Here is a 68,804-nt window from a genome sequence, read left to right as displayed (position 1 = left end):
AAATATCATCTATTTTATTGAAGCGTATTAATTATAATCATATAAAAAACAACATACACACACATATAAAAATTGCAATTTTTATTAATTTATATAAAAAAAAACCAAAAACAAATAATAAATCATTATCATGTAACATATAACAATGTAAAATCTCATCTCATTTCTTTTTAAATATGCTGACTTGCTGGATCATACAGCTTTAGCTTTTGTTGGTCAGGGACGTTGAGGTAAAACCCTAATTTAATTTTTGACGTTAAACCCTGATACAAAACGTTAGGTTGGTATATGAATGTGGCTAGTTATTGTTTTTTGAAGTCTGAAAGCCTAACGTGCGCTAAGTTTCATTGAAATCGGTCCAGATTTAGATATAGCTCCCATATATTAGGTTGGGGAAAAATAAATCCATTATTTTTATATGAACATGCTTCGAAATGACCGATTTGGGCCAAATATGGACAGTTTTATTGTACGATTTGTTGCCATTTTAAAGATAACTTTATAATGCCTCCCTCATAGAAGTCTATCGATTTTCAATCCTCCCTAGATACCTATTTTTATACCCTACACAACTATGTTGTCAGGGTATTATAGCTTTGTGCAGCCCCAAAAGTTTGTAACGCCGCGAAATATTGGTCCTAGACCCACCTTTAAGTATAGCGATTGTCATATCTCGACTAGCTGAGTCGATCTAGACATGTGTGTCCGTCCGTCCGTCCGTCTGTCCATTATATTTTGTAAACACGATACAGGCCACAGTTATTAACCAATCTTCACGAAATGTTGCATGTAGGATGGGTTCGGCCTAATGAAGACCCCTATTGTTTTTGGTAAATATCGGATAATATTTAGGGGATGAAATGGCACAAATATTAATTTTGTGATTTTTTGTAACAGGCAAAAATTATGGCCCAAACATCTTGAATTTTTACATAGGGAAGGGGATTGACTTTCGGATAAGCATACCTGTTTTGATAAAGATCCGTCAAAATTTAGTGGGTAAAATTGACCCTGATTTTTTTGTAAAAAAATGACAAAATTTGTATTCTATGGCGTATATATTATCCGAAGGACATAGAATTTGGAAGTGGATTATAAATCAAATTGGTTCAGATTTAGATATAGCTCCAATATTTATTTTCATCCGATTTTTAGAAAATTAATCTCCAGAGAGTCAAATTTAGGCCGATTGACATGAAATTTTGCACAACGTACTGAAATTAGGAAAGCCTAACGTGCGCCAAGTTTTATTGAAATCGATTCAGATTTAGATATAGCTCCCATATATTAGGTTGGGGAAAAATAAATCCATTATTTTTATATGAACATGCTTCGAAATGTCCGATTTGGGCCAAATATGGACCGTTTTATTGTACGATTTGTTGCCATTTTAATGCCTCCCTCATAGAAGTCTATCGATTTTCAATCCTCCCTAGATATCTATTTTCTATCATTAAAGAAATTTTGCAATGCAACTTAAAACTTTCCAACCAAGCTCCCGAAGTGTGGCCTAGCGTTGTCTTAGTGGCCAATTGGCCAACTGGCCAATTCTGGCCGTTTCTGGTCAACTGCTATCTTCAAACGGTCCAGTTGTTGACAGTATAGATCAGAACTTAGCATTTGGCCATATAAAAGCAACTAATAATAAATAATCCCCTTCCAGTCCCACCAAATGCATAGCAGAACCTTCTTGGCCGTTAGTCCTGGTTTGGCCACCGTTTGAGATCCTTCTTCGATTTTATCGATATTTTCGATAATCTATTTTCGGCACAAATTTGACTATTTTATGGGGGAGGTACCAGAAGGGGTGGTCCGATTCCACCCATTCTCGAACTTCACTTGAGTTTGAAAAAAATGTTACGTTGTATTGGAAATTATAAATATTGAAAATTTTTACCCCTGGACCTTTGAACTATGTTTGGAAGAAGTGTTACGATTTTCAAAGTTTGAATGAAATTACTCCCTTCGAAAGTTAGCGGCCGCACCAACCGGCCAGACAGACAGACGGACATTTGTAAATCGATTCCAAATTGTCTGAAACTAATTTGGTTCCAAGAAAAATTTTTTGTCGTATCAAAGTGTATACACCCTAATCTACCTGCCAAGGAGAAGCACACAGTGGAGGACGAACAATGGTCGTGCTACTCAACCGACGACGGCAGCTATGTAAGCAACAACGAGCAGCAGAAAGTGAGCCACAAGGTGAAAAGTAATACCTGCGGATGCGAGAAGGTTGGTGAATACGGTCAAGACCCTGAACCCTGAATCAAGGTTGCGTCATTGTATGAGAGCAATGCGAGCCTTATGGCGCAGTTGAGGTCGACCATCTATGGCGATTCCGACCTCGACTTATTGATGAATATCCTAGGGACGGACGGTTCCTCCCTAAAGTCCAGTCATCATCGACTGCAGTGATGGCAGCATCGAAGCCTGCTTTTTTCGCAGAAGGAAAAGACTGAGGTAGATGCCTAGTCCGACGTCGGTGGACATGCATCTGGCCATGCGAAATGTAGTAGAGTGGACAGCTCGGCAGTGCCGCCCATCACTAGTCTCCCGTAGTCTCCCTTACTCACGACATTGGAGTAAGGGAGACTACGGCGATTCTGATGTCTGTGTGCGGAATACTCCGGGGAAGAGTTCAGCGGCTCGGCATTCCGGTTCATATTTGGAGTATTGTCAACATCGCTTCGGATAAGTTCCGCGTCTATTCAACAGCGATTAAAGGTGAAGAAGGATATGCGTCGTGCCGTGACCCAGTGCTACAACTGGCAGCGCTTTTGTCAAATTGCTGCCAACTGCGGAATGCCTCCGCAATGTGTGTGCCATCCTGTAGCAGATTTTTGAGAATTAACCCAAGAGTAGGGCAGCTCTGGAATATTACTTTGCAAAGAACGGTTTAACTCTGTATTCTCCTCTTTCGTTTATTACCGCCCGTCAGTATAACAATCCCAAAACGAGCAGTTATAACATTCGAGAGCCAACATCTTTATTTTTAATTGCTCTTTGCTATAAACGTATGTCATGATCTCCTCTTTTGTGATCCCCTTATTATAACAATTAGAGAATGAACTATTATAATGCCGCGGTAGCCCGATATGGTGCAGTCTCCACTTTACTCAATGTAGTGAGAAAAGTTTTTGGTATATGCAAGAATACCGCTTCACATATATTGTTTCCAAAAAAAGCTAAACTAAACTATTTGAAACAATAATTAGCTTCTGTCTGTTGGGCAATGCTGAAAATTAAAAAAAAAAAAACCGATCGCTCTCTTCTATTCAGACCGTCGACAACACCAGTTATTCGATTCTCTAAAGAAATCTGGATTTATCACAAGTAACAAAAGACTTTACATACAATTAAGAAAATCAAATAGATCTGATAAACTTAAAAAAATTGATAATAAAATTAAGTTATCAAATGAGAAGTGATAAAGATAATTACCGTAAATTAAAAAAGGGAAATCTGGAATTGGAAAACCGAGAGAGCTGGAAAACTAAGAAAATTTTCCTAGTGATTGAAAAAAACAAACCGGTTGGACCTGACAATTTTCCAGTTTGAAGACATAAATTTTTCCTGCCTTTTCCTGAATTCAACGTACTTACAAAAATCCACTTGATTTTTTTAAATTTGCTGGCAAATATATCGTGCTAAAAAAAGGTAGAAAATGTGATGGAAAGGTACAGTTTAACGGTGATAATCTGATTGATAACGCAAAATATGTCTCCGCCAAAAATATTAAATAAAAAAAATTGTTTATAAAAAGACAGCTAAATTTTAAACATTTTCAAAAATTTTAAGATATAACCATTCTGATCATAATTAAATTATTGGATAATTTCTTTCGAAATTTCAACCTGTTTAATGTTCCATTTTAAAAATTTATTTATAATTGTGATTGAATTCTTAAGATTTAATTAAGAAAATTAAATTTAATTAAGAAATTAAATGCATGTTTGATTTTATCGTAGTAAAATCTTCAGTATGCACGGCACCCGCCGTGATTAAATATCCTTTTAATACAAAAAAGGTTTTGCCTACATGTTTACATATATACATATATATAAAAAAGGAGATTGGAGTAGGAATGCTTCTAGGTTATGTTTATATTTTCAGAAATAGCATGTATTGAGCTCGATCCATCGGCAGTTTTGGTCAACAAAAATTTTACATAACCTGTAAAGATTATTCCAGCATTTGGACTTTTGTTTTGTTGTTTAATACATGAGGTGTCCCGAGAAAACACCACTCGTACTGTTACAACTGATTCTAAAATTGTGTTAAGCCTAAAATTTAAGTCTTGAAATGGTTACAATTTATTTCTCTTTAAACAGTTAATAGTTACTGGCGTGGAAAGAACTCCCCCAATCCGACGTGCTCAGCCTTCCTAATACCATTCAAGCACCCCAGACCGGTAACATAAACAAACTTAAAAAAAACAGTGAGCGGAGCAGTATAGTCGGACAGGCCGACCATACGATACCCTACACAACTACCATGGAACTGTAACTTTCTGTGGATGTTTATTCCAATATTTCGCAATATTTCGTGATATCTACACCCTGTTGCCGATTAGAGGTCAACAGCACATCTTCCTTACACTGACATATTTTCCCAGTATTACTAATATTCTGTACAGTCCTTCTAATTACTTGTCCAGTTCCCTTCACCGTGGGTTGTGTTGTGATGTTTGACTTTCAATTGTGGCCTATACATCGACTCGAAAAAACACAACAAATTAAGTTTTCGGTCCACTTCATACCAAATTCTTATTTGATCATTGCCGAAAATTATATGCGTTGTCATTGTCCATAACTGAAATCTCATTGAAAATTTCAAAGCGATCAGATTTATATTTCATCCATTTCCATTCCCCAAATATTAAGCGATCTTTTCCAAAAACAAAAGCAGGCATCCTTATTCTTTGGCCCATTCCCCTTCTCCATGCAAAAATTCGCGGTGTTTGGGCCATCATTGCGGCCTCTGGAGCGACCAGACAAAACGGACAAAAATAAGGTTTTTGGTCCATTTCATCCCCCAAATATTAAGCGATCTTTTCCAAAAACAAAATTTTCCAAAATGCAAAATTTCGTAAAGATTGGTCCATAACTGCGACCTGTATCGTGTTCTAGGACCAATATTTCGCGGCGTTACAAACTTTCGGGGCTGCACAAAGCTATACTACCCTGACAACATAGTTGTGTAGGGGAACTTGTCCCGGGGAAGGACCAAGAAGCCCCGGATGCGGATAAGCCACGCGATCGCTGTCCTATCCAAGACGTACAAGGAGGATAAGGTGTCAGCAAGGTCTGCGTATGAGCTTTTCATGTGCTGCAGCCGCTGGAGGACGCTTTCGCAGAAGTGAAGTTGTACATCGTCGGACTGACCAGCAAGATTCCGACTGAATTCGACGATATTGGAACGCTTGCAAAGGTAAGGGCAATTAGGCCCACCTTTAAGCACATCTGTTAATTGTACATGCTTATAGTCTTAAGATAGTTTTAAGTTATCTCTAATATAGGTTAAGTCTTTTAATAAATCTATTTTCGAATCATAGTGTTAAGGATTATGTCTAAGGCACTTATATTAAAGAGTGGATGTTAAGAATAAATTTATGCTAGTACATATGTATAAGCATGTTTATATATAGAACGATGTTAGGTTCCTGTTTATCCAGATATGTAATTTAAGTTTTGATTAAATAAAATGGCATAGCCAAAAAAGTAAAATTAAAAAAGAAATTGTGAATTTTCCAAACTTCGAGTCTGTACTTTGATATTTATTTTTCTTCTTGCAGCAATTTACCAACTTTAGGGTTGGCGGAAAAAATAATATACTCACAAACGTTTCAATCATTTAATGGAATTCTTTTGTTTGGATGGCTTTTACTCAAATTACTTTCATTAACTTTGGAGATACATATCGTTATATTGGTCCTCATATTAAGGTGGACCTATTTTGAAAATAGCTAGGTAACCTCAAATACCTGTAACGATAGGATTTAATGTACGAACAGTTTTTCAAAACCTTCATTATTAATTAACAACCCATAATAAAAAAATTGGGAAACATTTTTCTACCGATTCGAAGCATTGCCCCCTAATTTGGAGCGTTTTTCTCCAACTGTACATGATTAAATGCCTAAATTTTACATTACTTTATATCATTACCTTTAATCTATAAAATATTTATTAAAATGCCTGATAGAATTGTTTTGTACATATATTATTTGCCTGTGCAAATATTTAAAGTGCGTAGAAATGTTACAAAATAATTCTCTAGGTGATTTACACACATTCCGCTATCTAATATTCTCCATTCAGTTTTTGATTTCCCTACCAATATTTGCTACGCATATTCACATATTGACATTGGATACAAATATACTTAATAAATTATTTCCAATATAAAGGCCAACATATTTACAAATAAATACCGCAATACCGAAAATGTTGTGGCGGCGTGGCCTACACAATATAAATATTTGTCCAACAAATATTGTTTTGTATGCATCAAAACCGTCAACATGACATTTCGATGTAGACCATTATATAAACATAGCTTTTATTCAAATAAAACAAGAGAATTCATACATTTTCATGCAGTTGTTGTTTAGCATTCAGACAATTTACCAGGAATCGAAACAAATGTATTCACACCGAATGGTCGGTCGGTCGTAGGAATGTTTGGAAAAACAAACAAATAAATGGTTTCACATCTCCATACATACATACATGCTCATGCAGGTGTTTCTATAACAAATACAATATTTGAGAAAGACACATAGTGTCAATTCAAGGTGGCGGATCGTCCTTGAAATGTGTGTTCAAAAATAATTAAAGGCTAAAAATTTCCTATATTAAATGCAGGCTATACAAACATGAGGATTTCATTTATAAAATGAATTCAGCCCCTGCCTCTGTGTTCAATTTACATCTAGAGGAAGGTAAGGGTTAAATATTTTACCACAGATTATATATGTATGTATATATATATCTTCAAAAATATTTTCCCTAAATCCATCGGGACAATGCTATTGCAAATTATTTGTTAGTAGCGGTTATTTATGATCTGCGAACATTGAGGTTGGAAAACGAGACCATGTTCAAACCTGGAGACTGAGCTTTGCACCAGTAAAATTGTATAACATTCTGGGTCACGATTTACAAATTACATGAAATCAAAATCGAAATTTCATATTTTTGTGAATATAATTTTTATTTAAAAAATTTGATGTAACATTGACATGCGTCAAAATATTAACATGCAAGGGTGATCAGTTGCATAGATGGAAGTTCTAATTATAACGAACGTGAAAATTATTAGGTATTTGCAAATCAATAAAAAATTTCGTATCTAAACGTTTAAATACAATTAAAAAAAAATTAGTTACAAAACCTAGAGCCAGAAGATATTTTTTATGGTTGTAGCACCAATCGACGCCTTGACATGTTCTCTGTGCAGAATTTTGCGATTGTCTGCTACCGTTCAAAAATTTAAAAGTTAGTGGTTGAGTATTACTATGTAGCTGTGCATAATACATACACAAAATATATATCAAATTACTTAGATTCGCAACTACACTAATCTTATAATCGATTTTTAGAAATTCCTTTTTGTGTATTAAAGCTAGAAGTAAAATCGAGCTTCAAATGTCAGCATCATTTAAAGGTAGATGCAGTTAAAATTTTGAAAAGTAATACACCAGAGCCGTAGTAGCCCATTTTGTTGGCTCCTAGTATTACTTTGACAAGAAGACCGTGAAATGAGTGGCTTAGTCACAAGTCGATAGAGAACATGGAAAAACTGGTTCGCCTCAACACATTTTTAGACACAGCTTCAACCCAAATAAAGTTTGGAGGTCAATATCATGAAAAGTTTGCAACGACAGATCAATGAACCCAAAACTATTCACTTTTTTCCATATACTTAAATAATTCCCGAGTTATAAAGGGGTGAACCTCGGCTTCAGCTATGTTAAACCAGTGAGCGGAGCAGTATAGTCGGACGGGGCCGACCATACGATACCCTACACAACTACCACGGAACTCAAATTTTCTGCGGATGTTTATTCCGAGCCTGGACAATATTTTGCACCCTCTTGCCCGATTAGAGGTAAACAGCACCTCTTCCTCAAACTGACATATTTTCCGAATATTACGAGTATTCAATACAGCTATTGTCCAGATTCCCTTCACCGTGGGTTGCATTGTGATGTTCGGCTTTCATTTGTGGTCTATAGATCGACTCGAAAATAACATAAAAAATTAAGTTTTCGGTCCACTTCATTCCAAAATTATTATCAGATCATCACCGAAAATGATAGGCGTTGTTCTTGACCATACCCGGAACCTCATGGAACATTTCAAAGCAATCAGCGTTATAGTTCCGCTCTCTAGAGTGATAATGGGTTACTAAATAATATACGAATACGGAGATACCTGTAAATATTTAGTTGTAACTCCCACAGCATACAACAATATAATTGGTCTTAATTTAAAGGTCAACCACTCCTCTTGGATATAATATCAACTTCTCGGGTCTATGTCCTTCAGTGGTAAATATATATGCTATAGAATACAAATTTTGTACTTTTTCACACAAAAGTCAGGGTCCATTTGACCCGCTAAATACTGACCTATCTTTATCAAAACTTATTCTTATGCTTATTCTTTGGCCCGATCCCCTTCTCCATGCAAAATTTCACGAAGTTCGGGCCATTATTACGGCCTCTGGAGCGACCAGAAAAACCGAAAAAAATTAGTATTTAGTTCATTTCATCCCTTTAATATTAACCGATCTTTCCCAAAAACAATAGGGGTCTTCATTGGCCAGAACCCATCCTATATGCAATTCGTGAAAATTGATCCATAACTGTGGCCTGTATCGTGTTTACAAATTATAATGGACAGACGGACGGACGGACACACATGTCTAGATCGACTCAGCTAGTCGAGATATGACGATCGGTATACTTAAAGGTGGGTCTAGGACCAATATTTCGCGGCGTTACAAACTTTTGGGGCTGCACAAAGCTATAATACCCTGACAACATAGTTGTGTAGGGTATAAAAATTGTATATGTAACCGTCCAACTAGGGGTATGTTAATAAACAAAATTTGGAATCGGTTAAATCGTTCGAGAGTTATCGTGCGCATCACCCAGACCGACAGATGGACGGACGTTTGTAAATCGACTGCAAATTGTTTGAAACAGATTTGGTCTAAAACCAATATTTCGATGAGTCACTTTTTTCTGTAGAATAGTGTAGACATAAGACAGAGAGTATACAAAATTGGCAATAATTTCTAATTTCTATTCCAAATGAACTGAGGAAAATTCCTTATAGAAACGTTATTTTGTTTTGCAATTTATAAAACCTCGCTATATGGAATTTGGGCTACAAGTCTATTACTATTCGAAATAGTAGCTGTAATATCAAAATAGTTGAATTTTAATACAATGGTTCCCTAGTTTTTAAGTTATAACAAAACAAAAACACATTCTCTGGTACCTAGCATAAGGTAACAGCAAATCATTACTGTTTATATGTCATTCAAAATTTGTCGGTGGCCATAATACCGGCTTTATGCATTGCAAATTATCGCACGTGCCACTGTTAAAGAAAATGTAAATAAACCTCTGCACAAAGAACATCATCCACAATTCGAAGGGGAAAAGAATGTTAAAATTGCAAAAATAAAAGAAAATCTATGAAATAATATCCACTGAATTTCTTGTCGAAAGAAATAAATCTGTTCCAATGTTAACAACAGAGTGGGGCAACTGAGAACAGACATGCGCTATGCATTAACATTTACGGGTGAAACATTTCTGTTACTAATTACTGTTAACGGAATGTTCGGCATGTTATTGTCCGACTGTTATGTTGTATTATGTAAATATGTACATTTTAAAGAATTTGTAATCGGAAAACGATTTCCTGTTTATTTTTCTTCATTCATTCATACTAGCACCGGTGTGAGATAAGATCTTTGCGGAATATTTGTACAGCAATCATTCACATCTAATAAGAAAAAATCATTTATTACGAAATATTTACACACATCCTCCAATGTAATGGAAATAATTAATGTTATCTGGTGTATTCATTAAAAATGTATCATAACGAAAATATGAAAAATCCTTCTACATCATTTTCGTAGATATTTTGTACTTTTAGAATTTCAGATGAAATTAAAAACATTTTACATAACGTTAAAACATTTCAATTACAATTTTGTACACTACACCATGGTAAAGACTATTATGTCTTTTTGTGCAAATGCGGAAACAAACGAGATTTATGTATACTTCTGAGAAAATAAAATGAATTATGTAAGTGCTCCTATGTGTCCATGTACAGGAGGCAATTATGATCCGAAAAAGATTAAATTTGGCACAGTTGGTTCAGATTTCAATATGACACTTATATATATTTTTATTATCCGATTCCACGATGGTGCACCAAAGACCCGTCGTTTGTCCGATTTCCACGGCATTTTTATTCAAATCTGTTGAGATTTAACTAGAGCTACCACATACAATTTCGTGCGATTTTATGTAAATAGTGTACCAAAGATCGAACATTTGTTTTATTGACACGAAATATGTACAGTGTTCCGAAATGTGTATAGATAACGTGTGTTAAATTATATCCAAATCGCATATATGGGTTTATGGAGTTCCTGAAAATGGTGCGGTAAAGCTCAAACATTTATATGGTTGACACGAAATATTTTACAATGTTCCGAATTGGGTATAAAATAACGTTAGTACACCAAAAATCCAACCTTTGTCAAATTAAGACGAAATTTTACACTACTTACTGAATTTGTTCTGTAATGACGTGTATAGAGTTCTAAGAGTTCCAGCACGAGTTTACGACATGCGGCTAAAATGTCATGTATTGAGTTTTCCTCAAATCAGTTTAGATGTATGTATAACTCCCTTATATACAGTTAATCACAAAAGTTAGTATACAGCCTTATGGCTAATGAGGGTACTTTGATACGGCAAAAATGTGCCTCATAGAAATATTGGGTTTAGACCCCATGTTTGGAGTCGATTTACAAATACACATCTGTCTGGCCGGCCGGTGTGCATGATAACTCTCGGGATACTCCCTTCGTAATATTTCTAACAGCTCCTCTTCCTCACACTGACATATTTTCCGAATATTACGAGTATTCAGTACAGCTATTGTCCAGATTCCCTTCACCGTGGGTTGTGTTGTGATGTTCGGCTTTCATTTGTGGCCTATAAATCGGTGATCATCACCGACAATTATAGGCGTTGTCCTTGACCATAACTGGAACCTCATGGAACATTTTAAAGCGATTAGCGCTATAGTTCCGCTCTCTAGAGTGATAATGGGTTACTAAATAATATACGAATACGGAGATACCTGTAAATATTTAGATGTAACTCCCGCATCCGAGTACCTACGACAATATAATTGGTATTAATTTAAAGGTCAACCACTTCTCTGGGATAAAATATCAACTTCTCAGGTTTATGTCCTTCAGGGGTAAATATATACGCTATAGAATACAAATTTTGTAATTTTTCACACAAAAGTCAGGGTCCATTTGACCTGCTAAATATTGACCGATCTTTATCAAAACAGGCATGCTTATTCTTTGGCCCGATCCCCTTCTCCATGCTAAATTTCACTATGTTCGGGACATTATAGTGGCCTCTGGAGCGCTCAGAAAAACCGACAAAAAATTTGTATTTGGTCCATTTCATCCCCTAAATATTAAACGATCTTTCCCAAAAACAATAGGGGTCTTCATTGGCCAAAACCTATCCTACATGCAAAATTTCGTGGTTGACCTTTAAATTGATACCAATTATATAGTCGTAGGTACTCGGATGCGGGAGTTACACTTAAATATTTACAGGTGTTTACGTATTCATATATTATTTAGTAACCTATTACCACACTGGAGAGCAGAAATATAGCTCTGATCGCTTTGAAATGTTCCATGAGGTTCCAGTCATGGTCAAGGACAACGCCTAAAATGTTAGGTGATGATCAGATAATAATTTTTCGGATGAAGTGGACTTAATTATTTGTACTTTTCGTGTCGAAAGCCGAACATCACAACACAAATAATTAGAGGGGCTGTACTGATTATTAGTAACATTTGCTGACCTCTAGCCAGTCAAAAGTGTGCAAATATCGCGAAATATTGCCCAATCTCAGAATATAGACACCGAAAGTTAGATTTTCATGGAAGTTGTGTAGGGTATCGTATGGTCGGCCCCGTCCGACTATATTGCCGCTCACTGGTTACATTTATAATATCATGCGCACGGACTATCCGATTTGAACCAATCTATTATATATTATTATATATTATTTGGTCGGTTGCACCGGGTGGTGGTGGGTTGGTGCGCCGGTTGGCGGTGGTGCGGTTGTGTGTGGAGAGCTGCAGTTGTTGTGGATGCTGTGCTCTGCTGTCACTCCGCATCGTGGGAGGAAGTCACTTCTGCGGTTGTGGATGTCGTGTAGGATGCCCGTGAGGGCAGTTTCGTTGATTGTTTGTCTTGTGATGTCCGATGCCGCGGTCCTTTGGGCCCTTTGTGCAGTCCGTGAGGACAGCATGTTAATTGTTTGTGTTATGTGTATTTGTTCGACGTCGCCACTGCTTGGGGCAAGGTTTTTCCTTGCCGCCTGCGGTTTTTGAAAGTTGTTGTATTTTGCATTGGGATACTAGCCTCGACTTGCGTCGAACTGGGAGAGGCTTCGGTCTCGAGCCTGCGCGGAGGTTTTCCGTACCGCGGGTGTCAGGTGCCCCTGGATCTGTTGATCCAGCCTGACAGTTGGTGTGGCACCCTGGGGAGCTTCGCGGGGGTTGTGGTTGCGCCCCTCACCAAGGGGGAGAGTATGCCTTCTGCATGCTCTCCAATTGGTACAACACTTTGGTACTGGTGCGCTGGTGGGCGCATATCCGCCTGTGGCTCAGCCACAGCGAGGTAGGCCTATGGGCAGGCACTCGCATAAAACACTTCCAGATACTGTCCACGTACATATCGCATTTAAAGGGTGATTTTAAGGAGATATAGGAAAGTTTTTCAAGAGCACAAATACAAAATTCAGAAGGATGCTTGATATATTTATTTGAATCGATAGTACGATAAATATATTTTAATGTTCGATGATAATTTTATGCAAATGTTGACCGCAAATGCGCCTCAAATGGTCCATATGATTAGCCAAATTTTTGGCATACTCTCAAAAATGCAGTAAGTCGTTCGGCTTTGGATTTAGATGTCATAAAATCTCGTATTTTCGACAAGGACTCGAGATGGAAGGTGGATATATTTTACAAAATATAACCTGCATTAGCCGCAAAAAAGCAAAGCGTTTTCGTCTTGAACTTTAGAGTTACCAGCAAAAGAGTCATAACTTAAAAACTTGATCTACATATGTCAAATATCACCGTTCTTAATATTCTCCCTAAAGAAATTTTCCACCTCCAGACCATGAGCTTGATTTTGTTACATAGTGCAATCGATGAGCAATTTGAATCCAAGTCGACTAGTTGATTGTATGTTCCACATGCGACTTTTTAGCCCAAACCTAACAATAATTGTTTCAAACTAATATAAATGAGCAAAGAAAAGGAATATGTTTCATTTTTTTTCATAAAAAAAGTATTTTATTAAATTCTATATAATAACGAGTACATAATATTACCGAAAACCCTTTACCTCAACCATTAAACAATAAAAACTATTAAAACGACTTAATTATAAAATATTCCGTTAGTAATGACACCATTTGTTGAAAATAATTGGCTTTAGGGTACTGTACTGTATATAAATGAGTGTGTGTGTATGTATATATGTATAGTGTAAGTGTTATATATGTATGTATAAATGTGTGTGTAATGGTTCATTGTATAATTGTGGCATGTCTTATGAAAATGGGTTTCAATTGTTTAATGTTGTGTCTTGTGTAACAATGTGTGTATATGTAATATGTATGTAATGTTGTGATGTTGTAGTGTTTGTATGTAGTTACATTATTTCATTAATACACAATTAAATATTTAAAATTAATAAATTTACATTTAAATAACAAATAATCGTAATAAACATAATCTTAATTTAATTTTATTTTTTGTAAATGTTTCAATAAATATGTCACTATCACTTCGAACCTTCTACCAACACCCCTGCATCATCGACAACTGTTGGATGGCACCGCAGCCCACACGATTTTGCATAAAATCTGGAAAATTACTCTGCAGAACACGCATTGTGTTGCGTTTGTAGTCGGGCACGGCATGTGTGGCCAATTGACAGGTGGGACTACGATAGACCGGCTTAAAGTTTGTCTCCGTAAATGTAGAGTTGGTATCCCAACGGAAAACTTCGGAATCGCCCTCATTGCGGAAAAATATTGCCGAGCCATTATCGGTGCCAATTATAACCATACGCGATGGTTTCTTACCCAAGTCTGTAAATGGAACAAAAGTAAAGAAACATACAAAATGGTTTTGAAACAGGTTCGAAAGGTAAATTAACAACCTAGACACATGCACACACACACACACACACACTCTTGCATGCATACATACATATAGTATGTAACAGTTAACAAATATAGAACAACGCAATAGCACAACAAGTGCAACTATAATTCACCAAAGTGATGACCAATTTTGATAGCTTCAACAACTTCACTAGAATAAGAACAAACACCTACATGTGAACACACAAACATACACAAACACACACTCACGCACATATCGTGTACTGACATAACCACACATTCGCTTACAAAAGACCCATCAATATGTTGACCTACTTCGCCGTTAAATTTTTCAATTCTTTGGTAAATTGTTATTATGAAAAGTTCATCAATTTGTAGTGAATATTCAAGCGACGTCCATTGCCAATTGTATGGCATAAGACGGAGGACATACAAACGGCCATACATACACACGAGTATGTATATTTATCCATGTACATGGTATAGTGAATAACTGGCATGTTACTTGAAAATGCAGGAAACAATTTAAGTTTTCTTTAATCATTACGGAAAATTGAAACAACAAGAAAAAAAAGACAAAAGAAATTGTTTCAATTTTCTTTATTATTATTTTTTTTCTTTTTCGCACTTTGAAAAATTATGCACAGAAATGAAAATAGTTTCAGCAAAGTTAAGCAATCTTCGGTATTTTACTTTAATAATTGTTATCGTTCTGAGAAAACCAACTGCAAAACAGTTTGAGGATTTTAATCGCTTTGGGAAATACGACAATACGCAGTCATCGGTGTGGTAAAATAGATTTAAATTTTGATGGAAACTAAATTGAGTCCAAGATGAAGTTGTGATTCTATTTTATAAATGAAATAGTATACCGTTTTTCATTTGCAGGATGAGGGAAAGTATTTTGTTTGTTTGTTCTCAAGACGAAACGCGGAAAAGGAATGTTGAAGAACGCACTAAGAAAGGACTAATAGCACTCTATTCCTGCAAGAATTAAAACCAGAGATCATACACTGACTGTATGTGACGGCTGTACTTCCCATTCTTATATATGGATGCCTTGTATGGTGGCAAGGGATCAACAAAAAGATACTGCTGGCTAAAAGGAATACAGTACGGCGATCGGCTTCGATTCTGATAGCTGGAGCGCTATGAAAAACACCACAAGCAGCTTTGAATGCAATCTTGAACCTCCAACCACTGGACTCTCTGATTAAATTCCAAGCTACTAGATGTGATCTGAAGCTCCGGGAAACTGATGCCTGGAAGTCGCTGAATCTAGGCACCCTTCACAGACGCCAGGTTGTGACTATTCACTTCAGTGACTATACTCCCTCTGTCGATTTTTACAGACGCACGAATATGGAGGAATGTATTGGTGCAGGTGTTTATTGCAGGGAACTAGCAGTCTATAACTCGTATAAACTTAACGATCTTTACAGCGTGGTTAAACCAGAAATCCTGGCAATCACGAAATCGGCTGATATGGTAAAAACACTTACTGCCTATAACATAGGACAGGTGACTATATATGTCGATGGTCAGGCGGTCCTATAAGGCTTTAAAGTCGTGCACTATTAACTCAAGGTTGCTGCAAGGTTACTCTTCATAATATACGACGAATGATTAAATTATATTAGGTTCCAGGACATAGTAACATTGAAGGGAAAATGAGATTGCCGATGAGCATGTTCGAGGGGCTTCACAGTCGTCCAATCTTCCGATTGAGAAATCTTTACAACTGCCTATTAGCTACTTTATTGGCAGAATTCGTTTGAACTATTACGAGTTAGTCGGCAACAGATGGACAACCCAGCCTTGGAGCGGGATTTCGAAAACCATCTGGCCAGAATTCTCTCGCCGTAGAACTTCTTCCCTGTTATCCCATAATAAGAGAGAGATTAAAATCGTTGTGGGGATCATAACAGGTCACTGCAGGATAAGATCTCTCACTTCAAAATGGGACATCAATGGAGTGGATAAATGCCGTCTATTTGAGGATGAGGAAGAGCTAGAAACAATTGAACATATACCATGTAAGTGTCCATCGCTGAGTGCCACAAGACACAAATATAATATTGATAATCTAACAGAGAGCTACATTGAACAATTTTTTATCGACTCCGGATCTCGATCGATTATATCTATTTTGTCAGGATATTATAGCTTTGTGCAACCCCTTTGTCAGGCCAAAAGCATGGCGGTTTTGATAAAGATCGAGCCGTCCGACTATACTGCTCAGCTCACTGTTTTTAATTAATGAAATCGCAATAGAGATCTCAAAATATAGCTTTGGAATTTTGAAATCTTAGGATGTTTGATATGGAAATTATGACATATCGGTCCACGGATTGATATAACAATTATGTAATGGTACACCCAATATTCAATATTTTGGGATGCAATTTCGTAATGGGCAATGTGTTCTCATTGGGTAGGAAATTAACCAAATAAAAAGTGATAATCATGATCCACTTTTAAGGGTATTTCCCATATAACGGTCTCTCCAAATTTTCGGTGTTTTGAACACTTTTTCAAATCAATTGGTGCTAATATGAAATTTTAGATTCTCATTGAAATAATGTATCAAAATTTGTCCAATGTTTTGAGGTAGGCCCCATATAACGGCGCTCCTTTATTCGACATTTTGTTGGTTTTGGGGACGTTTGTCAAACAGAATTTTATAAACTCATCGTATGGCAAATATACCTACCAAAACTTATCAATATTGGACCCCGATTTGCTATAGGCCCGATTTTCGGTATTTAGAGGATTTTATGCACGTTTTTCTACATAATTGGATGTAATTATACATTTTCCATTCTCAGTGGATGTTAAATCTTTCTTACTAATAATTACAAATATTTGATATTTTGAATTCGAATTGGGTAGATTTCTACCAAAAATTATAAATATCGGTCAATCTTTGGGTATAGCCACCATACATGAAAACCTTCTTATATAAGATCATGTTTCGATATACTCCCTAGAAAAAGGGGCACCCAATTCTACAACCTGAGATCTGTAGTTTGAACTTTTAAATACCTAAAATTGATCGGGACTTGTACATGGAAGATATGCCATTGTAAAATGCTGCCAGGAGAAATCGTATTTAACAAACTACAGATGTTCATGTTGACAAATGGGATGGCCTCTGTGTGGGTCCTATGTATAAACATGGGTTTATACCGAATACCAATACTCGGCATCTAATAGGTTTTTAACCGAAATTTCCAAGCAAGAAATATCTTTTGGAAAAGATCTATGCAAAAAATTTTAGATATGGGTTCATGTTTTGTCTTAACTCCCACGTAAACTTCCCTTCCCTCTTTCAGTATTTCGATGTTTTTAGCAGCACTTTTCTACCGAACTGGCTGAACTAAGTCCCGGTAAAAATAAATTTCTTGTTAATACAGGTCCATGTTTTTACATAGCTCACATAAAAAGGTCCTGCTTATGTTGAAGATCATAGTTTTCTAACTGGTGATTAATTTTAATTTTCCTAGAGCCTAAAAACCTTCTAGCAAATATCTTCAACATACCGGAAATTAATCAGGAACTTTGTATGTATATTAATAAGTTGAAGTTTATTTTTTACCAAGAATCCGGAATATTAAATTACAACCACTTCGATGAGAAAATGCTGCCTAAACCTTCGAAATACCGAAAAAGGGGAGGGAAGTTTACGTGGAAATTAAGTCCAAACAATGAACCTATGTTGAAAATTTTCTACAAAGATTATTTAAACCCTTCAAGACCCCGAACTGCCAAATTAGAGTCTCTTCGACCACACAGAAAGGTCACCCATTTTGTCAACCTAAAAGTCTGTAGTTTGGTATTGCGATTTTTCCTGGCAGTAACACAAATATACTGATAGGTGAACAAACTTATCCCCTGTTCTTCAAACATATCCTGTCTGATTGGAATTATTTCCACGGTTAATACGTGGATTGAAAAAATGAATATTATCCTCCTTTAATGATGTATGTAATAAGGGTCTTTTCAGAGAAAGTCTGACACACTTTACACACCTAAAATTTCATTTCCAAAACTTACCTATTATCCGTCCATCGGCCACACCACTTCTCAAATATTCCGATTTCAATGAAAACAAACGGTTTGTGCTTAAATATGTAAAATAAAGCTCCGTCGTTCCGCAATCTTGACGAATCAATGCAATATACAAAACATCACGTGACCTGCAGCCGGTAGTCACCGCCTTGGGTAGAACAATACGGAAACCACGATCTGCCTGAATGTTAAAGACGATAATGGCACGATTGGCAGCATCACTGACATAAACAAAACAGCTGCCATCCGGAGCATAATCAACGGCCAAATATTGAAGACGCGAGTTTGGGGAAGTCAAGCCATCCAAATCGATCGTCTTCAAAACTTTACCCGATTTTGCCGATAACGCCATAACTTTGGGTGGACACTTGCGCACCGGTGTCTCCAGCGTATTAACAATGCCCGTATCCAATACCCAAATAACTTCATTTTGATCCACCACCAAATCCACAACAGATTGCAACGCCTTGCAATTGCCTTCTTCTTGCATATCCCAACAGGGAAAGGGTGTAAAGGTAGCCGAACAGGTTCCGGGTTGAATATTTGTCTTGACCAATGTTGATGGTACACCTTTGCGATAACGTGGCAGAGCCAAATAAATTGTATCACGTATAATTTGAGCCCTTGTGGCGATGACATTTTTCGAAATATATTTTCCGGAACTTTTGAACAGCGATTTTGTGGAGGCACAAGGAAATTCAAATTGGCCACCTGTCCATTGGACCACACTTGAGGAGTCTTCGCATGCTTTGTCCGGTGTCCATAAACCGTATTTTGTGCCCTGAGCAGTCACCTTCCAGCTGAATATTGAAATGACAAATAAAATAACCACAATATACTGAATTCCGATCAATGATCGGTAATTGTTGGTTATCATTTTGTTTGAGGCGGGAACACTTCAAACGAGCTTACAAATGGGAAATTTATTACAACCAACAAAATGGGAAATTTATTACTCGCTACGTCAGCTAAAATGTTAAACTAATTAGCATTTATCAATCTACACATGATTATATACTTTTAATCCGGAACTACTAAATTCGGATGAAAAACTTTCTGTAATAGTGCAGAAAACGTGTCTCATGCTTTAAATTCATCTACCGGCTTATTCAAAAGTCTGTTGATCGTGAAGTGTTTTTAATGTAAGAAAATTTTTGACTGTCAAGGTTAATTTATGTAGTTTTGTTTCTTTTTTATTTTTTTCTGGAATTAGCGACAAACTTAAGGGCACGATATATTTGTATTTATGGGAAGTGCATTAAATGTATGACTAGTTTTGATATTTTCTGATGGCGAATCCATTGATTCATGAATTGTTATAAACAAGTAACAAAAGCTGTATTTCTTTACTTTTTTAATTAAATGATTAGTAATACCAAAATTACTTTAGGCAATTTTCCTCGCGGCAATTGTCAATTCGTGGGCGAGAGAGATAAAGAATTGCCAGTCCTCTGAACTCCCTCAGCTTCATATACGAACCAATTTTTATCAATCTATTCATATGTCACGGCAATCTTTTTGCAAAATTGTATGTCAACCAACTATATTTTTTATCCACACCAATCGGTGCCTTAAAAAATAGTTATAAAAATAGACTCCTTTCAGAGCCATAAAAAATATTTATTAAAACATCCATGATTCTGATGTCTAAAAGAATTGCCAAATTTTTGCATTGAGTCGCACTATGTCGCGTGTTCATATAAACAGCGGCCAAAAATAGAAGGAGTTATCGTAAGTTAATGAAATTAGGTACATGTGCTTATTATTGGCCTAAAGAGCAACTGACGAAAAATTGGATTGATCGGATCAAGATTTGGTATACCTCCCATATTATGGGTCTTGACAATGTCATCCTTTTTGACCTATCAAATCTTTAATATTCAACCAAATTCAATGAAAATTGGCAATTTCCATTTACTTAGGCCTATAAAGCAACTGACCAAAAACTGGAAAGATCGGACCAAGATTTGATATATCTCCCAAACAAAGGGTCTTAAAAATTTTACTATTTTGGGCTATATATAAAATATTGTCTTTATAATTATAATTTATAATTATAATTTCGGGCCTTTACTTTATGGCTGTTTGTTAAGGATACTAAAAGGTTGGATTGTAGTACAAAAAAACTAACTAAAGTCCTTATTTGACTCGGCATTAACAAAAGTTCGGTCTGCTACTAATTATTTTGTGGCATGACTTGCTAGCATCTTGTGAAATTCAAAAGTCCCATGCGATGAACTAATATTTTTCTGTATGAACTTTCCACAAAGGTAATTCATGTGCGACCTCTAAATTTAGATTATAAGATTATGCATTAAGGGAACCCCCCCCATTCTCGATTTTATTTTTTCAAGATTTTCAATGGGCTGGTAAATCTATACCAATGCTTGTTAAGGTTTGTAACTTTGCACATATATATTTGAAGATTTAAAAGAGAAGAAAAATAATTTACAAAAAAATGTTGTTATTGTTTTGTTGTTGTTTTTTGTAATTAAAGAAAAGTCCTTATTTTTGATGGCGGGCATGATAACTCCTCACTGGAACATCGGAATCCGAAAATTCCAACGGTGTTAGAAAGAGTACATGTCTGGCTCTCGTATGAACTAGGATTATTGACTTCGCTCTAAAATTAAGAAAATGGTGGCCCTTTGAAAAAATATTTTTGAAAAATCGCGGATTTTTTACCAAAAACCAAGTTAAAAAATAAGGAAGATCTTCACCGATTGGCTTTATCCTAGTTCATAAGAGCTATACACTCCCAGAGAAACGTTGCAAAATTTGGAACCGATTGGATTATTAGTTTTTGAGTTATCGTGCCCGCCATTCGCAAAAAAATGTTTAGAGAAAAACGCGTTTAAAGTTTGAGAAGCCCTTCAGCCGTCACTTGATGCGGACACAATAAATCTGATATATCTTCAAGAGTTCTTGAGATTTTCACAAATTTTGTAGAGACATTCTTTAATCAGTGTAGATTCGAATTATATCAACAAAAATTTTGACCCCGAGAATGGGGGGGTCCCCTTAAATAATTTGACAAATAAGTATAATCTTCGAACTGACTGAAAAATTATTTAAAGCTATATTTTAAAACCAATTCTCCCATATCTCCGCTTTGACTAACGTTTTTACCACACAATTGCAAATTTTATGTAAAATATTGTATGATTACTATGTTCTGAATCCATCTTCTCCTTCCTATTTGGCCCTCAATAAATTATTTAATTATATACATAAAATATTTGACCATTCGATTCTAACCAAAAAAGTCAAATAACTCCGCAGCTATTTTTTTTATTCCTTAAATAACACACTTTTCACCACTCAAATAAATATTTGAGCATCAGAAAAACACACCCATTTTTCGAAAATATGATGAGGTACTTGGTTTTGACCATTTTTTGCCGTGGTCGTGACACTGCGAGTCGTATTGTGTCTGCAGGCCAATTTCGAATATTGGGCCACGTTTAGGCATAGCTCCCATATAAGGGTACCCCCCAATTTTTCATATTTTGGGGTTCTTGTGCGCGTTTTTCAATCGAATTTTGTAGTCGTATATGGTAAAAAATCTCCCTAACAAAAATTATTAATATTCGACCCCATTTTAAGCATGTACGTTCGTGTGTCTGTTGTCACTCTAGCCTCAAAACGAATTGAGATAGCCAAATGTTTGCATTGAGATGTCTTTTGTTTGCAGGCAGGCCAGTTCAAAGATGGGCTATATCGGTCCATATACCTTTCGATATTTTTAAGCGTATTTTTCAATTCGCTGAAATTTGGTATATAGGGTCTTTATAGGGTCCTAATAGGATACCAATTTTCCAATCCGCTGTAGTTTGGAGATTTGCGTTGTTATCGGGTAGCAAATCTCTCCACCAAAAATGATAAATATGGGGTCAATTTTTTCGGGTAGCGTAAGCGTACCTCAAATTTTAGATATTTTGCGATTCTTGAGTGCGTATTTCAATCAAATTCGCTAACATTTGGTACATTGAATTATAATAGGGTACTAAAAACTATGAATATAGGTCCACTGTCTGTCCATTTTAAATTGTAAACAAAGTACAGGTCGCATTTATGATCCGAATTGGATGAAAGTTGGCACAGCTCATCTATTTGGCCCAAGGACGAACCCTATTGAAATTGGGAAAAATCGGTTCCGACTTAGATATAGCCCCCATATATATTTTCGTCCGATTTGATGTAAATGGTGTCCAAAGTCCCTAGCGTACTGAATTAAGCCTAGAATGATGTGTTTTAAATTTCGTTGATTTTAGATTTAGATTAGATATAGCTCCCACATATATATTTTCGTCCGATTTAATTTTTAATGGTGTACGGAAGTCCCTATATGTCTTTGCATCAAGTTTGACAAAGCGTACTGAATTAATCCTAGATTAATGTGTCTTAAGTTTCGTAAAAATTGGTTCAGATTTAGATATAGCTCCCACATATTTTCGTCCCATTTAATGTCTATAAGTCTTTCGATTTCTGTCCCGCTAATGTTCGCTCCAGATTTAGATATTTCTCATATATATCTTTATACCCTACACAACTATGTTGTCAGGGTATTATAGCTTTGTGCAGCCCCAAAAGTTTGTAACGCCGCGAAATATTGGCCATAGACCCACCATTAAGTATACCGATTGTCATATCTCGACTATCTGAGTCGATCTAGACATGTGTGTCCGTCCGTCTGTCCATTATAATTTGTAAACACGATACAGGCCACAGTTATGGACCAATCTTCACGAAATTTTGCATGTAGGATGGGTTCTGGCCAATGAAGACCCCTATTGTTTTTGGGAAAGATCGATTAATATTTAGGGGATGAAATGGACCAAATACTAATTTTTTTTCGGTTTTTCTCGTCGATTGTGGTCTCTGCAATAATGGCACGAACATCGTGAAATTTTGCATGGAGAAGAGGATTGGTCCAAAGAACAAGATTTACAAATCTTCTCCTGAAGGACATAGGCCCGAGAAGTTGATATTATATCCATAAGGAGTGGTTGACCTTTAAATTAATACCAATTATATTGCTGTATGTGCTCGGATGTGGAAGTTACACCTAAGTATTTACAGATATCAACGTATTCGTATATTATTTAGTACCCCTTATCACTCTAGAGAGCGGAACTATAGCGCTGATCGCTTTGAAATGTTCCATGAGGTTCCAGTTATGGTCAAGGACAACGCCTATAATATTCGGTAATGATCAGATAATAATTTTGGAATAAAGTGGACCGAAAACTTAATTTTTTGTGTTATTTTCAAGTCGATCTATAGACCACAAATGAAAGCCGAACATCACAACACAACCCACGGTGAAGGGAATTTGGACAATAGCTGTACTGAATACTCGTAATCATGGCCTATAAATAAGGTCACCAAGATGGCGAATTTATCGAAAAATCAGCTGTTTCTCTCAAGTCTAATGTCAAAATTTGTTGCGTTGAGGCGAAAAAAAATATTCGCCTTGACAGATTGATAAAGTGGCGAATTTGTCTGGTGTCAAAAAGCGTCATTGTTTATAATGAGAAAAACAATGTTTTGAAAAATGTATTTGGAAAATGCTTTTCCAGCATTCGAATTATTTTTCCGTCGTGTTTAACAGATGCAATAAATAGATCTATTTCAAAAAATGTTAGGTAAGTACGTCTTAAAAAAATAATCTTTTGTCTATTCCAGGTTGCCTGCCAATTGAGATGGAGAAAAAATGCCAACTATATTATGGGCAAGGATAATGGTTATGGGGTTTCGTTATGTCGGATTGATAACAGGTTATGCCGTGTACACACTAGCATTTTTGAATGGCACTCTTGCCCAAATTTTGCTTGTTTGATAGTGTGGCCTCACATGTTTGTCATTCATCAGGCAACCACAAAAATATTTATGGTTGTTGGACAGTCAGTAATCGATAAAAACGTTGACAGTCAAAAACCAGTAAGGAAAGTAGTAAAGTCGGACGGGGCCGACTATATGATACCCTTCACCACTTTGAGCATATTCAACAGATGAAATAGAAGCTATATCTAAATCTGAACCGATTTCAACGATTTCAGGAAACTTAACACACATCATTCCAGACCTCATTCATAACGCAGTGCCAAATTTCGTGCAAATCGAAAGATATATAGGGACTTTGGTAGACCATTTACATTAAATCGGACGAAAATATATATAGGAGCTATATCTAAATCTGAACCGATTTTCAGGAAACTTAACACACACCATTCTATAACTAATTCATTACGCTGTGCCAACTTTGGTGCAAATCGAAAGATATATAGGGACATTGGTGCACCATTCAGATTAAATCGGATGAAAATATATATGGGAGCTATATCTAAATCTGGACCGATTTTCAGGAAACTTAACACACACCATTATATTCCTAATAGATTACGATGTGCCAACTTTCGTGCAAATTGAAAGATATATAGGGACTTTGGTGCACCATTTAAATTAAATCGGACGAAAATATATATGGGAGCTATATCTAAATCTGAACCGATTTTCAGGAAACTTAACACACATCATTCTATACCTAATTCAGTACGCTATGCCAAATTTCGTGGAAATCGAAAGATATATAGGTACTTTGGTGCCACGTTTACCTTAAATCGGACGAAAATATATATGGGAGCTATATCTAAATCTGAACCGATTTTCACGAAACTCAGCACACATCATTTTGGACCTCATTCAGTACGCTATGCCAAATTTCGTGCAAATCGAATGATATATAGGTACTTTGGTGCCTATATCGGGTGAAAATATATATGGGAGCTATATCTAAATCTGAACCGATTTTTCCCAATTTCAATAGGGTTCGTCCTTGGGCCAAATAAGTGACCTATGCCAAATTTCATCCAAATCGGATCATAAATGCGACCTGTACTTTGTTCACAAAAATACATGGACGGACAGACGGACAGACGGACGGACGGACGGACGGACAGACGGACATGCGTAAATCGACTCAGAAAGTGATTCTATGCATATTCTCAAAAGGAACCATGTGCCTATCTCGTTTCCTTTTGCCTGTTACAAACATATGCACAAAGACATAATACCCTGTACCACAGTGTGGTGAAGGGTATAATGATAGTGTGTACACCGCTTTAAGCAAATGTGTGAGTTGGTGCCTCTGTGGAAAATGCCATTAACTGAACTGCTGATTTCTTACCTACAATATACATTTATAATCCACCCTGGTTGTTGGGTGGAACAGTTAATGGTGAGTCAAGTGTGTTTTGTTGTTACACTCAATAAATAAAAAATTGTTTTCCCAATGTTTCAGATGGCTGATCCGTTCATTATAATTTGCAATCAAAATGCAGGCTACAGTTATGCACCGATTACCTCGATTCGACAAAGGTGTACCCCCGGATCATTTTGAAATTTTAATTACATGACCGTAGTGACCTTATACGAAATACGGAACACCGATATGCCTCCATGATTTTCCCATGTAATCCTAAATTGACAACGGAGATTATTTTGAGGCTGTGAAGGGTGAAGGCTGTAAAAAAATAATTTTGCTGTTTTTTGTTTGGTGCATACAGTTGTGAGTGCCAAGGTGTTAAAAATGGAAATAAACAAAGATAATATTCGGTACATTTTACAGTTTTTCTTTAAAAAAGGCAAAAATGCAAGCCAAGCGGCTAAAATTGTGAATGGTGTTTATCGTTCCTGTAGTGTAACAGCCAATTATGTGCAATTTTAGTTTCGTAGATTTCGTTCAGGAATTTTTGATGTTAAAAATGTACCTCGCACAGGTAGGCCGGTCGTCGAAAATTTCGATAAAATCGGAGAAATGATCGAAGTTGACTGGCATGTTAGCAGTCGTAACATCGTCCAGGAGCTAAAAGTCGACCATAAAACTGTTTTAAACCAGTTACAATTGACCAGAAACGGCCAGAACTGGAGAGGTGTCGTGTTTCACCAGGACAACGCAAGGCCACACACATCTACAGTGACTCGCCAGAAACTTCGGGAGCTTGGTTGGGAAGTTTTAATGCATTGGCCATATAGTCCGGATTTGTCCAAATTTTCTTCCCAAAATTTATTTAATAACAAAAAATTGTATCTTGCAAATAGAGAGCAGGACTTCTATGAAGAGGCTTTATGAAGTTCCCTTTAAAATGGTAACAAATCGGACTCCGAAGCATGTTTTTTTCCCAACCTAATATTAACAATGCATTACATACGTATCATAAATGCAAACAGACGTAACAACACTTTTAGTAACTATACAGGAGAAGCAAAAAACGTTCTTTCGATTTGCACGAAATTTTGCATAGCGTACTGAATTGAGTCTAGAGTGATGTGTGTTAAGTTTCGTGAAAATCGCTTCAGATTTCGATATAGCTCCCATATACAGTTTCGACTGATTTTATGTAAATGTTGCACTAAAGACATTAAATATTTCTTCGATAGCGGTAGAACTTTACACAGGATACTTTTCCACCCAGTGGGAAACAAATTACCTAATTATAGCGTATTAGTTAAAAAATTAATAAAAGCCATAAATTTGAAGTACCGATATATAGGTAACGCTATAAAAATTGTAACATTAATGTAAGTTCAGAATTTCTATCTTCAATAATGTGAGCTTTAGTTTTTATACAGGAGTGTAGTTACGTCTGTTTTCATTAATAAAAACATGCTATTGTAGATACGTCCGTTTGAATTTTTTAACAAGATCGTTGTTTTTTGTGTGAAAATGTAGTTTGAAATGACATTGAAATGACATCTCCATTTTGTACGGCGAATTCGAAATATGTTTTGACAGCAAACTTGAGAGGTATCGATAATCAGCTGGTCTCCCTTGGTGACCTTATTTATAGGCCATGCTCGTAATATTCGGAAAATATGTCAGTGTGAGGAAGAGGTGCTGTTCACGTCTAATCGGGCAAGAGGGTGCAAATATCACGAAATAGTGCCCAGGAATAAACATCCGCAGAAAATTTGAGTTCCGTGGTAGTTGTGTGGTGTATCGTATGGTCGGCCCCGTCCGACTATACTGCTCCGCTCACTGGTTTCTTCCTATTTTCTGTTATTTTATGCTCCCTTCGAGGGAACACTGACATGGAATTGTTAGCATACATATTTAGAATATGCCCAAAGTGGTGAAGAGTACCCAGTCCGTCTTTACTACTTTACTACTTTCCTTACTGGTTTTTGTTTAGTGCATTCAGTTGTGAGTTACAGGTACATTTAAAAGAGTTTCTTTAACAAAGGCGAAAATTCAAGCCAAACGGCTAAAACTGTAACAGCCAATTATGTGCAATTTTGGTTTCGTAGATTCCGTTCAAGAATTTTTGATGTTAAAGGTGCACCTCTCGCATATATGCCGGTCGCCGAAAATGTCGATACAAACGGATAAATGATCCAATTTGACCGGCATGTTAGCACTCGTAACATCGCTAAAAATCGACCATAAAACTGTTTTAAACCATTTACATAAAAAATAATGGATTTCTTTTTCCCTAACCTAATATTATACTCTGTATTCATTTATTTTATGTATTATATCAATTATTTTTTTAATAAAATCTGCATCAATATCAGTTAATCAACTGATTCACAAGAGCTTAAAATATAAATATTCTCAATTGGTTTCAAGTTGTTAATGTACATATTTTTGCCATACAAACACAAAATAACTCCATGCTGTCCATACAATAATTTCTATTGCAAAATTATGATGTTTTTAAACGCTATATGTATATATGTACATATATAGCCAAACAATATATTTAAAATATTAATTATTATTGGTTTCATTATTATAGCGTTATTTTGAATTGATTACGACACTCATAATGTGTGACCAATTTAAATGGAATTGTCAACAAAACGTTTCCACAATTATTTGTTAAATATATACGAATGCATTTTTTCGTCGATAATTCCTTTGAATATTAGGCGATGTAAATATAACCATGACCCAATTTAAAAAAAAAATTATGTATCGACAAAACAGTTTTCAATTGAAACCGATTGTCAGCAAATATATTAGGATGGTTCTTGATTTGTGTTATAAAAGTGTTATCATCATGGGTCAACGAATTCCCGGTAATGAAAACAACTGAAGAATTACAAAAGCGGTATAAAAATTAGATTAATCTAGATATTAATTTTATTTATTTCATTAAAAAATACTAAAGCATTCAACGTCAATAGATAATATTAACCATATAAAAACATGTATAAGCTCAATCTTACATCTAAACCAGTAAAAACCAGTAAGGAAAGCAGTAAAGTCGGACTGGGCCGACTATATGACACCCTTCACCACTTTGGGTATATTGTACATATGTATCCCCTCCAAGGAACATACGCAAGTCTTTCTGCAACCTATGATAAATTTAATTTCATTCGGGCAGATTTAAAGTCGACTTTGTACCATGGGTCAAATTTATGAAAAACGACTTATAGCAAAATTAATACACGCTATTCGGTCGCCGCACTGTTAACATTTTAATTTCATTCAGACATCCATTCGAAATACATATGTAAGCTATGACAGCATCTACATCAATTTCAACAAAACGCAATAACGTTATTCAAGTCTCAACTTGTTACGTTGTGCAAAAATCGTGTTAATCGGACAAACATTAGAAGGTTGGTGCACCACTTATGTAAAATCGGACAAATATATATATGTATATGTGGGAGCTGTATCGAAACCAGAACCGATATTTCCGAAACTTAGCACACATCATTCCAGACTTAATTCAGTACGCTGTGCCAAATTTCATGCAAATCGAAAGGTATGTAGAAACTTTGGTGCACCATTTACATAGAATCGGAAAAAAATATATATGGGAGCTATATCTAAATCTGAACCGATTTTCACAAAACTTAGCACACGTCATTCTGGACCAAATTTAGTACTCTATGCCAAATTTCCTGCAAATCGAATGATATATAGAGACTTTGGTGCACCATTTACCTTAAATCGGACGAAACTATATATGGGAGATATATCTAAATCTGAACCGATATTCTCGAAACTTGGCACACATCGTTCTGCACCTAATTCAGTACTTTATGCCAAATTTCATGCAAATCGAAAGATATAGAGGGACTTTGGTGCCCCATTTACCTTAAATCGGACGAAAATATATATGGGAGCTATATCTAAAAGTCCTTGGGCCAAATAAGTGACTTGTGCCAAATTTCACCCAAATCGGATTATAAATGCGACCTGTACTTTGTTTACAATTTAACATCTACAGACGGACGGACATGCATAAATCGACTCAGAAAGTGATTCTATGCATCTTCTCAAAAGGAACCATGTGTCTATCTCGTTTCCTTTTGCCTGTTACAAACATATGCACAAAGACATAATTCCCTGTACCACAGTGTGGTGAAGGGTATAAAAAGTGGTAAAGTCGGACCGGGCCGATGATACGCTTCACCACTTTGGGTACATTCAACAGTTGCATCCCAAAAGAGGACACATTTTTGAAAGACCATTGACATGAAATTTATATGAACTAAAATATGCGATTTTATCGAAGTGAAGTGGCAAATTTACGATTCTGGGATCTTTCATATGGTCATTAGCAAACCCCTCCCCACAATCTTGTTGCACAGTGTATTTGGGGAATGAAATTTACCTATATGTTTATTTTCATCATTTTTTAGCCTTTGCTTGGTCACAATTATCTTCCATAAACCAGTAAATTTTACATGGCAATTGAGGTCTGTGAGATTATCTGTCAAATTATGACATTACACTTTATGGCATACAATTTTGGGTAATTGTGACGTTTTCTATATACGACTTTTTAATAAGGTATCTAATTGTAGGTCTTGAAACGATGTAGGTCTCAAAGGAAGAAATCTTGAAACGTTAAATCACTAGACATCAATTTCCAATTGTTCACCATCTTGAAATTTGCAATGACATCGTTGCCTGTGTGGTCTGCTGCTGGGATCACAAATATAGCACAATCCACTCACCGAACATCGCGTATTTTCGGTATTTTTTGGTTTTACACACATATTCCAACTGTACCGAACATCGCTGCCCACAGTCCTCTTATTTGTCCGAATGACGAACACTATTACGACTGCTTACATACCGGAACAACTTCGATAATTTCTCCGATTTTATCGACATTTTCGACGACCGGCCTACCTACTAAACCAAAATTGCACATGATTGGCTGTAACAGTATCGGAACAATTAACACCATTCACAATTTGAGCCGTTTGTCTTGCATGTTCGCCTTTGCCAAAGAAAAACTGTAAAATTTTGTAACGTGACCGTCACATAGCTCCACAACATATTCATCATAAATCCATGACTTATGCAATCAACAACACAACCAAACAACCATCTATGTTTACTCATTCCCCCATTTTAACTTCAGTGCATTTTGCACTGTAGTGAATAATTCTCATTCACTTAATAAAGCCATATGGATAAGTGTTCCACTTTTCATAACTGAAGGGGTCGAGAACCAGAGTTAGCGAACAGTACAAGTGAAGTCGACGTGTGGCAGGTCCGCAGTCATAGTAGCTCGTCAGTCGTTAACAAAAGCCTTCGGCCTTGCTCTTTGCCAGCTCCCCGCTCATAGCCAGCTCCACGCTCGTAGACCGTACATAGCCAACCCTACAATTACTGTTAAACAATATACAAATAACCATCTGAATTTACACACATTATCCATTTTCTTAACATCCCAGTATTGTAATAAAAGATACAGTCATATACAACTCGTGTTATTACTTAAGGTTTGTGAGTCTTTGAATTGACCCTGGCAACGGTTGAGCTTACCTCAAGCTCTAGATAAAACTACTCGTTATAATGTACCGAATTTTCTCTTTGTTTACTACAATTTTTAACACCCTGTAACTCACAACTGACTGCACCAAACAAAAAACAGCAAAATAATTTTTTACTGCGAAATGTCACCTTTCAAACGAGCAAACCTCTGAAATTGTTTGATCGATACTTTACGAGAAATCTATCAGTACCAGAGATGGCCTGTCAGAAACAGTGACGTAAATGACATACATTTCCGACGTATAATACATACGTCAGAAACGTCGGAAACCTACCTAAATCCATTAGGTTTTTGACAAAATAGCTATTTCCATTAATCAATTTGGGAATTACGCATGCTTTACTGAAATCGATATAAAATTTTAAAATTTTCTTCTCAAAAAAATTTAGAAATTTTTATCAGTTCTAGTAAGGAATAGTCAGATATATGTAAAAATAATATATATTCTTGAAAATAACTGTATATGCTGATAATATTGATATAAATGACGTTTACTACGTTTATTACATTTTATACAGGTATATGACGTTTTCGACGTTTACACCTTTTTGACAGTCGAAAACCTAAAAATTCGTCACACGGACCATCCCTGATCAGTACAGCCATCTGCAGAAAAAATAATGGATTTCTATTTTGTGTATTGGCCACAAAATATACATCTCGGAAAAAAAGATTTGGAATATATGCCAGAGTTATGAAAATAGCTTTTGACCTATAATCGGACAAGAGAATGCAAATATCGACAAATATTGCCCAGTCTCAGAATATAGAAGCACAGAAAGTTAGTAGGGTATCATATGATCGACCCCGTCCGACTATACTGCTCCGGCCATTGGTTTTATTATACCTACATTAAATCGTAAGAGCATGTCTATAGGGATGCGTACCTATTTGAAAATATATACAGCAACTGGTGAATTCTTCGTGGTCTATACATGACAGACCTTAATATTTATACTAATCATAGATTTAGTACAACTTGTTTAAACCTAAAATGGGAAAGGGTTTCATATGGTCGGACACGATTGTCGTCGATAATTCCACCTACGACCCCTATATAAAACCAGTAATGAAAGTAGTAAAGTCGGACTGGGCCGACTATATGATACCCTTCACCACTTTGGGTATATTCAACAGATGTATCCTAAGATGTATCCTATCGATGCACCAACTACATAAAACCGGACGAAAGTATATATGGGAGCTACATTTAAATCTGAACCGATTTTCACGAAATTTATCTCACGTCATTCTAAACTTAATTCAGTACGCTATGACAAATTTCGTGCAAATGGAATGATTTTCAAAAACTTTGGTGCACCATTTACCTAAAATCGGGCGACTATATATATATATGGGAGCTTTATATACATCTGAACCGATTTTCATGAAACTTGGCACACATTATTATAGACGCAATTCAGCACGCTATGCCAAATTTCGTGCAAAGATATAAAGGGTCTTAAAAGCACCAATTACCTTAAATCAGATGAAAATATATGTGGAATCTATATCCAAATTTGAACCGATTTCAACGAAACTTTTCACAGGTTGGGTTATACTAATTTCTTTCAATCATACATTGGTTCCTTGGTGTGTCAATTACTTAAAATCAATCGATCTATGCAATATTAGAACTTTGGTACATTATTTACATTAAATCTGACGGAAATATATATATATATATATCTTAATCTGAACCGATTTTCACGAAACTCAGCACACATCATTCCAGGAAACTTGCATTAAGCACTCTAGGCTCTATTAAGTACGTTATGCCAAATTTCGTGCAAATCGAAATATATATAGGGACTTTGGTGCATCACTTACATAAAATCGGACGAAACTATATATTGGAGCTATATCTAAATCTGGACCGATTTTCACGAAACTTGGCAGACATCACTCTAAGCTCAATTCAGTACGTTATGCCAACTTTCTTGCCAATCGAAAGATATATAGGGACTATGGCGCACCATTTACATAAAATCGGACGAAAATATATATGGGAGCTATATCTAAATCTGGACCGATTTTCAGGAAACTTGGCAGACATCATTCTAGGCTTAATTCATTACGCTGTGCCAAGTTTCGTGCAAATCGAAAGATATATAGGGACTTTGGGGCACCATTTACATAAAATCGGACGAAACTATATATGGGAGCTATATCTAAATCTGGACCGATTTTTACGAAACTTGGCAGACATTATTCTAGGCTTAATTCATTACACTGTGCCAAATTTCGTGCAAATCGAACGACACATAGGGACTTTGGTGCACAATTTACCTTAAATCGGACGAAAATATATATGGGAGCTATATCTAAATCTGAACCGATTTTTCTCAATTTCAATAGGGTTCGTCCCTGGGCTAAATAAGTGAACTGTGCCAAATTTCATCCAAATCGGATCATAAATGCGACCTGTACTTTGTTCACAAAAATACATGGACGGACGGACAGACGGACATGCGTAAATCGACTCAGAAAGTGATTCTATGCATATTCTCAAAAGTAACTATGGGTCTATCTCCATTCCTTTTGCCTGTTACAAACATATGCACAAAGACATAATACCCTGTACCACAGTGTGGTGAAGAGTATAAAAACCAGCCTGAAAGTATAGCAAATAAATATCTTGTATGCTCAATTTATAAATATAGAAATGCCACCCTAATATCAAATCGTTATATTATAATATTACATTTTAACAAACAAATAAACAATGACAAATTGAATTAACATTAATGTCAATAAACCAATTGGGGCAAATATTGTATCAGCAAACGATAAAAATCTGCAAATTCACTCCACATGACAATGTTATTATTTTGTTTTGCTTCAATATTCGGAAATTTCACTTTCGTTTTTTTATTTTTATTTTTTGCAATTCGTTGAATTTGTTGCTGATGAAGCTAAAATTAGCCAGCGATAGCAGCGACAACGAAAGTTGTGGTTGGTCACAGCAACAGAATATCGCGGATTGGAAAATGTTGCACATTCGTACCTACGTTATTTACATACATGCATATTTTAGTGAAAAATTATATAAAATAATTTTCATTTGATATGCAATTTCATTCATGCATTTGTCAGTGCATAACAAATTGTTATAATTACTATTTACGCAGGCCTATAAAATGTTATTTAATTAGCATTCGTTAGTTTATTTAAATTATTTTAAATAACGATCTCTATTGACACTCTGCCAATTGTTGGGTGGAATTTATTCATAGAAAATATTTTATTGCAAAGAATTTTGAGTGTTATGAGCACTTTATTATAACCTCCGCCTTACAGCTAATGAGGGTATATATACTTTGCTACGGCAAAAATGTGCCTCATCGTAATATTGGTTTTATACTCCAAGGTTCTTTGGACCAAATCGGTTTCAGACAAATTGGACTCATTTACAAATATCCACACGTCCGTCTGCGTGTCTGTCAGGCTGGCTGATGTGCAAGATAACTCTCGAAGGGAGTAACTAATTTCCTTCAAACTTTGCACATCGTAAAATTTCTTCCAAACTTAAATCAAGCTACCCCAGAAAATGGTCAACATTTTGATGAAAATTAATTTTATAATATAATTCGAACTGACTATCCGATTTCAACTAAACTCTGCAAAATCTAATATTTTATCGAAACCTGTATCTCCTCCTTCTAGTATCTCCCCTACAAAGGGTCAATATTTCGAAAATTTGTAAATGTCATATGAAGCGAACGCAGTATCCAATTTCATTCAAACTTTGCACAACGCAATATTTTAACCAATCCTATCGGTCCTCTTCTTCTGGTACATCTAATATAAAGCGAATGGAACGTCCGATTTGGTCCAAGCTGTGCACATCGTAATAATTCTTTCAAACTTAAATCTAGTTCAAATATGGGGAATATCGGTTCACTCCTTCAGGTACCTCCCCCACAAAATGGTCTAAATTTTGCTGAAAATTAATTGGGAACATATCATCGGATTTGAACCAAACTTTGACACCCTACTATTTTATCTTAACCTGTATAATGTTATATTCCCCATCAAGAACCGTGTATATGCCTCCCCAATCTATTTTGGATAAAATTATTCACGTATCGCTATATTTTATGATGCATTTACTCAGGAATATGGCTTATAAATATTTATATTTATATACAAAATACAACGGTTATACACGTGGAATTCTCAAATTATGTAAAAACGCACGTAAAAACTATATTTAAATCTCAAATGATTTCAAACTTAACAAAAAGCATTCTGACCAAATTCTATAACCGCTACTAAATTTCGTGAATATAGAAAAAATATATCCTCCTTGGTGCTCCATTCACATAAAATCGAATGAAACTATATATGGGAGCTATATCTAAGTCTGACCAGATTTTTCTCCAATTTCAACCGGGTTCGACCTTGGGCCAAATAAATGAATAGTGCCAAATTTCATCCGAATTGGATCAAAAAATGCGGACGTAAATCGTCCAAATTTTCAAAATTTGAACCCTTTGTGAGGTTGCTAATATAGGTTAAGTAAAAATAATACGAAACAAGCTGGACCCGTGGCGCTTCGCTGCCCCTACTATAGTGATTAACATAGGATATTTCATTTAGTTTAAATGCTACCATTTTTTATAGGATTGATTGATATAGGTATTATAATAGCCCCAATTACTGTTCGACTATACTGTCGAATTCGGATAAGCGAATACCGGTTTATCGAAAAAATCGGTTGATTGAAATTAAACATTTTAAACTAATATTTCGGAAGAATTTTCAAACATTTTACTTCTCTTAAATGAAAATCCGTATAAGAGAAAGACTTTTTTGTTGGAAAAACAAGAATGTATATGGAACGAGCACCGTTTAAGGCCATATCTTCAAGAGTTCTTGGGGGTTTCACTTGAAATTTTGTAGGGACATTCTTGAATTAGGTTAGATTCGAATTAAATGAAAAAAATTAATTTAAGAGAAAAATTGGCATTTTTGTAACAGCGACGAAATTCATTAAATTTTTATTATGTGCAATTTCTAAAAAGAATGTGCACATTTTTTCAACCATACAAACAAAATGTCAATAGAGAAGTAAGTTCTTACTCAATTCATTTCATTATTTATTAATTTCACTTTCATATATTGATCGAAAACTTCGTTTAAGCGCAACGTTTATCCGAAGTCCCTTTAATTGAAAATTCTGCATAAGAGGAAAAAATTACTGAAATTACGCGTTTTCGCTTAGCCGAATTCGACTATATATATTTCGAAGTGTAATGTATCAGTACTAATACCGTAGCAGCTGGTTATACTCAATCAAATTTTAAAGTGGGAATCTGTGGTAATGTAAATACACAACTACGTTATTCAGACAAATTTTGAAGACGGTGTCTATTACCGTTATAAAGATATGGGAAATTACAAAAATCTTTTAAATTCCTTGAAGCTGAGGTTTTGCAAGGTTATAACTCGTGAAATATGAACATATTGCATATAATTTAAATTCATTTCTATTAAATGAGGTGTTCTTGTCAAAATCTTAAAATATTGGTAAAAATAATAAGTTTGGTGGAAGTTGTGATGGTAGAAATGTAAAAAAATGGGTGAAAATGTTTTGAAGTCAACGAGTTTTTTGTGTTCGTTCCTGATTTGTGGCTAAACTACACAACGCACGCTCATGAGATCAGTGTCTAAGTTGCAGAATACCCCATAGACAATATGATTCTATTGTATGATTTTTCGATTTAATCACTGCATCCACCCAAAAAGGATGCTGACATTTTGAAGCCGGATTTTCGGTGTTTTTTTAATTGTTCTTATAATTAGGATGCGCATCCAGATAACGGACTAAACTAATTATAGGATTGTAGAACTCGTGATTTTGCTTCGTTTAGTGTATATCTCAGGAATGTGCTCACCGTTGCTTCTTTGCAATTGGGCTCCAAAGACGAAAATTTGGTGCGTAAATTTTTATAAAAAACTTATTTTTTGAGTCTAGAATTAAGAAACTCCATTCAAATTCCGTGGAACCCCGCGTGATTTTAGTTTTTTTACGTACCGGATCTATTGAGCCCATCCATGTTCAATTTCGCCCAATAAAACGGCGGACATAGGTCCCTTGACTGTGCGAAAAACTACAAAAACTTATTTTGACAAATTGGTGTATATAATCGCGTTTTTCTTCGAATTTATTTCACATACATTCATTTTTGTGTTATCATATTCGCGAATCTGTGTGAAAATAGGTCAAAAATATATTGATACGCGAATAATATGCGTATTTTATCTAAAATCGATTGTGGAGGCACATCCGCGGTTCTTAACCAATCCTTTTTCGTGACAATTTAACCGTAATTCAATGTGATTTGACAAGTATGCAAAGAAAACAAATGTGTTTAACCATTTGTGAAGAAATTCGCGAATTACAACAAATAGGATTTAATCGCTATAACTTTTGTGCGCAACATCCGAATTTGTGAATGCGAACATATTTCTAATCAGCATAAATATCTTAACCTATGTACCAAAAATCATGAATGTGCTCGAATTTTAAAATAATTTTGTAATTTCCCATATACACATATTACAGGTACAGAAATTTTGAGGTGCGTTCACTATTGGTGCTATAACTCTGCATCCACGCGGAATTTTAAAAGTTTATATATCCTATGTTACTTTCAGGACATGACATACTGTGTAAATCTCATTAACATCTGTTCAGCGGTTTTTGCGTCTATTGGTAACATACAGACAGTTTTTTCTAGACAATGACAATCCAATTAATTGTAGAAATTTAACATATTTTGAGAATTTTCCATAATTGACAATTACTTGAAGATATACACTGTCCATTTTCGCCCAAAATATGTCCAAAAAGAACTACGAAAAGATGAAACCATAACGGTTCGATATAAAATGTGTGGAAATGCTAATATCTTTCAAAATATATTTTGCAACATTTTCCCGGATTTTTCTCAAAATGTCCTTTCATAAAAACCTTTCCACGTAAATTACAGACTAGTAACAGAAACTTTAAGTCAAATCGGTCCAACCGTTTCTTTAAAATAATTTTTGCAAATTTTCCGCGGATTTTTCTCAAAAATTTCTTTAATGGAAACCTTCCCACTGTAATTACCGAGAACTGAAAGAAATTTTGAGTCAAATCGGCCCAGCCGTTCTCAATTGATGCGTTAGTATACATTTTTCTTGTTCCATTTATATATCGACGCCTCCCAGGAATAATATGCTAAGTCTGAAAAGTGAGTTTTTCAGTAGAAGCTCTCAAAGTATGGAAGTTTCTTATATCTTACGTGCCATTCTAAGTACATTTTTGCTTATAACTTTGGCCGATGATTACCAAAATTTCAGAGAATTTAAATTAAAGGCCGTAGTATCTAAAAACGTAAAGAACTTTAAAACATGCTAAGTCGACTTAACATACTATGGTTCGAAAGCGTCGACATGTACTAAAAAGATTAAATTCAAAACAGAATGTTTTAAAAATGCTAATCTAAATCAACTTATTGAGGAAGAATGAAACATGTGCGTGACGGATACAAAATTTTCCGATGGATATAGAAGACAAACTTTGTTTTATTTGAGTTTGTCATCTCAAGATCCACACATAACAGCATTATCAAAAAAAAAATGATTTTTCACCTATGTGGTTGACCTTTTTGTGGAATTCGTGATATATACAGATGATTTTAAATATATGAACTGTGCAATGCACGCACAGAGGTTCTGTACACATTTTGTCTTTATTTTAGTACATCATCCAAAATATGTGTAGTTCCCCTAACGATAGCCATTACAAAACTACGGTACTAAAAACCTTGAAATTCGTTTGGTCCTCCATCTATTCTTCTAAAAAATCTTATAAAATTCTCACATCATTACCTCTTTTTTTTTTGGAAAGCATTACTGCTGGTATCAATTCTACGTAAAATGTCTCTGACATTATCGTAAATCATAAATTCAACTAATCCTCATTTTTTTCTTACTTTTGACAAAATCCCATTCAATTTAATTGATACTAGACTAGAATAACCATTAACACTGAATTTATCCTGCAAACAAATTTATGATAGACGACGATGACTATTCGATCAATATTCGTTTCTCGTTTAGACGATATCCTGCTTAACCTTCAATTTAAGACATACACACACACAAAGACAGCCTTGACAAATTCAATAGGCAACAACAACAGCAATTCTAAAAACAACACTATAGTGTCAACAATTTCCTTTCGAAATCGAATATAACCATAATCAAATTTTATGAATACTCAACCGATAGAAAAATTGTCACGTCTGTCAACATTGACAAATCCATAGCACGACAACAGCAGCAACAACAACAACCACCAAACCTCAACATTGAATTTTGAAAATCTTAAAATTTATACTGAAACGTAAAGACAGTTGTTATAAAAATAAATGTAGAATCAGTAGTTTAGGTGGGTCGTAAACCAACAAACGATAGAGATGCCAATTCAAAGGATAATGAATCGGTTAAAAATTAATTTGCTCGCCAGAAGACCAAGCTGATGGTATCAACGCGTAAGACTTCCAGTATGCTCGGACCAACTGTGGAACTTGAGAACTACAGCTTCGAGGTAGTCAAAGGTTTTAAATACCTTGGTACCGACATAAATAGAACTAATGACATCAGTTTTGAAATTCGGTGAATGATTGTGATGGCCAACAGATGATACTACAGTAGATATCGGATATAAGAAACTCAAAGAATGCCGGAGATTTCTTTCTTATATGCGTTTTTTTTTTCTTATATGGAATTATCGGATATAAGAAAGTATAAGCTCGGTGTTTTTGATCATCTTTCTTATATGGGATTTTTTCTTATATGAGGTGTGCTTATATCCGATATCTACTGTATGGTCTAAATAAGCAGTTTAGAAACAAGGCCACCTCCAGCCAGATCAAACTCTGAAGCATGAGTACTTACGCAAGCTGGTGCGGCAGATCTTGGAGTGTTTGTGAGAAAAATCTTAAGAAATATCTTTGGGCCGTTCTGCATAAACGGTAAATATCACCGTCGAATGAACCATGAGTTGTACCAGCTATTCTCGGACATCGGCATTGTCAGACTAATCCAGCTGCAGCGACTACGTTGGCTAGGTCATGTTGTGAGAATGGATGAAGATGCCCCAGCTCAAAAGGCATATAAAAGCGAACCAGCTGATGGCTCACGCAGAAGGGGAAGACCACGAATCAGATGGAAAGGTCAAGTGGAAGACAAAATTGCCGAACATGGTCTTTTAAATTGGAAAAAAACTGCACAAAAGACCGACGCGCCTGGAATTAATTTTTAAGCTTGGCTTATGGAATGAAAGTTGTGTCACAAGCCATTTAAGGGAACCCTCCCCATTCTCGATTTAAATTTTTAAAGATTTTCAATGGGGTGGTAAATCAATATCAATGTTTGTTAAGGTTTGTAACTTTGCACATATATAATTGAAGATTTAAAAGAGAAGAAAAATAATTTACAAAATTTTTTTGTTATTGTTTTGTTGTTGTTTTTTGTAATTAAAGAAAAGTCCTTATTTTTGATGGCGGGCATGATAACTCCTCACTGGAACATCGGAATCCGAAAATTCCAACGGTGTTAGAAAGAGTACATGTCTGGCTCTCGTATGAACTAGGATTATTGACTTCGCTCTAAAATTAACAAAATGGCGGACCTTTGAAAAAATACTTGGAAAATCGACGATTTTTTACCAAAAACCATGTTAAAAAATAAGGAAGATCTTCGCCGATTGGCTTTATCCTAGTTCATAAGAGAGCTATACACTCCCAGAGAAACGTTGCAAAATTTGGAACCGATTGGATTATTAGTTTTTGAGTTATCGTGCCCGCCATTCGCAAAAAAATGTTTAGAGAAAAACGCTTTTAAAGATTGAGAAGCCCTTCAGCCGTCACTTGATGCTGACACAATAAATCGGCTATATCTTCAAGAGTTCTTGAGATTTTCACTTAAAATTTTGTAGAGACATTCTTTAATCAGTGTAGATTCGAATTATATCAACAAAAAGTTTGACCCCAAGAAAGGGGGGGGGGTTCCCTTAAGTAAGTATCTGCAAGAAATTCCCCACCATTCTTCCTTAAACTTATTGCGTAATTCGAAAGAACCGGATTTCTCATATTATGCTCCATCTCTATCAACTATAAAATCGATTTAAATATTTTTGTCAAACAGGCACTAGAGGAGACAACAACATTAACACATTTAATGTGTAACCCTTTGAGTAAAATCCTTACAGCTTTTGAAGACTTTATTTGTGTTGGCTGTTTCATTGGATATTCCCACAGCAATTTCTTAGTCCTTTTCTCTTGCCATTTATCCTTTTACTGTTGTTGAGTGCAACAAGACTGCTAGCCAGCTGTACCATTAAAGCCATCTGTGTGGTCCAAAGGGCGTCTAAGATGTTTATACTCACTGACGGGATGGTTGGGCGTCAGGGGTACAACTACCAGCAAAGACGATACTTAAGTGACTTAAAACACATCATTACAAGTCAATGATAGGACTGGCTGACTACCCTAGCCCACATCCTAAGGAAACCCCTTTGGGCTATGAATTGAATGTGATTATGTCAACGATTGTGACTTTCATAGAAATTTTGCTAAACTTCATGGGGAATATCTCCTTTTCTCAGGCACATTTTAACACATTGTCGTCGTTATGGCAATACAATTAACCTTGAAATTGTTTCAATATTTTATGACAAACGTGTGTTTTCTTTTTTGTCCGAAAATTGGATAATATTGTCAGACACATTTTTGGCGGAAAAACATAAATGACGATAGGAATGTGATGTCTTCGAAGAGGGTTCAAATATATGTTGTTATATCCTGAAATGAAAAAGGATAAAAGTAATTCATTGGAAAAAAAAACTTGGAAGAAAGAAAATTTTGAATTCGGTTAAGATTTTTTTAATAGGAAGAAGAACAAAATATTAGCTAAGGTCGGAAAGAAAAAACGAAGACCACAGGAGACTTGACCTGAATTTTAAGAGGTTTTAATTTAAAAGAAGAACTACTGAGACTTCTTCAATATATAGAATATTATTATTATTGAAGAACTGTTCAGATATCTACTACATATAGAAGACATAATAAGAGATCTATATTTACAGAGCAACTTTGACAAAGTATATATTTATATAAAACCTACTTTAAAATCCTACATCTATCGAAGAACTCGGGCCAAGTCCTATCGAACGGCATATAATCCAGAGAACTTTTCCTGAGACATATCAAAACCAGTAAGAAAAGTAGTAAAGTCGGACTGGGCCGACTATATGATACCCTTCAACACTTTGGGTATATTGTACATATGTATCCTAACAATTGCATGTCTATGTTCCCTCTTTCTCTAACCTATCCTAACTTTAATTTCATTCGACCAGATTTAGAGCCGTCTGCGTAACATGGGGAAAATTTATGGAAAACGATTTATAGCAAAATTGATACACTCTATTCGGTACGCCGCGCAGTGGGTTGAGCGGTAGGCAAAATGGCGATTAATTCAGGAAAGTCGTAATTTTAAAATAGTGTTATTTTTTATTGATGAATATTTATAAATACATAAAAAAGCATAATTAGAAAAACAAAAAAATTAAAAAAATTGTTGTTTTATTATTTTATGGCCTTTTTTGTATTTTGGAGAAGGTCGCTATAACTAATCAAAGAAATATGATAAATTAGGAAATGCAATGCAAACTAATCAAAGAAATATGATAAATTAGGAAATGCAAATGAAAATTAGAGCATACTTAATGTGCTTTTAGAAAAAAATTGTTCTTAAAAAATAAAAATTAATACATATTTAATCTTTATATACCCAAAATTTTAAATTAAAAATGAATAATAACATTTCTACTTTTAGAAGTCTTAATTAAAAAAATTATTACTGAAAATATGCAAATTTTCACTTGTTATCAATGCGCGCAAAAATAATCATAATTACTGAACTTTGAAGACACACTACAAATAAAGTAAACAACTAAGAACTGTTATTTTAACAACTAGCGGGCCCGGCAAACGTTGTCTTGTGCTCCTCCAGAAGGAGTGTGCAGATTCTGGTAATACCTTGGTGTTTATCAGAGCACACATGTTTATGAGCGAGTCTTGTTTCTATTTATCCCTCCTAAAGTTTCGATGGATATAAGCTTATAAATAATTGAATTCGTGGAAACAAATTTAAAATCACATGTAAGTTTGACTTTCGGTGTTAATAGATTTCCCCAAAATATTTAGAAGATTTCCATATAACGGTAGCCAAATATTAAGTTAGCTTTTTATACCCTCCACGATTTAAGATAGAACTTTGAAATTTGCACATGATTTCATAAGATATTTGGAAAATGTTCAATTTTGGTGAGGGTATATAACGGTACCCCCAATATTCAACAGAATTGCTTCTAATTTTATATTAATTATTCATATTGAGCAGAAAATCTCCCTAAATAAAATTATCGTGGCTGTAATTTTATATTAGCCCAAGCTTCCAAATATCCCCCATATAACAGTACTCCATATTTTTCGATGCTGTGGGGCACGTTTTTAAATCTAATCGGCTGTAATTTGGTATTTGATTGTTTTATTTAGTAGAATGAAACCTATAAATTATCCACTCTTTGAGATAGCTCCCATATAATGGTACCCACAATGTTTAAATCAAACTTAGAAAAATATCAGTATTGGTCCATGTTTCCGGGTAGTCCCATATAACGGTATCCCCCATAGTTCGGACTAAGTTTTGATATCGCTCCTACATACAGGTCCCACCCCCTCTTTGTGAAGACTTTGACCAACTTTTCTCATAGAGTATTAAAAAGGCCCCAAACATATTTCCCGTTTAATTTTCGGTATGTTGATGTTCTTACTCCCGTTTTTCCAACCTGAGTGTCTGTAATGCTGAAATTATGTTTTCAAAGCATGGACAACCATAATGCTGTAATATAGTCCCTATATAAATGTCCCGCCCGGACATTGACAAAGTTTTTACATGTTATTAGATGCCGGTAGTTATCATATTCAGGTATTTGTAATTTTATAGACACATGTTCAATACGAATAGGTAACATCATGAGATTTTTAGTTATAATACAGGTTCCGATCGAATTGTTTTTTGCTGTTTTTTATTTATTTATTTTTTCTTTGATAGTTGATCTCTATCCATATGAACTTATTGACAGAATTTTACAAAGAAAATATTTTCGTATATTAGTGATACACATTTTTGGTATCGGATATATGCGAACTATTGTGTTTATAAGTTCAAAGACATTGACCCACGATTAGGCACATAACTACAATATAATGGCATCATCTGATTCAATATTTCTCGTGGAATAGCAAGATTTTTTAATTTTAAGCTATGAAACTATTATTATTATTATTTTCAAGAAAAATAATCTAGGGCATGGATCTTAGAAACCGAATGCCTTCCGATTTTCATCCTTGAAAAATTTATGAGTATTTTATGGAAAACGTGTACATACAATGGTCGCGTGTACATTCAATGATATATATGTACTTGTAACTATTTTTGGACTCTCACAAAAAAGTTTCAATACAATGTCAATCCAATTATTTTTTTTTTTAAATTTTCAATAATTGACAAATGAAGGTTTAAAAGAATGATAAGCTACCAATTCTAGACCAAAAATATCTCAAAATAACATCTATGACGTTTTGCAATCAAAATAGCTCGATACTAAATTCGTGGAAATGCAAATATGCTTCAAAATATTTTTTTGCAAATTGGCGATTTTCAAATTTTTCTCGAGTTTTAGCGAGACTAACGAACAGCATTTCATTTTTATATATATAGATTAGTGATGTAGAAATTTATCTTCTATCATCCGGTATTAAAAACGGTTATTAACCCTACTGTCAATAAACAAAAAAGTATACGTAGATCAATAACCGTGGTACATTTGTACCCATCCAAAGATAGCTCTGTAACTCATTAAAAAATTGGACTATCGTAAATTAGTCTATACGGATCTGGTCTCGATGTAGGAACTCAAAATTATATATATGTACATTAAAATAATATATATTTAAATCCATGCTTAAATGATAATCTATCTAAAACAATCATAGTGGGATCTTATTTAGATGTTCATCAACCCCTCTGCAAATTTTTGTGGCCTTTGACAACATGGGGCCATCAAGGCGACTCGTGGAAATCAGAAACTACCTTGGTTTTCCTTTGGTATACATGGACTAAAACAATTCTAGACTCAATTTAGTACGCTAAGCCAAATTTTGTGCAAATCGAACAATATAAAGACTTTGGTGCACTATTTACCTAAAATCAGACGAAAATATATATATGAGAGCTATATCTAAATCTCAACCGATTTTCATGAAATTTAACACACATAGTTTTAGACTTAATTCAGTGCGCTGTGCCAAATTTCGTGCAAATCGAAAGATATATAGGGACCGTTTACATTAATTCGGACGAAAATATATCTAAATCTGAACCGATTTTCAGGAAACTTGACACACATCATTCTAGACCTAATTCAGTACGCTGTACCAAATTTCGTGCAAATCGAAAGATATCTAGGGACCGTTTACATTAATTCGGACGAAAATATATATGGGAGCTATATCTAAATCTGAGCCGATTTTTCCCAATTTCAATAGTGTTCGTTCTTGGGCCAAATAAGTGACCTATGCCAAATATCATCCAATTCGGATTATAAATGCGACCTGTACTTTGTTTACAATTTAACATCGACAGACGGACGGCCATGCACAAATCGGCTCAGAAAATGATTCTATGTATATTCTTAAAAGGAACCATGTGTCTATCTCGTTTCCTTTTGCATGTTACAAAACCCGTGAGCGGAGCAGTATAGTCGGACGGGGCCGACCATACGATACCCTACACAACTACCACGGAACTCAAATTTTCTGCGGATGTTTATTCCAAGACTGGGCAATATTTCGTGATATTTGCACACTCTTGCCGATTAGAGGTAAACAGCACCTATTCCTCACACTGACGTATTTTCCGAATATTACGAGTATTCAGTACAGCTATTATTCAGATTCCCTTCACCGTGGGTTGTGTTGTGATGATCGGCTTTCATTTGAGGTCTATAGATCGACTCGAAAATAACACAAAAAATTAAGTTTTCGGTCCACTTCATTCCAAAATTATTATCTGATCATCACCGAAAATTATAGGCGTTGTCCTTGACCATAACTGGAACCTCATGGAACATTTCAAAGCGATCAGCGCTATAGTTCCGCTCTCCAGAGTGATAATGGGTTACTAACTAATATAGGAATACGGAGATATCTGTAAATATTTAGATGTATCTCCCACATCCGAGCACATACAACAATATAATTGGTCTTAATTTAAAGGTCAACCACTCCTCTTGGATATAATATCAACTTCTCGGGTATATGTCCTTCAGGGGTAAATATATACGCCATAGAATACAAATTTTGTCATTTTTCACACAAAAGTCAGGGTCCATTTGACCCGCTAAATATTGACCGATCTTTCTCCAAACAGGCATGCAAAATTTCACGATGTTCGGACCATTGTTGCGGCCTCTGGAGCGATCAGAAAAACCGACAAAAATTTAGTATTTGGTCCATTTCATCCCCTAAATATTAACCGATCTTTCCCAAAAACAATAGGGGTCTTCATTGGCCAGAACCCATCCTACATGCAAAATTTCGTGAAGATTGGTCCATAACTGTGGCCTGTATCGTGTTTACAAATTATAATGGACAGACGGACGGACGGACGGACACACATGTCTAGATCGACTCAGCTAGTCGAGATATGACGATCGGTATACTTAAAGGTGGGTCTAGGACCAATATTTCGCGGCGTTACAAACTTTTGGGGCTGCACACAGCTATAATACCCTGACAACATAGTTGTGTAGGGTATAAATATGCACAAAGACATAATATCCTGTACCACAGAGTTGTATCTATCGAAGAGTTCGTGCGAACTCATATTAAAAGGTCTAACATCTAGAGAACAACTCTTAACATGCCTTCTAGAAAAGGCAGATCTTTTGGGAGGATCTTCTATCGATAAAAAAAAACTCTAGGGAGTCTTTGTGTTTATTAAAGATGTGCTGATAGGCCTTAAATGAAAGCTCGCGAAACTTCATCCACCCGTAACTGAGGTTGCATGAGGTCTACTATCAACATATAGAGGAACTCTTGACTGATTTTCTATATATAAAAGACCGGTGGCCGGAGCACCGGAGAAGTCTTATTCATATGGAAGATCCTTGATATGGTTTTATATATGGAATATTTTTTTATTTTAAACAAAAAAATCTAGTGGAGTTATTATCTTGAGATTTCTTCTATATATAAATAAAACTCGATGTAGGCCTCTACTATCTATAGATTAGCTCTAATTTTACCACTTATAGATAAGATTGTGTATAAAATAACTTGAAGGAGGTCTCTCGGGAAAAAGGGAGCTCTATTTTCCTTAAACAGAAGACCTCTATATTCCTTAAACAGAAGACCTCCAAATGTATATTGGAGGTCTTCTGTTTTGAGAGGACCAAATGATAGGAGAATGAATCTTGAGAAGAATGAATCTTGAGATAACTCATGTAGCTTTTGAGAGACCAAATTTTGTGCTTGGTGTTTTTTCACTCTCATATCCAAATATTGTACGTGTATTTACCACAAACCCCCTGTTGTCGCTGCGAGTTTTTTAATCTTCACGTTTTGACGGATGAAAACTACACAACAAGTATTTTAAAAGGAGCTCGGTCTGTCGGTAGCATATGGTATGTAAAAACCACTTTTGTGTTACGATTGTTATTCCGAAATGCCCACTAACCGTTTAGCATTCGTGTTGTTCTTTTTTTTCCTGCCATAGTTTTGCATTTTTGTTTTTCGTTTAACGCGTGCATTTCGGACATTTCCAATAGTATGTCAATCAAAAAACAATTTTCCTTCATTGAATATCAATCGATTGTCGGTGAACAAAAAACGGAGGGAAAAACTGTAACTCCATAAAACCTAAACAAACTTGAAATGTTAACGAATCCTACAATCATCCAACAGTTCGATCAAGATGGAGGTGGCTGCAAATGCTACAACAGGCAAAACAACATCATAAATATGTATGATTCTTTTGAAACAGAAACACGGAGGGAGAGAGAGATGGTGAACAGCTGGACCAACATCAGTATTCCTGGCTTAGGGTAATAAGGCAATTCGAATGTGATTTAAATTGGAATTTGATCCTATAGAAAGGTAACAACATGTTAGAGAAATATTATGAGTGGAGCTATACTAAGAGCATTGCTTAATTCGATAGATCTTTTTTTGGACCGATTTCCATTTGAATAAACAGAATAAACAGAAACCATGACATAAATGATATAGATTTCTAACAGACATTAGATAAATCAGTCACAAATGTAGAAAAAACCCATACAATTAAAATTAGAGATCCTAATTTTAAAATATTAAAAATCCTTTACTTGTTTGCCTTATATTTTCGATAATTGTTCTTGTCTTGGTTATAAAATTCAGAAACATTCCGTTTAAGGGGACCTGCCCCATTCTCGGTCTTATATTATAATATGATTTAGAATAATCCAATCGGTAAAGATCTTCTCTATTTTCCAGCTTTGTTTTTGGTCGAAAACAGGCGATTTTCCAAAAAATACATTTCCTAGGTCTGCCATTTTGCTAATTTTCCAGCAAAGCCAATAATCCTAGTTCATGCCAGAGCCAGATATGCAGCATTTCTAATTGCTTTGGAATGCGGGTATTCCAAAATAAACTAGTAAGGAAAGTAGTAAAGTCGGACGGGGCCGACTATATGATACCCTTCACCACTATGGGTATATTAACACTAGATTGCCGAAGGCATTCATTTTGACCGCTTTTCAATTTCAAGTACAAAAACAACTGTGCATATAATGACACTTTTTTTAAAAAAATTTGGTGACTTTTTGTACCACATAGTATTACGTTTATTATAAAAAGTCACCAAATTTAAAAAAAGTGTCGTTACATGCACAGTTGTTTTTGTACTTGAAATTGAAAAGCGATCAAAATGACTGCCTTCGGCAATCTAGTGTTTAACAGATGCATTCTAACAGACGTCGCATTTTTGAAGGACCATGAACATGAAATGGGATGAACTAAAATATGTGATCTTTATATGTGAATCGACTTAAATCAATTCCATAAACATGTCATTCGTTTGTTACAATGGGACAAAAGTATGTAAATCGATTTCAAACCAATATCAACTACTCAACTACGTTATTCTATGCTTAAATTGTGCAAAATTTCATGTCAATCTGACAAACATGAGGAGTTTACTGAACCACTTACTTAAAATCGAACGAATATATATACATATATATATATATATGGAAGCTATGTCCCAATAATTATTTTAGTATAATTTGTTCCAATTAGCCATATTGGGTCTTTGGTGCGTCATTTACTTAAAATCAATCGATAATATATAAGGGATCTATATCTAAATCTGAACCGATTTTCACGAAACTTGGCACACATCATTCTTGACTAAATTCAGAACGCTATGCAATATAAGAACTTTGGTACACTATTTACTTTAAATCGGACGAAAATATATAGTTCTGAACCTATTTTCACGAAACGGCACACATCATTCCAGACTCAATTCACCATTTACATTAAATCGGTACGCTATGCCAAATTTCGTGCAAATCGAACGATATATAGGGACTTTGTTGCACCTGGAAATCTGAACCGATTTCCACGAAACTTGGTGCATCCTTTTACATTAAATCGGACGAAAAAATATATAGGAGCTATATCTAAATCTGAACCGGGTTTCACGAGACTTGGCACACATTATTTTAGACTTAGTTCAGTACGCTACGCCAAATTTCGTGAAAATCGAAGGATTTATAAGGACTTTGGTGCACCATTTACATTAAATCGGACGAATATATATATGGGAGTTATATCTAAATATAAACCGATTTTCTCTCTCCGGAAGGACAGACGGACATGCAGAAATCGACTCAGAAAGTGATTCTATACATATTTTCAAAAGGAAACATGCGTCTATCTCGATTCCTTTTGCTTGTTACAAACATATGCACAAAGACATGATACCCCGTACCACAGAGCGGTGAAGGGTATATAAACTTGAGGAAATTTGAAATAATTTACCGAGGGGCTTGCTCTACTCCTCGCCGTGTCTATGGGTGGGGTGTGCAAATGATTAACTCAAGGGAGCGGGGGGATGCGAACGACAACGAGATCTCCCAAGCAGTTAATGGTGTAAATATAAAGAAAGAGAAGAAATAGCAAATAAATAAAACGAGAGTTATTAATTTAATTATTATTATTACAACAAATAAATTACCTTTTGTAATTTGGTGTGGTGGCGTCAGAGGTCTGTTAGTTCAAACGCGTAGACGTTAGCTCGATAAGACGGTTAGTTAGCAAGTGAACGCAGAGGTTCATGTGGATCGCAGAGGATCTTAGTGATCGCAGAGGATCGTTGGGATCTTAATGATCTTCGTATTTGTGTAGCTGCAACTACATACACATATTCCAGTGAGAGAGTGTCAAGCAAGGGGAGCAAACCAACAAAAACCGTTGTCCTTTGGTATATACCCCCTGTGTTGTCCGCAGAGGGAACGTGCAGAGGCAATAACCTCCCGACTGGGCTCGGGAGGTTGTAGGCCAACGTAACAAACTTAAACATTACCTTTATATTTTATTTCAAATTTCCTCATTTTTTCATTTCGGAAAACCCAATTCCAACGCAATGAGAAAGACTACATATCGGCAATCATCGGCCATCGGAAAGAAGGACTTTTCTTTAATTACAAAAAACAATAAGGACAAAAAACAACAACAACTTTTTGTAAATTTATTTTCTTATTATACCCTCTACCATATTCATTGCATTTGCAACTCATCAAATATTCACTTCCAACCCTATAAAGCAGTATTTGAGCTATATTCTTGATCAGGGTAAAATTCTAAGACGATCTAGCCATGTCCGTCCGTCTGTTGTAATCAAGCTATCTACTGAAGGAATTAAGATGGGGTGCTGAATATTTGCAGTGGGTTGTCTTTTGTCTGCAGGAAGGTCAAGTTCAAAAATGGGATATATCGGCATCGCTCCCTTATAAGGGTACCCCCATTTTCGGTATTTTGAGGTTCTTGAGCGCGTTTTTCAACCGAACTCCCTGAAATTCGGTTCAGTAGGTTCTTATTGGGTACTAAATTTCTCCACAAAAAATTATAAACATAGGTCCACTTTTTCTGGTACCCCCATATGACGGTAGCCCCTAATTTTCAGTATTTTGGGGGGTGTTTATAGTATTGAAATTTAGTATTTTGTGCTATAAATAGGTAAAACTATGAATATAGGCCAAAACGAGATAGACCCATGGTTCCTTTTCAGAATATGCATAGAATCACTTTCTGAGCCTATCCGTGCATGTCCGTCTGTCCATGTTAAATTGTAAACAAAGTACAGGTCGCATTTATGATGCGAATTGGATGAAATTTTGTACAGCTCGTTTGTTTGACCCAAGGACGAACCCTATTGTAATTGAGAAAAATCGGTTCAGATTTAAATATAACTCCCATATATACTTTCGTCCAATTTTCAGTAAATGGCACACCAAAGACGCAAAGTTTGACCGATTGTCATAAATTTTGCACAACTTACTGAAGTTACTATAACATAACGCGTGTCAAGCTTTCTTGAAATCGGTTCAAAATTAAATATAGCTCACATATATAAGTTCGTCCGATTTTCAGTAAATGGAGTACCAAAGCTCCAAAATATGGCAGATTGGCAACAAAATGTTGTTCAACGTACTGAAGTAGGTATAGTCTAACATGTGTCAAGTTTTGATGAAATCGGTTCATGTTTAGATAAAACTCCCATATATAATTTCATCCGATTTTAAATAAATGGTACACCAAAGACCCAAAATAATTAATAATTAACATAAAATTTTGCACAATGTACTGAAGTTAGTTAGCATAACCTGACGGGTGGAAAGTTTCGTTGAAATCGGTTCAGATTTGGATATAGCTCCCATACATATTTTCGTCCGATTTTACGTAAACGACGCATCAAGGACCCAAAAATATGGCCGATATGCACAAAACATACTGAAGTTAGTATAACCCTGATCGTAAAAATCGGTGCGGATTTGGATATAGCTTCCATATATACTTTCGCCCGATTTGATGTAAATGGTGCACCAAACTCCTCATTTTTATCAGATTAATTGCTTTTTGTAGAAATGCAGATATAGCCTATAGATATTCGACCGACTTCGTGTTAATTGGGCTCCAAATAATCAGTGGGTGCCCGATTGAGATTTGCTTTAAATCGATTTACCTAACTTTGTTCCATTGCAAACAAACGACTCTATATCTGTCCATTGAAAATTTTACCATAGGTTGGTGTACTTATAATTCCGAATTTATTCTTCTGGATAACAAATATACTCACCAAAGGTTTTAATACTCATAAAAGAAAATGACCACCCCTCCAAAATCGTGTGGCAAAGTGTAATCGATTGCAATGATTCCTGCCTTGGGGACACACTATATTAATGTATGCCTTACAATATTATTTTAAGCCTTTTCAAAATTGTGAAATTTCCAACATTTTAAAAACTGTTCCTATATTTACGCAGTGTCAACATATATTTCCCCTTAAAAACGAAATCTCTTCCAAGTGGGTGCATATCAATAACTGCATTGATCCAGATTAAATCTATCAATCAATGACGTACGTCTATAAAAAAAACGACCCATTCATCGATTCTTCTTCTTCTCCATAGCAGGCAAGGAAGGCGATTTGCATACGTACATCTTTCAACATTAAAAGAATAATGTGAATAGAAAATGCTCATAAATTGTTTTCATTGCAACAACAAATATTTATATACGAATTTCTTTCCGTTTGAGTTGTTTTTAAAGTTTTCGCTCCGGATATTGAATTTTTGTTTCATTTTTTGCGTTTACTATTAAAGATAAACCAAGTTGTTATTTACTGCGCACTCATATTCTATTTCATTTTATTGCTATTTATACAAGTTTATTTACCATTTTCAAGAAAATGGAAAAATGTTGTTATTAAAACTTTTATAGTCTCTGAATTTGAAATAAATTTAATTTCAATAGAATAAATTGTAAATATTTGCAGTAAAAATATGTAAATTTGTGTTTCGATTACAAATGTTATTATTTTTCAAGGAAATATTTTGTGTAAGGGGTGACGTATGGTATGATAGATACCAAGCAACGGTTCTGATTGGATTTGGCATGGCAAAGCCCAGTCTTATCTTCGTCCCTCTTTCATCTCAATTGTGGGCACTGACCTACCCGCGGTGTCTCCTGGGGTAGCTATTTTCATCTCCCGAGATGAAGATGGAAACCTGGTGACAGATACAGACAGCGTGTTGAGGATACAGACAGCGTGTTGAGGATCTAGAAGGGGCATTTGGTGTCTCCTGGGGTAGGTATTTTCATCACCCGAGATGAAGATGGAAACCTGGTGACAGATACAGACAGCGTGTTGAGGATCTAGAAGGGGCATTTGGCAAAGCTTTTGGTATCAAATAGTGGCGTTGAAGAATATACCTCAGAACCAATAAGAGATAACGGTATAGATTGTATATGACCTAGCCAAGGTGGTGAGATCATAATAGCAATTAATCGGATGAAGAATAATAAAGCAGCAGGTTCCGTAAAATTGAAAATTGAAAACTGCAGCTTTGCAATGATTTTATATACCTCGGTACCTTGTGGATTTTTGTTTTGGCTCTAGGTCAATTGAAAAACTCGTTGGTTATGATTTTTCCCTTTTGTTTATTTTTATTTTCAAATATTTCGACTGTCTTCGGCAGTAATCTTCAGGCAAATACTACAAACATACAAGTATTTTAAAGAGATATGAACTTACCGCCATAAACAAAAATAATAAAATCAGCTTTGAATTTCGGAGAAGATGCTTCTATGGTCTGAGTAAGCAATTCAAGAACAAGGCCACCTCTCGTCAGACCAAACTCACACTCTCTCTGTAAGATCTGAAGCATGTGTATTTGAGCAAACGGGTGAGGCATCTCTTGTAGTGTATGATAGAAAAATATACACGGTATCGACATAGTCAGACGTATCGAGCTGTAGCGACTACGGTGGCTAGGCCATGTTGTGCGAATGGATAGGGACGTCCCAGCTCGAAAGGCATATACAGGTGAACCAGTCTTTAATTGAAAAACAAGTGGAAAAGCGTTAAGTTCCGCGGGGCCGAACTTTGGATACCCTCCACCATAGACATACTAACAGGTACAAGAAATGAAAATAAAGGGAACATACCAAAAAGTGGACCTATACCGACATGTCTAAAAACGGATTATGTAAACCATAATACAAATTTCAGAAATTTTTAATTGATAATTCAAATTCGAAGATGGGGAATATCGGTCCACTCCTTCTGAAACCTAGGTCTAAATGCGGCTATAGTTCATTATCGAACCATACGTTCTAATTTTTTATCTCGCTATCCTCCGCAGGTGAAATGATTACAATAGGGTCTTAGAACCAAACTCAAAACGCGGAACAAATCAGATAACTATTTTTATATAAAAAAGGGGGTTATATGGGGACTACCCCAAAAAGGGGGCGAATATTAATAATTTTTGGTAGAGAGATTTGTTACCATATACGACTACAAAATACCAATTAGCAACAAATTCGGTTGAAAAACGCATATACGCATATACAAAACCCCTAAAATACTGAAAATTAGTAGGTACCGTTATAAGGGGGCTACCAGAAAAAGTGGACCTATATTTATTTGTGGAGACATTTAGGACCCAATAAGAACCCAATGTAGCAAATTTCAGCGAATTCGGTTGAAAAACGCGCTCAAGAAACCCAAAATACCAAAAATTGGTGGGTGCTGTGCCTAAACGTGGACCGATATATCCCATCTTCGAACTTGACCTGCCTGCAGACTAAAGACAACCCTATGCAAAATTTCAGCACCCTATCTCAATTCCTTCACAGACGGACGGACGGACGGACAGACGGCAGATCGTCTTAGAATTTTATCCTGATCAAGAATATATATACTTTATAGGGTCGGAAGTGAATATTTCGATGTGTTACAAACGGAATGACAAAATTAATATACCCTCCATACTAAGGAGGGTATAAAAAAGAAATGCCCACAAGACCGACGCGCCTTGAAATCTTTTTTAAGCTCGGCATATGGAACAAATATCCTGTATCTAGCTAGCTAACTAAGTAAGTACTCCCTCCGAACTTTAGAATATGGCGAATTTGTTCTCCTTGGGCTTTCATAGTTTTTCTTCCACCCTCCAGAGCATGACCACAAGTTTTAAGAAAAAAAACGTTCCATGATTGAATTTAACATTCATTAATTTCTTATTCGTTTCCAAATCTCTGGTAGAATAAAGAACGATTCATTGACTCGAACATAATGACCACTTACATTTCCAATTTCGTTGCAATTCGTATTAATTTTTGAACGTTGCGATATCGTGTGTATACAGTGGAACCCCCTAACAATTAAAATACATTTTGTAACCAAAAAAATCTTTTCAATACTATTTTCCATTTATTTTTAAATTTCTTATTTCTATTTCAGTTGACACACAAGCTCTTATACAAAACAACTGACTGACTGACTGACTGTATTTAATTACATATTAAATGCAATAACCACTTGATTTTACAATTAATGTGTATTTCTCTTCGCACAGCGTTTTCTTACCTTGCAACGGCCTGCCGCATACATTCAGGTTGCACTTCATCTGTTTTTCCCCGAAAACCATATGAAATTTCAACGGATATTTGTGTTGGTGACATTCACAGCGTAACGGTTGATGATATCCTTTCATATACTCCACTACATCGCAGGCATACAGGTATGAGCGGTTTTCGATGAACATAGTAAACATTTATATATATATATATATATATATATACTTGTATAGGTTTGTAAGAATCAGGGATGGGCTTTGAAGTCGTAAACGCGTAAAGTTTGGGAACATATTACAGGGTAGGTTATATTCTGAAAATAAACAGCTATGAATATCGATAAGATCGACCATATGATCGATGTTCCATATGGACATCCATATGGAAGCTTTGTCATGTGAACCGAGAAAATGGCATAACAAATGACACGCAATAGTTGGGAAAATTGAGCTAGGAACCCAGACTTTTTTATGAATGACCTATATTGCCAATTTTCTGCAAAGAAGTTTGTTATTGAAATTGCAGAACCCGGAATGCTAAATTTTTGCCTCTTCGGTTGGAAAAATGCAATTCCAAAAATGGAGTAGGGCCATAATATGGAGACTATGTCAAAATATGCACCTTTATCGAAAAACTAGCATATGCCCGCTACCTCGTTAGCGATTGTGGGAATTATTTAAACATGTCTAAATATAATTAAAATGTTGGTACCATTTAGTAGCTTAATTCTCTTTCAAAAATACCTCCATATCTACCACACTTCAAATCTAGCTCAATACTAAATGTATTACCTTTTGTACTCTTGTAGTACTTATTTCCGAAATTGATTTCAAGTTTCATGATTCAAGCTCTATAGGTTCACCCAAATCCAAATTTTACTAACTGATGTACCTTTTAGTACCAATTAATATAAGTTCCAAAACTTTGTACCTCAACAATTCAATAGAAATTATATTTCTCAGTTATAGTATCCAATCCAAATTCAGTACCATTTTGTACACACAAATACGAAATTCAAAACTTCCTACATACCCCAAATCTACACCCCAACAGCTATCTTAATCCAAATTTCTGGATTCCAGCTCTATCCAACCAACATTCAAATGAAATCAAATGTAGTACAATTTGTTACACATAAGTACGAATTATCAAAACCTCCTACATACCCCAAATCTACACTCCAACAGCAATCTTAATTGCAAATTTCAGGATTTCAAAAACTTCCTACATACCCCAATCCTACACGTCAACAGTGATTCTAACTCAAAATTTCACGATTCCAGTTCTATTCAACCAACATTCAAATTTAGTACGAATTATTAAAACTTCTTACATACCCCAATCCTACACTCCAACAGTAATCTTAATTCCAAATTTCAGGATTGCAAATCTATCGGTTCACCCTACTCCAAATTTAGTGCCGATACTTACAATTTTCCAAACCTACATCTAAACCCCAATCCTACAACCCACTTTAAGGATTCCAGCCCGATTGTTTCACCCAAATTCAAATTGTACCAAATTTAGTATTATTTAGTGCGCATGAGTTAGAATTTACATAACTTCTAAAACGACATGTACACTAGAACTTTTTTACATGGTTAACCTTCTTTATGAGGATTTATTTGACAAATATGTATGAATTGACAATTAAAACCCACTGGGTTAACGAAATCCGGTTAAATGTAAACGTACTATTACATACCCCAATCCTAAACTCCGACATTAATATTTATTCCAGATTTCAGGATTACAGCTCTATCGCTTTACGCAAATCTAAATTTAGTACCATTTAGTACCCAAACGAACAATTTTTCAAACGTACATCAGTGTTCCAACTCTATCGGTTCCAAGTTGTACCGAATATAGTACCATTTAGTATACTTTGTACACATAAGTAAGAATTTCCAAATCTGACAACATATCCCAATCCTAAACTCCGGTTATTTCAAATTTCAGGATTACAGCTGCATCCGTTCTTCAAAATTCAAATTGTACCAAATTTAGTATTGTTTAGTACTTTTCGTATAGAAGTGTTCACACTTTCAAACCCACCTCCGTACATCAAACATACTACTCAACATTGGTTCGCATTCCAAATTTTCAAGTTTTCAGCTCTATCCGTTCACATTGTAGGAAATTGGAACAAATTTAGTACATGTTTGTACTTTTCGGTTACTATTAGTTCGAATTTCTAAAAACCAAAGGTATATCTATCCTACACTCCATCCAAATTGAAGAGACTTATTTGACACCTTCGGACTATGGGTGACCCTCACAACAAAATTCAACATTCTAACTTCAGGTGCTTCGTGTGGGTGATGATGAATCGATGAGTCAGTCAATCAGTTTACTCTTTTATTAATATAAATTTGCTCCTAAAACGTTTCTCATCATCCAAAAATCCCTTAGGTTCCAAAATGCTACCAAAACCTTCAAAATGTCGAAAATGGAACATTACGGGTTTTCAGAGACTATACCAAAACGTGGATTCTTTGCAATAACAAACATCCAAGGAGAAGCAGAAATGTAGGTACAAAATTTCACACCTCTAACTTAAATATCATTGCAAAAAAATCAAAATGGGTCCATATTTTCATATAGACCCTTACCATCCAATTTTCAACATTGTGAAGGTTTTAGCCGAATTTTCCAACCGAAGTGTTTGTAATTAGGCATACCCCTCATGCAATGGTCTTGATTAATTTTCGGTACGTCATTGTTTTTCTCATAGCATAAACTACCTACCCTTGGCGATTACAAAAATTAATAATGAACACCACATGGTGAAGGGTATAAAAAATTCTGTCCGGCCGAACTTCACGACATTTTTGCTTTTATTTTATATATGTTTGCTTTCATGATTATCTTTCTTTTGGTAATTCAAATCTCGAGCATATAATTTTATTCCGTCATAAATTCTTAAATATTGTCGTACAAATGTGAATGGACCCCTTTTAAAATTATGTCAAGTGTTCTGAGACATTAAAAATAACCATCTCTGAACATGTCTTCAAAATGAAGTGTGTGTGAATGACAAATCTGTTAATTCATTGAAATTTTTACAATTCCCATTATGCTACTGGGACTCTGCAACTGCGATCGTAGTGCAATGGCTGATGCCGGTGCTGGTGGCGGTGGTGAACCTGCAGTCAACCTTTCATTTTCTTTAAAACGTTAACAATTTTCACATTGGACTTTGTGCGTATACATGCATGCATATGTGTTTGTGTGTATGTATTTATTATTTACGAATGTAATCGGGTCGTTGTAACATTGCCATTTATTTATTGGTGTCAAGTTCCAATTTGTCATTCCCATTCAGTTGGCACAATTGGGCGATACCCATTAACCCGAAAAATAAACTCAACAAATTGACATAGCTCGACAAAAAAAAACCAGAGTCGTTACTTTTTGTAAAATGACTTAAATCAACAGCAAATTTCGCATAGAAAAACGACATGAATAGATAATGGTGAATCTGATTTGGTGTAAATGGTTCACCATAGACTCTACTTTTGGACGATTTGCGCGAATTTTAGCCCAGACTATCAACATCGAGATTATAATATGATGTCTTAAGTTTTATTCAGATATAAATGATAGCATATAATTATATTGGATCTAGTGAAAATAATTCACCTAAATCCGAAGTAGAATATTTTATGTAATATTACATAATTTTTACAATTAAATTGACTTACCTAATATTTGATAGGATATCCCTTGAGTTTTAAAACTTTATTCAATCGTTCGGCCATTGAGTAAACAAGTTTCTTAGTGTAGTCCGATATTTTACCCCATTCTGTCAGAAGTATTTCTTTGAGTTGGGCCTTACTGGAAATTGTATGATTTCGGATTCGTTTATCTAGATGATCCCATAGGTGCTCAATCGGATTTAAATCGAGGCTTTGTGGAGGTGTTATCAGCATGTGTGGTGTATTGTATACGATCCAATTCTTAACGTCAATAGCAGTGTGTTTTTTGGATCATTGTTTTGTTGGTTTATTGGATACCATTTGTATTTAGTTTTTGCAAAATATTGTTTGTAAATGCCTTGTTAACCTTGAAGTGAGGCACCAGCGAAATTCTCATGAAGTTTATGTCATTTGCCAGCTAAGTACTTCGCTTTGTTACAAGAGACATTTGGGTATGAAAGGTTTTTGTATAGAAACAATAGCTTCTGGGGAGAATATCCCAACAAAAAACTAAGGGAATTGATGAGGATCAGTGGCGTGATCCGAAACTATAGCCTTCCCTGCCTTACCCCTCGGCAAACAATGCCATACATTCCCCACTAATAAATAGTTGTTTTGAAGAAACTCAAAACAACAAGATTGAAACAAATGTTGGCTACTCCTCGTTTAGGAACTACTTCCAGCTTATGATATAGTCCATCAACTTGGGCAAGCGTGGGTAATGGTCTTAAGCCTTCAGTGTTCGCTTAAACGAATTAGAGGCGGGTGGCCCAGTACTCGGAGTGTAGCGATTTTATTGAAATTAAATTAAGTTTAGGTACTACTTATGAGAAGCAAGATCCTCGTCTAGTATTGGTTGTATGATAAGGTATTAATATCAGTGATGTAGGTTTTGGTACTATTTACAAAATATTTACATAGTTAACCGTTAATTTCAAATATTTAAAACATTTTGCATTTTAGTATTTAAATGATCAATAAAACGTATGTCTTTATACTATAGTAATTAAAATTTGAATAGAGTTGATCCGCTTCAGTTTTTTATAAGAACAATAAACTGGGATACAGCCTGACTATTTTGCAAAAACAAAAATCCCAAATGATTCTTTTAAGTCTGCAGCGATTTTAGGATCGCTGGTAAATGGATCGTTTTTAATAATATAAGTAATTTTACTAAGCAAATGCTTTTGGAAATGTGGAAAGTACCGTTATTGTTTTAAAAGAGAATTTGACAAAACTCTAAATAGTTGTCAACTATTTTACTAAACAATTTTATCCCATAAATGATGTGTAATATCAGCTCTGACCAGGGGTACCATGACTTATGCTGGGCAAAAATTTGGAGTTGACACGATCTCGATTTTTTATGGCTTGTTGGAACAAATAAATGAAATATTGCTTTCCATTATTGTAGTATAGGAGTAAATACATAAAATAAAAATAATTGTTCTAAATTTTGTAAATTATTTTTTGAGAAACTACTGAATATTTTTTTATTTGTATTGTGTACCATGACTTTTGCTGCTCACTGTACATACATTAAAAAATATGCCATTCGACATGCATTAAATTTTATGGAATTTATTTTTCAAACAATTTGAAATTGACAAATGAGTCTGGGGCTACACGACAGGCCTTGTTTAAGCAAATAAACCTTGAACTCTTGAGAACTAAAAAACCAGCATTCATTAAGTAATGGCTGAGATACCGCCCAACATGTGTCAAAAATTGGTCGAAAATTACCTCAAAAGAATCAATGCTTCCAACAGTTCTCGTGGAGGTCATTAAAAAGATGTAGTGTTTCACACATAATGTCTACGTTCATTTGTACCAATGGCGAAACGAGTCGCATAATGGTGGGTACGTAGGTTCTTCTCCTGGCTTTCCTTTTCATTGCAAAACTAAGATCATCAAGCTCGAATCGAAAGAGTATAAATAATCACTTAAAATTACTTTCAAATGATCACTGCCCTTACAAGGCGAAATTTAAATAACAAAAATTAATTTCAGCTGAGCACGGCTAGGGCTCGAACTTAGGTACTCGGAGCAACACAAATGTTGCCAGACCACTTAACGTTCTGAGCCATCAACACACTTCCAAAACGGTTGCGCAAAAACATGTGTGTATACCATGGAAGCAATTGTAGGTGTGTGGATTAATTATCCATCGCTACAACAAAAATCTGATTTGAAAAGGACTGTTCCTAGAATTGAAGACCAGAGATGGTCTGTCAGAAACAGTGACGTAAATGACATACATTTCCGACGTATAATACATACGTCGGAAACCCAAAACCATTAAGTTTTTGACAAAACAGCTATTTCCATTAATAAATTTGGAAATTATGAATGATTTACTCAAATCCATATAACATTTCAAAAATTTCTTCTCAAAAAAGTTTAGAAATTTTTATCAGTTCTAGTAAGGAATAGTCAGATATATATATTCTTGAAAATAACTGTATATGGTGATAATATTGAAATAAATGACGTTTACTACATTTGTTATATTTTATACAGGTATATGACGTTTTCGACGTTTACACCTTTTTGACAGTCGAAAACCTAAAAATTCGTCACACGGACCATCCCTGTTGAAGACAAATGTCGAAATTTGACAAATTTGAATTTAATTCGCATATGCAAGTTTCGCATCAGGGCGGAATAAATACTAGTTATCAACGTACTACCTTTGTAAAACCAACATAGACCAATATGCCTGATGAGCCACATAACCAACCCTGCTTAGAATATTTTCTGCAAATAAAAACGTTTCAGTATGTAAAATTCGTATTCGTACACACACTAGTAATAAAGAATTTTCAAAGTATACAATCCAATAAGCAGATTATTTTTATGGGAAAAACATACTTATGTATACCAAATTCATTATTCAGCACCTAGATAGCGGAGTTTTCAAACTATGAATGATAAGAACCGTGTTGATGCTACAAGGTTTCGATTTTTTCTTCAAAATTAACCACAAATTCTTAATAGAATTAACGAATAACGTATGACAAATTTTTAGGTTTTGAACTGCCAAAAAGGTGTATACGTCGAAAACGTCATATACCTGTATAAAATATAGTAAATGTGATTTATTTCAATGTTATAACAGTAATTTTCAAGAATATATATTATTTTTACGTACATCTGACAATTAATAGAACAAATTCTAACATTTATTGAGATGAAAAATTTTATATGGATTTGAGTAAAACATGCGTAATTTCGAATTGATTAATGGAAATAAATATTTTGTCAAAAACTTAATGGTTTTGGGTGCGTTTCCGGCTTTTCGGACATATTTATTATATAACGAAATGTTTTATAATAAAATAGAAGAACACACTGTGGTATTACGTCTTTGTGCATATGGAAAATAAAACATCATAGACCCATTGTTCCTTTTGAGAATCACTTTCTGATTCGATTTATGCATGGAAATAAAGTACATGTCTAATAAAAATAGAAATGCATATTGAAAGATTACGACGGGAGGGGCAATATTACAAGATGATATGTCTTCAGTCAAATAGAATGAGCATTTTTTTAAACATATCCTTTTGTATATCGTGTCCTTCTGCGCATTTCTCGTCCTTATTTTCTTTCTTTCACGATTTAAAGTGTTTTGGACCTAGGTACATTTCACAAATAACGGTGACACTGAAGTTAAATTTCAAATGAAACATTAAGGAAGGTTTACAAATATTGCATTTTTATTTTCTATCAACTGGAATTATTGCAACCCGATTTAAAACTTTACTAATATTTAAAACATGAAAATATATGTAACATTTAGCAATTCCCAAATGTTGAACCCCACATTTTACGAGAAATAATGTGAGTATATGTGTGAAACTCTTTAATACTTATACCATTAATAAAGTATTAGACGTACGATTTATCAGAAATGCTATTTATTTTGAGATTTTTAATTTTTCAAAATTGAGAGTTTTTGTGGGTTCCCTTAACTTTTTTGTATATTCCTTAAGCCGTAACACTTCAAGAAGCTTTAAGGCTGGATTCATAAATATATTAATTGTTGAAATTTACTATCACAGTAGATTCTTGCAGTACGGCAACAGACCATAAGTAAATAGAAATTTTCTTGATTACAATAACCTTGTCAATTAAAATTGCAAATAGAATATAACGGTGTACATTTTGGATTACCACCCAATTTTGATATTTTTTGAAGATTTTAGCAGCATTTTCAACCCAAATTTAAATAATCAATGTATATTGATATAGAACCCATAAAAAGTTCTTGCATTATTTTTTTTTTTATTTAGACAACCCTTCATTGTCAAAACGATTTTGACATACCTTATAAATATGTCTGTATATGTAAAAAATGCATACGAAATAACTATGTTAACAAATTGAAAACAATGTTTTTACAACAAATGTATTTTCCGAAGACCTGTGAAAGCTGGAGAAGGGTAGGAAAGCCGGCCAAAGGTAAGACATTCAATAAAGTATAAATCAGTTAATAATAACTTTAAATATTTCCTGAAAGGATAGTATTTTAAAACAATGACGTCTTCATTGGAAAAATGTGTGTGTTCCGCATAAAAATACTTATGGTACTGAAAAACATTAACTTTGTTTCTTAAATGCTGTGTTTTATTAAAGGAAGATAGTATATATTCTTACATGAGAGTTAGTTTCCTATCAGTCCTATGGAGGTATTCTTATTGTATTCTTATTATCTTGTAAGAATTCTTATAGAAGAGCTGGAGGTCTTCTTATAGAAAAGAGTTTGAACGAGATAATGAAGATATATATATATATATATATATATTAAAGAGCTTAGTGTTAAGTGAGTGAGTGACTGACAGATCATCGCCCAGACGAAACGGCTATTGCAGTACGGCTATTGTAGTGTACGAAAAGTACTAAATTTGGTCAAGTTAGATTTAGATGAACAGATAGAGCTGGAGTCTTCAAATTGAGAATTAAAATAACTGTTGGAGTGTAGGATTGAGGTAGTTTAAGAAATTCGTACTTACTGGTACGAAAAGTTCTATATAGTAGTAAATTTAGTACAATTTGGATTTTGCTCTATCCTTTCAAGCTGAAAACATGAAATTTGGAAGTAAGATTACTGTTGAAGATTGAGCTATAGACACAAATTCGTGTTTATTTATTACGTACTTATGGATATGAGAAGCACTAAATGGTACTAAAGATGGTACAATTCGTTTTGTGTGAGCGGGAATCATAAAATTTGGAGTTAAAATTAAGGATTGGTTTTTAGGATGAGACATGGTTTAGTTTTAAAAATGCGTAATTATGTGTTCTAAATGGTACTAAGTATAGTACTATTTAGATTTGAGTAAAAATATAGAGATGGAAAAAGTAAATTTAAAAATAAAATTTTTGTTAAGAGTACAGGATTGAGACAGTGTTGGAAATTCGAACTCATAAGTACGAAATGTACTAAATATAGTACAATTTGGATCTATGTGAACGGATAGGTCTAGGATCCTTTGTTTACGTACGTGTAAGCTATATTTAAACCGAAGTGTTAAATGCCTTCCTATGGGATATATGAAGCCTCCTAAATTCAAAACGCTTATGTTGTCTATTATGAAGGTTTTAGTGGAATATGCCCGCCAAAATGACTGCAATTTGTTAATTCTGGATCCTTGGATTTAAACAATAAAAAATAAATATATGGTGAAAACTTTGGTTTAAATTGGACATTCTTTTCGCCAAATATTGAATTTCTATACATTAAAAATTGTGATCATTTGTGGTAGAGGTACTAGAAGGAGTGGACCAATTAGTCCCATATTCGGACTTGATCTAGGCTTAGTTAAGATAATAGGTAGTTCAAATCGGTCATTCCATTCGTCTGATATTGTATTTATAAATGTTGAACATTTTGGCCCTTTGTGAGGAAGATACCAGACGAAGTGGACCAATGGGTCCCATTTTGATAAAGACATTAGGTTGTACAAAGATTGCTTCAAAACGGATATGTCATATTAGATTTATAAATATTGACAATTTTGACCATTTTTGGGGGAGGTACCAGAAGGAGTGGGGCAATGTTTCCCATCTTCGGAGTTGATCTCGGCTTGGTAGAGAGGTTTTACAAAAATTGGTTCAAATCGGATAGTCCGTTCGCACGATATTATACAATTAATTTTCAGCAATATTTTGACCATTTTGTGTGGGAGATACCAGAATGAGTGGGCCGATAATCCATATATTCGAACTAAAATATTCTGAAGTGTAATGTTTGGATTAAATCGGTTACTCCCTTCAGCAACATTTTGACCATTTTGTGAGGGAGATACCAGAATGAGTGGGCCGATAATCCCTATATTCTAACTAAAATATTCTGAAGTGTAATGTTTGGATTAAATCGGTTACTCCCTTCCGAGAGTTATCGTGCGCACCAGCCGGCCAGGTATTTGTAAATCGACTCCAAATTTTCTGAAACGAATTTGGACCATAGAAACATGGCGTCTAAAACCAATATTTCGATGAAACACATTTTCTCCGTATCAAAGTGTATATACCCTCATTAGCCAGAAGGCTGATGGTTTAAAAATACTTGGACAAACTGACGGGCATGCATAAAACAACTTAATACACATGTATATCTTTCGGCATATTACTACTGATGGGAAGTGTTCATTTATATGGGGGCTACCACCAAACATGGACCTATATCGATAAATGTTTGCATGGATATTTGTACACATAGTGAACTCTTTGTGCCAAATTACAGCCAATTTGATTTTTAAATGTGTCTAATAGAAAAAATACCTTAAATCGAGAGGTACGGTTATATGGGGATATATCAGAACTTGTACTATACCAGCATTAGTTTTGCCACTAGAAACATATGAGCCAAATTATGGTTTATACCTCCAATCACCACCACACCGCCCACGGGCTTTTTGTCTCACTTGTCTGTGAGACAAACACAATCAACCCAACCCAATTTTTGGTATGCTTGTGGATTTAATTTCATACTTTTTATGCATAACTTAATACAGTAGATATCGGATAAAAGCACATCTCATATAAGAAAAAATCGCATATAAGAAAAATTATCAAAAACACCGAGCTTATACTTTTTATAAACGATAATTCCATATAAGAAGAAAACGCATATAAGAAAGAAATCTCCGGTTTTTTTTGAAATTTTCAGAACGGATATGTCATATTAGTTTCTTATATCCGATATCTACAGTAGTCCCTTAAAAAACAATATATTATCATTCATTTCTTGTTTTGGTATAGCCATATTTCGTCGAATTCCTGCAGGTAAATTTTTCAGTAAGTAGACGAACAGCAACATTTTGACCATTTTGTGATACCAGAATGAGTGGGCCGATAATCCCTATATTCGAACTAAAACTCAGTTTGGAGGAAATATTCCGATGAGTAATGTTTGGATTAAATCGGTTACTCCCTTCCGAGAGATATCGTGCGCACCAGCCAGACGGACGGACGCACGGATGGGCATTTGTAAATCGACTCCAAAGAAACATGGCGTCTAAAACCAATATTTCGATGAAACACATTTTCTCCGTATCAAAGTGTATATACCCTCATTAGCCAGAAGGCTGATGGTATAAAATACATGGACAAACTGACGGGCATGTATAAAACAACTTAATACACATGTATATCTTTCGGCATATTACTACAGATGGGCAGTGTTCCTTTATATGGGGGCTACCACCAAACATGGACCTATATCGATAAATGTTTGCATGGATATGTGTACCCATAGAGAACTCTCTGTGCCAAATTACAGCCAATTTGATTTTTAAATGTGTCTAATAGACAAAAAATTCCTTAAATCGAGAGATATGGTTATATGGGGATATATCAAAACTTGGACTATACCAGCATTAGTTTTGCCATTAGAAAGAAAAATGATCACCGCGGTCCTTGTCTGTGAGACAAACACAATCAAACCCAATGATTGGTTAACCCTGGTTTATACCCAATTTTTGGTAAATATTAGGTATGCTTGTGGATTTAATTTCATATTTTTTATGCATAGCCTAATAGTCCCTTAAAAAAGAATATATTAACATTTATTTGTTGTTTTTGTATAGCCATATTTCGTCGAATTCCTGCAGGTAGATTTTTCAATAAGTAGGCGAACAGTGTTCTCTCGTCTTTATTTATAATGTTAATACCTTTTATTTTCTTTCCCAATTCTCTTTAATATCCAAATCACGCCAACTGTGACCCATGCTAATGTAACTGCAATCGCAGCACATTCGATTTAAAATTTTTGAAATGTTGTTGACTTTTATGGAATTGTTTTTCTCGCAATTCTGCTGACATTTCTTTCTTGTAAAAAATGAATATTTTTGGCGCAACGAACAACAACAAAAAAGTGACACAGTGGGAATGTTAAAAACATTTCAGTTTTTTCTTTTTAGACATACTCACGTAACTACTCATATGTAGAATATCTTTGAAATCGGATCATACGTATTTTTATAGATATGTACATATGTATGTTCTGATTCGTATGTCTGTTTTATTGTCTGTAACGTTTTAATACATCTGCTTGTTTATATTAATTAGTTATTTTCTTTCGAACAGACAATTCATGAAAGTAAGTACGATAGTTATGTAAATGACACGGATAAAAGTTGAATTCATCATTTTCGTAAATCGGAACACACAAAATTAACAGAAAAAAATTGTAATGGCTTCTTTGCAAAAAAAAAAATATGTGGAATATATGAATATTTAAATTAGTTTTACTTGTACGAATATAGTAAATTTAAATTAATTTAAACTGATCCTTGATATAGTAATTTTTGTGCTTTTGTCGATTTGCACAAATATAGAATACATTGCTACGATCCGCCCTGGGTGTCACTATGGTGTAGCTCCAGCCAACTCAGAGGGCAG

General features: G+C 35.0%; 1 protein-coding gene across 1 annotated transcript; it reads right to left on the bottom strand.

The window, feature by feature from the left end:
• Positions 1 to 14,175: 14,175 nt before the first annotated feature.
• On the bottom strand, positions 14,176 to 56,307 carry LOC133329553 (protein yellow). Its single transcript, XM_061538029.1, has 3 exons — positions 56,213 to 56,307; positions 18,564 to 19,378; positions 14,176 to 14,471 (listed from the first exon to the last, which is right to left on the bottom strand). The coding sequence occupies exons 1-3, from the start codon at positions 56,305 to 56,307 to the stop codon at positions 14,176 to 14,178; spliced, it is 1,206 nt and encodes a 401-aa protein (XP_061394013.1).
• Positions 56,308 to 68,804: the final 12,497 nt, after the last annotated feature.

This window comes from Musca vetustissima, unplaced genomic scaffold (assembly GCF_032173495.1).
Source record: "Musca vetustissima isolate MV318-11 ecotype Yass unplaced genomic scaffold, APGP_CSIRO_Mvet_v1 utg1266, whole genome shotgun sequence".
NCBI lineage: Eukaryota > Metazoa > Arthropoda > Insecta > Diptera > Muscidae > Musca > Musca vetustissima.
This window is presented reverse-complemented; position numbering and strand designations above follow the sequence as displayed.

What these genes read in the sequence shown, in the direction of transcription:
- LOC133329553 (XM_061538029.1), bottom strand. Translation starts at nt 56,307, where the DNA reads ATGTCACCAACACAAATATCCGTTGAAATTTCATATGGTTTTCGGGGA. An exon ending in ATGCGGCAGGCCGTTGCAAG is followed by an intron (nt 19,379 to 56,212) that starts GTAAGAAAACGC and finishes TTCAATATTCAG; the next exon opens with CTGGAAGGTGACTGCTCAGG. An exon ending in GGCCGATGGACGGATAATAG is followed by an intron (nt 14,472 to 18,563) that starts GTAAGTTTTGGA and finishes TTCCATTTACAG; the next exon opens with ACTTGGGTAAGAAACCATCG.